Source organism: Triturus cristatus, chromosome 9, assembly GCF_964204655.1.
Source record: "Triturus cristatus chromosome 9, aTriCri1.1, whole genome shotgun sequence".
In the NCBI taxonomy this organism is placed as follows: domain Eukaryota; kingdom Metazoa; phylum Chordata; class Amphibia; order Caudata; family Salamandridae; genus Triturus; species Triturus cristatus.
Window position 1 is genome coordinate 364,127,367 of NC_140592.1, and position 72,089 is coordinate 364,199,455.

Below are 72,089 nucleotides of genomic sequence, written 5' to 3' on the forward strand. Positions count from 1 at the left end.
TGGGATTTTAGTAGAAACATCCTGAACATCACTGATACGTTGTTCCATATCGAATACCTTGGCTTCCATAGTAATCCATCTATCCTCAATTAATTGGAGCTTTTCATTTGTCGTGGCCATGAAAGATTTAAGACCCCTCACCTCATCCAAGATAGTGTCCAAAACAGGATTTTGAGAGGATAGTATAGGTGAGGGATTATCAATCTTGGCTCTCTTGGGTTTGGTACCCGATGATAATGCACTTGACGCAATTGAAGCTTCATTAGCCATCTTGAAATCATAGGACGGACGAGAAGTGATTCTCAATAGGGACTTCCGCCTACCCATACGCCTGATGAAAACACAGCACTCCTCAACAGGACGTCAGATAAAAAATAAAAAATGTTAGCATGTGCAGTGAAGAGCGTCACCAACCGTCAGCGCTCTGGTGATATAAGATAGACACTTGCGAGAAGAACAAGGTCACATAGTGCGAAAAACAACACATCACCAAGAGGCTAGGAAGTGCGACATAGATATATCAAAAAACGGTAAAACAAGCACATGTTAAAAAATTTAAAAAATGAAAATCGAGAACCAGAGATTGAAAAAGAAGGGCAGCAAACAACATCACTGATGGAACTCCATAATTAAGTGAAAGAGTAAATGCTGCAACATTAGGAGAAAGTGAGGAGAAGAGAAGCATATTTATCCGCTTTGGTAGGCATGGTTGGAAGTAGTACAGTTCCTTAAAAAAAAAGATTGTCAAAATAAGGATTGTAGCAGTAAAAGTAAGAAAAAAGAGACGTTGCCGCACGTTTAGGACTGTAAACGCCGGATTACCTCAGGAGCAGGGCTCAATACATGAGCAGCTGGCACAAAATGGCGGCCGCCGCCCGAATTCACTGAGATTACCCCGTCACCGAGACCAGATCCAAGATTGAAGAAACCGGGGTCGGAACGACTTCAAAAGCCGCACCGCCCCTTTAGCGCCCGGAATCCATCTTCAGAGTGCCTCACACGGGCGAAAAACTGGCTGCAGCGTCAGAAGAATCTCTGCATACGAGCGGAGCTTAAACAGAAGCCGCCATCATCGCGCGGCGCGAGACCACGCCCCCACCCTAGAAACAGATATAAACGATTATAAGCACCAACAGAATAAATGGATGGTAGATTTCTACCATGGTCCTAAAACAATGAATATATGCAGGCATATGAATACATGACAGTAATAATAAGTACTCCTATGATGCTAACCCTAACTAGATGTACCTAAATGTACCTAGCGTGTATGTAGATGTATATCCAAAAATCCCGCTAGGATATTACTAACCCGGTGTGAGAGAATGAAGAACCATGTCTTGGTCTCGAACGGACACCCCACAAGGGATGTCAGAACACTGCATGCTTGAGTATCTGCGTGCTCGCGTCAGTGTGTCAGTTTGGAAGTCTTTATCCTCTGCCCATCCCAGCAAAGATATGTTGTTTATATACCCAAAAGGTACCCTCAGGGGTTCCACCTTGCTGTGTCATGCCGGCCGAGGATGACGAAAGGGATGACATTATACATAGTTATTATGCAGAAGAAAGTAATCCTGCTGTGATTCTGAGAATCCTCATGCATACTAAATGAGGCTAGTTTCCTGGGAAAACCACATGACATTTATGCAGCACCTTACTAGGTAAAAGGTCAGCATCAAGCCTGTTAGATAGTACAATGGCACGGTAAATGTAGACAAAAGGTTAGGTGACTACTCAGGCCTATATTTGGGTACATTACGAATCATAACACCCACTTCTCATCCGACCGAACGATATACAAAAAAAGGGAATGTCCTTCTAATCAATCATATAAACATTGTTAAACTGTTCAGAATTAAAAAAAAAATGATAATAAAGTTCATGAAAGAAAATGCCTAAAAAACTCTATAATCCCTTTCAAATATGTTCATGTATATGGTCTGAGCAACGCAACTGAGAGCATCTGAAACCCATAGTTCAAGAGCATGGAAGGAGAAGGAGAGCAAAAAAACATTTTGTTTAAAATTCCAATTTCGGTTGTTTTGGAAAAAGGCTGAATTCTTCCCAGCACACGGAAAGCCAAATGTTTATGTGTCCTGTGCGGGAGACCCAACATCACTGCTGCTTGCCTTCGCAGACGATGGTACCTGTAACATCTCACAGATAATGTGCATCGAGCAAAGATGACCTTCTTCAGTTCCCACAGCCGATGCTGGGGAAGCATTCAAAACATCTAAAGCCTGTGTGCTTGTAGTACAGCCGGTACCCAGTCCAACAGGAGCTGAAGCACCCCGAGGTGGCTCTAAGAATGCTGACATCAACATGGGAATATGCTGAGGACAATGCACTACGTGGGCCTTTAATGAGTCCAGCAATACATCCATGTCTGGTAGCGCAACCGATGGAAGAGTTAACCAGAGAGTGTGCACCCTGAATAAGGAAACCAGATTATCGATGACACATGATATTGAGGGCAAAATATCAATTCCAAAATATCGATAGGTAGGTAAGTATAGATTGTCTATGATTTACTCCACATATATGTACCTACACGATATATATCTTCAAGGTATGTAGATGTGGAATTAGGAACTATATATCTATATTTCTCTATATGCACTTATCTTTCAATATTCTTTCCTAGATACTCTAGTACCACAATATTTTTGGGGTCAGTATTTTGTAGTACATCCATTCACACCAATAATACAAAAAAGCACCATAAAGCATTGTATGCTTTAAAACCTTGCATACTGTACCTCTTTTCCTACAGGTGCTAGGGTAAGAATGCACCTTTAGTGCACAGCTTTAATGTTTGATCATAGCTGAGGGCCATGACCACCTAAACGTATACCTCTGGCAATGGGCCTGCCTAAATAATTAAATTGTGTGGATTAGGAAAGCATATCAAAGATATATGCCATGGAAACAATGCATAATGTTTTGTTAATTAACATTATTGTAAATAAAATGGTTTGGGTGATTTTAGTGATACAGAGAAGTTGAAGCTTACTGAAAGAAGGTAAAACTGTGTACTTTTCGGAATAATTTATGCTCCATCGAATACCTGTCTGAATTCTGATTTATTTATATATATGTCTGTGTGTTTTTATCACATCCTGTGATGCTGTGAGATCAAAGCGACAGATGATTTCACTCTCTGTGATGTCAACAAGGTAAAGGTTATATGATGTCACTTCCTGTGATGTCACATGACTGGGGCAGAGGCATGTGATGTCACTTCAGCTACTCTTGGCATTTTAGTGAATCGACGTCCATGGGGAACAAAAGTACTTGACTGAAAGATATATAATTTTATGGCTCAACACGGAGGCTAATATTATGCAAATCTCCTTTATTGCCACAGCTCAGCAACAATTGAAGAACATAGAACTTCAATGGACATTCTAAAGAAGCATAAAGTCCCTTCATGACCAGCCATCTTCCTTCTTTGTTGCTGCTGCTCAGAAAGATAAGTACTATTCCCCAGCTATCTCTTGATAAGACTTATCATTTGTTGTACTTACATATACTTGTTATATTTAAATATTGACGCTTATATATACCTATTTAAAGGTATTTTTTTTATCAAACTAGTGCTTAGTAACATTTAATGTGTACCATTACTTTTGCCACAGCTTTGTCTTTCCTGACTTAACCTCTTGTTAAAGTTAACTTTTTCTTTTATTATGTTCAAGCTTTTACCGTCCTTTTTCCCCCTCCGGTTTTACTTTGAACCGGATTAAGCTTGTCAATTTCACTGTATACTCAAACGGCTGTCAACTTCAGTGTGTACTTTTAAAACGCTTATACGCGCACATACCGATCGCTGACACCGCGCCTCCTCTTTCTGGCTCCCCGCATGCCGATCGCTGACACTGCGCCTCCTCTTTCTGGCTCCCCGCACACCTGGGCTTAATTATAACCAAATCGCGGGACGCCTTCTCAGAGCGTCCCGCGTTACGAAGAATTTCTTCTCCCCGGCCCCCTCGACGCGTTAATCGCGCTCCAGGCGGGCCGGACTAGCAATTTAAGGAAAAAATACCTTAGGGGCCAACTACGCACGCTGCTACGTGCGTGGCGACCATTTTGGGAGTTTGGGCACAACTCCCTGTACTCACTGAGACCACCATTTTAGATAATTGGGAACGATCAGCTGTCCCGTGTTTATTTTTGACAATTTCAATAAACTGCCTACCGATCAGCTGTTACACGCTCCTCTTACCGGTATTAAGCATTTCTTTTCAATTACCTTTTTATAGTGGTGCCACTACTCTAATACTTTGCATTTTCTTAACTTACAGAGTGAAATAATACTATTACTCTTTCCAATAATTACCTTTTAACCCTTTAGTATTAGTTAATTCAATTAAAATGTCTGCACCTCCAATTAATATTGAGGGCCAACTGGAAGAACTAGTAAATAAGGCTCTGGAGAAGGTGCTTGGATCTATTGATGACACCATAAATAACAAATTAGAATCTCAGGCTCAGAAAACCTCCCCACGTCCTTCTACTAGCAACCAACAGGCAGGAGCAGTTAAGGCTCCAAAGAACAGGGCACTTGAAGACAAAGAGCAAAAAGGCTCAGAGAAAGCTAAGACCGCCGCCCCTCCCTCACGCTCTCAAGGTGGTGACAAGACTGGTGCCTCGGGCACCCCAAACGGCCAGGAACAAGGCCCTGACCTTCATCTCGATATTAATAGTGACTACAGTTTTGACCCTGAAATCGAGCTATCCTGCTCCTCTGGCTTTAACACTAATGTGGAAGAGACACAACCAAGGGGAAGCTCAGAAGAGGCTTCGAAGGCCTCAGAACCTAAAATGGAACTCTTGGACCCATTCGGAGATCTTATTTTTGACCCATTATTAATTAAGCACCCCTTGTCCCCAGAATGGGCCCCTTCCCAACATGTGGCAGGCTACCTCTCCTTCTGGTTGAGAAAAGAAATCCCAAAGGAGGTTAGGTCCAGACTCCGTTCTGAATGCCCGAGACCCTCCCTTCCAAATAAAGTAGCTGCAACCCCAGAGTTGGACCCCAAGGTAGTAGCCTTCATAGCAAAAACCTCCAGAGATCCAAGGAAGGGCATGGATAAAGGCTTAAAATCCTGTCAGGATCGGCTTCTTGTCACCATAGGCCCCCTTACAAAAAAAATTGAAATGTCTGAATCAGCCTATCTGGGAGACTCCCCGGTTGACCCTAAAGAACTCAGGGAGTGGGTCCAAAGGGCTATATGCCTTATCGGTAATGCTAACACGGCTATCGCTACAGAGAGGAAAAAAGGGGTGTTGTTAAAGATCGACCCCAAACTAATCGAATTAGCCAAGAATGATGGAGGGCCTAACTCACAAGGTTTCCTCTTTGGTGAGAATTTTATTAAAGACATGGCCAAATACATTGGCGCTTTTAGTTCAATACCAAAGTCCCAAAAGGAAATCAAAAAAATATTTCAAGATCGGGTTTTCACCCGGGCCGGGAGAATACGGGGTAATTTCCCCGGCCGCGTAAACTCAAATTCAAGACCCTTCATGGCCTGTGGCGGCGGAAGATTTAACAACAACTACGGTGGATCTCAACAATTCTACCCTCAGAGACAGAGGAATCGCGGACTTCCCTTCAGAGGCGAGCGGTGACAATGTTCCTTTTCATCAGGTAGGAACTTGGACAGACCTTTCAGATACCCCCTCCAAAGGTGGGGGGGAGACTACTTCAATTCGCTGGGAATTGGAATTTGGTAATCACAGATTTTTGGGTTCTGAATACAGTGAAAGGGTACAAAATAGACTTCATCGGTATTCCCTTCCAAACAAATCACCCTCGAGAGATTACCTTCTCTGCCAAAGACAAACTCCTGATCTCTCAAGAGGTGCAAGACTTATTAAAGAAAGGTGCGATTGTCGAGAGCACTAAGTTAGGTTTCCTCAGCAATATGTTTCTCGTACAAAAGAAAAACAAGGAACAGAGGCCAGTCATAAACTTCAAAGAGTTAAACCAATGGGTAGTCTACCAACACTTCAAAATGGAAGGGATACATCTCCTAAGGGTCATTTTAAGAAAAGGGGATTGGTTAACGAGACTGGACCTAAAAGATGCTTACCTGACAATCCCTATCTGGCAACCCCACCAGAAGTTTCTCTAATTCACTTGGGAGGGTCAACTGTAGCAGTTTTGCACCCTCCCTTTCGGCCTATCATCTGCCCCTTGGTGCTTCAACAAGGTACTCCGACCGTCACGGCTTGGCTCAGACAAAGGGGAGTGAGGCTGATTATATACCTCGACGATATCCTCATAATGGCTCAATCAAAAGAGACCGTTTCACTCCACATGGATCTTACAATACATCTTTTGGAACACCTAGGCTTCATTATAAACATAAAAAAATCCTGCGTAATTCCATCTCAACAAACCCATTTTCTGGGTTTCTTGGTAGACACTGTGAAGACAGAGCTGAGATTACCGGGCGACAAAGTGAGGAAAGTGAGGAAAGAACTCAGAAAGTTACTTGCACTAAAGACCTTTCCCTTAAGAGTCCTAGCAAGGATCCTGGGCCTACTTTCGTCCACAATTCAGGCAATTTTCCCAATCCCATTACAATATCGAGCACTTCAAAGATTGAAGGTGGAATCTCTGAGATCGAACTAATCTTGCTCCCAAATGATTTCCGTAGATCGGGAATCAAGAACCGAACTCCTTTGGTGGTTAAAGAATGTAGAAGCATGGAATGGCAGTGCCATTTTTGGGGAAGAACCGAATCTGATAATACAATCAGACGCGAGTTTGGAAGGATGGGGAGCGAGATGTGGGAACTCATCAACAGGGGGTCGTTGGACTCCTCAAGAGAAAAAGTTGTATATCAACTGCTTAGAATTACTAGCAGGTTCATTTGCGATTCGTTGTTTCACCCAGAAATCGATGAAATGCTGTGTAATATTACGAATGGACAATGTGTCCGCAGTACGATATGTCAGCAAACTAGGGGGTCCTCATTCCAAGGGCCTAACAGATCTAGCAGAAGGCTTATGGAGCTATTATTTGAGCAAAGGAATTTCAGTTATAGCGGAACACATTCCTGGGTTGAAGAATGGGGTGGCAGATTGGTACTCGAGGAATTACAAGGACTCCCAGCAATTGGAGACTCGACAGACAGGTATTCCTAGCCATCCAATCCCGATGGAGTCCCTTCAAGATAGACCTATTTGCAAACCGTCTGAATACTCATCTGAAGAATTTCTTCAGTTGGAGACCGGATACTCAGGCTCAAAAGGTAGATGCTTTTCTTCAAGATTGGAGGGACTTAGCACCTTATGCTTTCCCGCCATTTGCAATGCTTCCTCGCCTGCTCCTTCATGCTCGACGTTACTGACAGAGCATGGTCGTAATAACTCCTCTTTGGAGAGCTCAGGCATGGTTCCCAATCATCTTAGAAATGAGCGTAGACTTCCCTATTTTGATTCCTTCATTCAAGGAGATACTCCTAGGTCCAGAGGGAGAGATCCATCCCCTTGTAGAACAGGGTCTTCTGGTTCTGATGACATGGAAGATTTCAGGAGACAATGGTGAATCCCTGGGCTTTCGTCAAATTTCTGAGTCATGGGCTTCTGGTACAAGAAAGGCTTATCGATTGGCATGGAACAAATGGGTTCGCTGGTGCCTTCAACGATCTAGTCCATGTTGTTAGCTGTCTTTCAGAATTGTTTACATCAGGTTTATCTTATAGAACAGTTAATGTTTACAAATCTGCTATTTCAGCTGGCCATTCTTTAATTAACGGAGTCTCCGTTGGTCAGACTCTATTAACTAAAAAGATAATGAGAAGCATGAGAGTTCTGAACCCTCCTTCTGCTAAATATACCGCCCTCTGGGATGTTACCCTCGTTCTTCGTACTCTTTCTTCTTGGGGAGAAAATGCTTCTCTTTCCCTTAAACGCATCTCATATAAGCTTACCGTTTTGTTATGTCTAATATCTTTCAAAAGAACTTCAGATGTCAAGGCTTTAGATGTCTCTAGCAGGGCCTTTCAACCAGAAGGTGTTTTCTTTTATCTCAAGAAAAGAACCAAAACGATGTCTTCTTCTATCTTTTACCCCTTTTTTCCTCAGAATGAAAGACTCTGCGTGGTTAAATGTTTGAAAGAGTACGAGAAAAGAACTAAAAATCTAAGACTGAATGAATGTCAGTTATTGATTTCCTACAGATCTCCACATAAAGGAGTCTCCTCTCCAACCCTAGCTAGATGGGTAAAGGATATCATGCATGAAAGTGGTGTAGACATATCTATTTTTGGAGCTCACTCCCTCAGAGGTGCTTCGGCTATAAAGCCTTTTTTCTAGGAGGTGGTCTGCAAGATATCCTTAGGGCAGCAGACTGGTCGAATGATAGTATGGTAAAGGCTTGTTATTTTAGACCAATCTCTAATGTGATTGATAAGGTTCTTAATGCACTTTAAACTTGCAAAATATGGCCTCCGTGTTGTGCCATAAAATTTAGATTTTTCACAGCCTGCTGGGCAGAAAATCTGGATTTTATTAAGGATACGGAGGCTAATATTATCCCTCCTCTTTCGGATGTAACCCTCCCTATTATGTATTTTTATATATATTCTGCCAAGATATTATGAAATGTTATTCTTTTCTTTCAGAATAAGAATCTCCTTTTCCTTCGGGCCACATTTGGAAAGCTATCTTCAATTTTATTCCTGTTTTTCTTCTGCACGTTGATCTTCCTCGCAGACTAACAAAGAAGGAAGATGGCTGGCCACGAAGGGACTTTATGCTTCTTTAGAATGTTCATTGAAGTTCTATGTTCTTCAATTGTTGCTGAGCTGTGGCAATAAAGGAGATTTGCATAATATTAGCCTCAGTGTCCTTAATAAATTCCAGATTTTCTCCCCAGCAGGCTGTGAAAAATTTAAATTCTCTAGTATCTGACTCCTGTCAGCACCTATCCTGTAACGTGTACCCTTTAACTTCAACCATGCACATTGATTCCAACTCTTTCAATCAGCTTCTTCGGAAATTGTGTTGCTATATCGTACACAATATATAAACAGATCAATGATACAGCATTTTGAAATTGGCCTTTATTGCTGCATTCAGTTTACCTAGCAAAACCCAGCAGAAGAAAAGTGAAATGCTTATACACATAAGAAAAAATATGGTACAGAGGGTCCACAATGGGTTTAAAGTCATCCCACGTCTGGGACGGTGAAAATGGGTTAACTTCTATTGAAAACAATAGAAAAACGCCCTCTGGGCCCTGTGATTGTTTATTTGGATAACAATGCGATTTTTAGTTAAACATATTAAACTTTTTTTTAGCTAATTTTATTATACAAAGCTAGAACTATTCAGTATGGTTAAATAAAATACCAATGTTGTAATAAACAAAAAGAGATATTGATAGTGTTCTGTTGGGTCGCCTGTTGCAGTGAATTAGACCAGATCACCAGGGAGGAGAACTGGCCTTCTTAGTCCTCTTGCTATTTCGATGTTGTGGTGTCGATAGTAGGTTCTCTTCTGCGTCGGGTTTTGGTGCATTTATCCGTTTTTGTTCTGCACACGGATAAAGCTGAACATTAGGCCGCAGGCTTCGCAGAATGGGTCGCACATACAGTGGATGCAGGTGCTCCAGAAATGCTTAATGCAACTGATATCCATTCTCCAACAGGTGAGACAGGGCCCTATCAACCAGATGTGGCAGCACTGATGGCAGGCGAACGCCAGTGCCCAACAGCAGGCCAGTGGGCCGCCACAGAGAACGGACAGGACGATGTAGCAGCAGCTCTTCACACCGCGGAAGGTCTTGAAGGAACATCGCCAAACTCCATCGATGCTGTGTGATCCTTCTGGTTCACCGAAAGCATCTTCGAAGAGCACCTAGAAAAGAGGTTAAAAATAAATTCATTCACAATAAGTGTCTGCACTAGGAGGGCAGGGATAGAAGAAACTCGAGGTTTGGGAAAAGAGTTATGTGACAATTCAAGATATCACTTTGCCATGAGTAGATGTAGTACAAAGAGTCAGGAGAGGAGATAAAAGGTTCAGGATTCTTTATACACAGAAGATCCCAGCCATCCATCAGCAGGTCTTCTTCCAACTGACACATCTCTTTCAAGGAGTCACATTCCATCCCCATGGAAACCCACCGCATATGACATCATAGTGACACCCACAGCTGTGCCTGATAAGACACAGCTGTGATTGCCAATGCAGCATGCCAAGGAGGGAATAACACAAGTTATAGAGGACAAAGAGGGATCTCAGAAGCTTTGGTGGGACCTGGGGCAGGAACATCATGGACTGCCCATCTCTGTTTTTGTGGTAACATGAGCACCACAATCGCAATAAAAACAATGTCCTGGGACATATTTGATGGCATATGGTACACTTAGTGGCAGCTGACATTACCTACCTCATTATGAATTTATTGAAAAGGCTTGATTTTGTGATATGTAAATATGTTTAGCATGGCAGCACAGGACCCTGAAAAGAGTGGGGCCTCGGGCAGCCAGTTTGGTGAAGCTAGTTCGTTCCTGGCCCTAGGAGGAAGCTAGTTTTAGGCATGCTGGTAACCTTCAGGGCCAGGTCCATAAGAATTGCAAACCTCTTCCCCTGCCGCAGTGAGTTGTCAGTGCACATTTGAAAAACAGACAAAGAGAGGCATAGAAAAAAAAGAGAGAGAGCGAAAAAAGCTGAAAGGAGGAAGGGCAAGTTAGAACCTACAAAAGCAAGAGTTGCTTTGGAATAAAGCACAAAGGGCCTGATTATTGTATGTAATTACTTAGAATGAGTGTACATTATGATAAATAATTTTATGCACTCCTGGACTGCCCATTTGTGGTTCGCCAGGTCACGGGGGCCTGGGAGTGGGCGGTCATTTTTGTCTCACGGAAGGCCCCATATGCTCGGTTGCTCCCCCTCTGAAAAAATCAGGCAATGAAGAAAAGTTTACCTAGACTGAATAAATGCTACAAGTAACCAAATGCTAACTGTATGCAATCCCGGTGAGGAGTGCATTTCCATACATTCTTCTCTCCTGGTGCGTTAGTTTGTACTGTGCTCAACATGAAAACAGCCTTGCGTTTAGTGTGTGTCTCTGCCTGATGCCTGTACTCAGCAATGCTACAAAGTCTGCTGTGTATGAGGCTGTGTGTGATCCTTCACCCAGCACAGGGCACGAATAGTGAAGTGAAAGTCAAGTGTGTATGTCTGGCTATCCTAGGTAAGTAATAAGGCACATAGAGGCATATTAACGAGGAAGTGGCGGTGAAAGGCATTAGCCTCCTTGGCTTAATGCCTCTCACCGCTACTTCGGAAACGCCAGACTGCACCCAATTCTCAAGAATGTGGTGCAGCCTGGCGTTTCCCCCTGCGACAGTGCTAAGTCTCACGACTTAACGCCAACGCAGGCACCCTTGCACCAGAGTGCAAGGGTGTCTGTGTGGAGGGGAGGTTTGTTTATGTACAGGAAAGTGTCCCTTCCTGCACATAAACAAACCTAAAATGCCGTTTAGTAACTTACATGTGTGCTGCTTCATGCAGCACACATGTAAGTTACAAAACAACATTTTTTAAAAGGTTTGCTTATGTACAGGAAGGGACTCCTTCCTGTACATACATAAACCATGTCATTTTGCTATTTCCATGTGTACTGCATAGGTAGTACTCATGGAAATAGCAAAAACGAGGAGAAATTAAGCATTTCCCCTTGTTTCACCACCTTAAGAACAGGATTTTTCTGGTCTTAAGTTCAGCGTTGCCACCTCTTATCGCCGCCCTTGATAATAGGTGGCAGCGTCAAACTCAATGGGTGTTGCGGTGGTACGCCCTGTACAACATCCACTGCATGCCCCCTTTCACACTAAACTTAGCGTGAAAGGGGCCCTGTTCTCAAGGCAACGTTAGGCCACTCAACGTGGCTTTAAGCCACGTTAAGTGGGTTAAAGCTGCCTTGAGAATAGGGCGTTGGCCCTATCGCCATGGGAATTTCAGAAAATGTGACGGTCCCGTGGCCATAGGGACTTGAGAATATGTCCCATAGTGTAAATGTCTGGGCCTCTTTGCTCCGCCCTAGTAACCAATCAAGTTGCGTCAGTCTACTCCTTGGTTTCTCTGTCCCACGTGCACCCCAGGCTGAGTCTCCCAGGATGTGAGAGGCCCCATCTCGTCAGCAGCCTAATAAATGATTAAATCAACAACACTCATCTGACTCGAGTCACCAGAGCCACCTCATACTGGCATTGGGCTAAATAAAAATAGGTGTGTTGTCATTGCGAGTTATGATCTTGGGTTTAAAAAAAAAACGCACTCTGTGCAGACACTTAACGTGACTTTACAGACACAGTAAATAAGCTGGTTTTGTTTGTTACTCACCAAAATGGACACTGTTGGCAGGCAGAGGCTCCAAATTCTGGCAAACACAACATTTGGATCTTTAAATCAACGTGATACATCAATAACTTATTGTAAGCATCCAGGACTTGCCTTGCAAACACACTTACTTTATGCAGCGACGGCCAAGAGTGCTGCTATATTTCCATGTTGGCAGGGCTTTCCGTGGGATGAAAAAACTGGGGGGTCTCTCAGAGGTGCGTGGCCAATGTACTTAAGGGCATGGCTTAAAACACGTAGGGTAAGAAGCTGTGCTTAGCATAGTGTGCTGCCGGACTTGTATTTTGCTCTCTCTGTCATTGCATCCAGATATATGATACAACAAGTAACATCATACCTACGACAAGTCAGCACTATTGGCTTTGTCAATGGTTGTTAGTTTCTTAAGATAAATAAGCAGCAACTATGGCTTTTATATAATATTGAAAAAGCTTCCCCTTAAAGCCATGGGGACACCACGATAGTGTTGCTGCTCCTGAGCTTCAAAAAGAGAGAGAAATCCAGAGAGAAAATGACTCTCTTTAAAGGATTTCCCTTCCCCTACAACACTCACCTGGCATGACGTCATGCCGTAACTTCTCCACTAGAGAGAAGTGAGCAGTGTGAGCAGGCACACATCAACATGCCTGCTGTCACTGCAGTCAGGGGAAAAAACGGACCGCCTGTGCCAGGGCATAAAACTGAGCCCGATGGAGACCCATTTTGAGGCCTCGTTTAAAAAACTGCTGGTGTTCAGCACCGGTGAGACCTGGATCACTTAAAGCCCTGTATGTCGGCCGCCCGCAGCCTACGCTTGTCTGGTGACCGGCTGCCTGAGCTCGCTTGGGCCTGCTCAGTGTGAGCTGAGCTGCAGTCAGGGGTCTCAAGCCGGCTTGCTCCGGCTGCGCCGCAAGCACGCAAGTCAGCTGCCGCCCAGACCAAGGTAGATCACAGAGTTCCTCGAGGTCAGACTCACGCTAGGTCGTAAAACAGCAGGACGCATTTTACAGCAAGTGGGCTCACAGACAGTGCAGAATTCATCTGCCACCCACTGACTGCCCATTGGCAGCACTGACTGTGACATCATGGAAAGTGCTGAATGCCGTGCAGAAGCGCGATGATTGTTTCAACAATCCAACATTGTTGCATGATTTGTAGCAAGCTTACCCAGGCCAGCCTCTAAGTGTGCTGAGCTGCGCACACCGCGCGCTGCAGGCTGTTATGCCACTCCATTATTAATTAAACAGGCCAGCCCTTGACCGAAGCCCTTGACAGCTGCGGACCACTGATGGAGCAAGGACTCGTATAAAAGAGACTTGCTCGGATGCAATCTTCTCAAAATAACTCGTAATACTGTAATAATTGTGTTTGTGAATACTAACGTGCATTACAGTTTATACATTTAAGTTTAGGGGAAGCTTACATATGTGTCGTACTAACAAGTAACCCAAGTGTGACTAAAAATGGCTGCTAACGCAGAATTCTGTACTGCGCATGCGTCAACTACATCTACGTAGTAATGACGAGTCTTTGCTTGGAGGGAAATCTTTGCAGCTGCACAATCGCTTTTAAGATGGCCGCTTGAAACACACATGTTAAAGCGCAAGCTTTTGCTGAAACTAAACCCTGCAACTTTATTAAAATACTAATGCGCAAGATTTTTTAAGTAAATGGGATTAGAGTAGAGGTGGGTGGTATACAGTGAAACCATTTTATTTTGATTTCTAACATGTTTCTTTGACTCTTTCTATTTAGTTCGAATTTGGGCCTCAGAGCAATACTAAAGTCTATGTGCCATGTGATGCCCAACGTATGCGAACTCGTAATCCGCCAGGAACCAAGATGATGTACTTGAACTTCAGCCAAGGCCACGATCGCAACATGTCCTGGGAACGCAGAAGACATCCCGGAGGATGAATGAGAAAATTATTAAATGTATACTTTTATTTATAAAAATGTGAAATGCGGGTGGGAAATAAAGCTTGGGAAAATAAATTTAAGGTGCGGGAATGCTGAACAATAGACTAAAGAAAATTATTAAAACTTAGCATGGTGTAATGATCATCCCCCCTTTCCTGTCCAATCAGAATTATGAGTTTCATAAAATTGAAACATTTAGGGATGGTACATGCCATTGGAAGGGTATAATTGAGGTAGTTTAGTTAGTTAGAGCTCACCAAAAGAGACGGAGATGCTGAGAGACCGAGATGCTGTCCGAGAATTGAATAATTGTTGAAGAAGACTCCATTTGCAGACTTAGAGCCTAAACCCTAATTAATAGAAGAAGATGCAGAAGAATCGAGGAGGCACATAATAGAAGAAGATCGCGGAATTATCGAGGAGGAAGATAGTGTCAGAGAGGGGTGCGACGCAGGTGTCATATCTAGAAGAAGTCATCTATCCTATCCCTGAATCCTGTCCTGAACCTTTGTCACCTGATTTGTCCCATGGGACCTTTCCAACTCCTTGGCCAAGGTGTTTGTTTCCACACCATCCCAGGTAACTATAAATCTGTGTAGTATGTCATTGTATTGCTCTCTCTGTTTTTCCCTATTTCAGGCACTGTCATCGTAATAACATTGTTTAATGATTTTCTGTTTAAAAATCTTCCTTGAAGAAGACGGTGTACGAATTGTATTTGGGTTCTTGGCTCACATCAATTTTACTAGATAAACATTTAAAACTCTCCCGAGTCTGTGGTTATTTAAAGATTTTAATCTATGTCAATTTTCCCCTACATAAGTTAACTAAAAGGTCCATTGACCAGAGGAAAGTACATTCGGTCAGAAAGGGTTGGTAAGAAATGATAAGGTAAATTCATCTTACAGGTATTAGTACAACAAATTGACCCCAGCGGTACTTTACTAGCTCATGTGTATGTGTGTTTAATGGGCCCAGGTGAGTATGTTGGTTTGTGAGTATCTCTAGCTGGTAACCCGCTGGATCAGTTTTTCTGGTAGCAGAGCTGTGGTTTTTTATCAACTAGTTAGGCGAAAATATTGAATTTTGAATGATTGCTTATGTATTAACAAACCCAATTGTATTTTGTTTCATGTTGTTTTGAAATTCCCGGGAATATTGAATAGCGGGTGGTGAATGGAAACCACACTGTAGTGTTAAAGATAGCACTGAAAGGCTATGCAAGGCTGATAGTGCTGATTTAGGGATTAATTTGTATAAAGGTGAGAGTGATTGATTGCAAAGAGTTCGCTGGTAAAACTTTGGTCTTATATTACCTAGAAAGGGTAATACCAAAGGAGTAGCAGGTTCGTCGGCGCTTGAGTGAAGAGTAAGCGGAAGAGTTTTACTCGTAGTGTGTGAAGAGTAAGCAGAAATGTTTTACTCGCAGTAAATGTAAATCGACTTTCTGATTTTAGGGGAGAAAACAGAGTAGCAAATGTTTCTATGTTGCCATTTAATGAATTTTGGATGTAAATCGTAAGAAAATAAGTTATTCGTGTTACCTTGTAAAGGAGGGGTCAGTTGCGGGTGCTGCACTGGCATCACAGAGGGCCGCGCTGGGATTGGTTGGAACAGCGGGCGTGTGACTGACGCAAAATTTTAAAGGGGGGGTCAGTAGTAAGGAGTGATACTGACGTCACAGAAAAGCCGCTCTAGTATTGGCTAAACACATAGAGTGAAACCGAATTTTTTTTGTTTTGTTTTTGTTTTCCAAAACCTTTATTATTCCATCGAAGAGTACACTGCTATTCAGCCAACAACCCGGAGGCAGGCAGCTAGTTTGCGAGGCGGTACTCCGCCCAAGCATTTGACGTCGTACATTTGAACACCAATACAATATTTTGCAATGAACCACACAAAACAAAACTAACAGAGAGCCAGAGTCGAAAGGAAGCAAACAATGAATAGTCGAAATGTCATAATCGCCTCCACGCTGCGCCCACAGCACACCCAGACAACGCAATCGACTGACAACCCCCCACAGAAAGCGAGCCCCAAACCCCAGATCACTTATGTCAGGCGGATCACCACGTACAGCGCACCACAGTCAAACTCCAACCTCGCCACGTCACCAAAGTCACGATCAGACCCCCTAGTCATCTTCCAACGCTGTCGTCCTAGCCAACCAATCCACCAGTGGCTGCCATATATCTACAGGCCTCGAGCGCTGTGGCAGCTGGTCCTAGTATGAAGTCAGCTGCTCCCTACAGTACACCGCCGCTCTTATCCAGGCCGCCACTTTCGGCGGCATCGTCTTCTTCCAGTGTAGCGCTACTTGACGCTTAGCAAGTAATAGCAAAACGGCCACAAGCCTACGTGAGGCCTTAGGCACATTTCTAACGAATCCCAAGAGGGCCACAAGTGGGTCCGGCTCCAGTTCCACCCCCACAATCTGCCTTACGGTATTGAAGACTGCAATCCAGAAGTCGCGTATGGGACCACACACCCATACGAGGTGATAGAACGTGGCCTCCTTCTCACCGCATCTCCAACAGTTCGCATCAGACCGTAGTCCCATCCTACACAGTTGTATGGGCGTACGGTAAGTCCGGTGCAGATAGTTGAAGTGCACCAACCGCAGCCTATAATTAGGGGATAGGTTTTCAAGTTGGGAGCAACAGTACTCCCACTGTTTCTCGGTAATAGATATACCCGCTTCATATTCCCACGAGGATCTGGAGTCAGTGTGCACAACCGGAGCTGTGTTTTGAGTAGCTCTATAGATACGTGTGATCAGTTTGCGTGCGGAGGAATTCGAGAGTACGTCCTCCAAGGCCGCAAGCGTCGGCGGAGCATCTGGAAACATAGGGTACCTGCCCTTGCAGGCAGACCGCAGTTGATAGTAGAGAAGAAGCTCCGAGGCCGTCGGTTCCGGCGCTGCCGCCATATCCCGCACTGTAAGGAAGGTATCGTCCGGGTACAAGTCTCCCGCCACCTTCAGGCCGCAGGCCTGCGCCCGCCGCACCACCGCTGCGTCCGTCAATGGCCCCAATAGTGGATTATCCGCAAGGGGCATACTCGGCGCATATAAATCATCAACGCCCGCACGTTTGGCAATGCTTGACCAGGCCCAGCGTACCATTTCAACAGTATCAATGTCATCCCGGGAGCGTCTGTATCTCTGATACACCGCTGCACGAAGGGGGCAGGGGGCCGCAACGTCCATCTCGATAGCCACGTGCGGCTGGTAAGGGATCGGGTGCTGCCAGTAGTGCAGGTATTGGGCCTGAGCACTGTACGCATATAGCTCCATGTCCGGGGCCGCGAGTCCTCCCTGACGGAAGGGGAGTGTGAGGAGGTTCCAGGCTACTCTGGGCTGCTTACCCGCCCAGACCAGTTCAATCAAGGCGGAGCGGAGCCGGCGGAAGAACGACTTAGTGAGTGGCACGGGGATGTTTCCGAATAAGTAAAGAAACTTAGGAACGACCACCATTTTAGCAATAGCTATGCGGCCCATCAGAGATAGCGGCAGCGCCTTCCAGCGCCTCACCTTACACTCCAGCCATTCCACGGCCACCCCAAAATTGGCCAGCCATATGTCCTGCACCGATCGGCTAAACCGTATGCCCAGGTATTTAATCTCATCAGTGACCCAGTCAATCGGGAATTCCGTATGGCATTGACTCGTACCGTCCGTCAGCGGGAACATCGCCGACTTCGACCAGTTGATATCGATACCCGTGATGCCACTGTATCTTGTCACCTCACGCATCAGTGGGTCAAAGTTTTCCGATGGATTCAACATATATATGGTTATGTCGTCGGCGTACATAGACACCAGCAGGCCACGCGACGTGAAGCCGATACTGCGATGAGTGTGATGTTGGCGCAAACGGGCCGCCAGCGGCTCCGTCGCAATGGCGAACAGCAGTGGCGACAAGGGGCAGCCCTGCCGAGTCCCTCTGGTTATGGGGATCGGGGCAGACGTCTGACCATTAACCCGCACCCTAGCCGTCGGGTCATTATAGAGTATTCCAATACGCCTGGCAAAGGAGGGGCTGAAACCCATGCGAGTGAATAACGCCCGTAGGAATTTCCACTCTAATGAGTCGAACGCCTTAGTGGCATCAAGCAATGCGGCCGCGGCCTGCACCTTGGGATACAAATAATGCAGGAGCCCAAACAGTACTCTCAGATTGTGGGAAGTGGACCTCCCCATTACAAATCCCGACTGATCGGACAACGCTATCTGTGGCAGCATAAATTTCAGACGGTCAGCGAGTAATTTCGCGTAAATTTTGGCGTCAAGATTAATTAGCGAGAGTGGGCGATATGAGTCCGGGTTTACAGGATTTTTGCCAGGTTTAAGCAGCGTAATGATAAGGGCCTCTCGCATCGAGGTAGGGAGGATGCCCAGCTCCATCGCTTCCTCAAAAACTCTGTGCAATCGCGGGACAAGTAGGTCTGCATATTCCTTGTAGTAGGCCGCCCTCAGCCCGTCGGGGCCTGGTGCCTTGCTGAGTGGCATAGCGGCTATCACCGCTCGAATGTCCTCCTGCGTGAAGGGTAGGTCCATATATTGTCGGGCATTATTACTGAACCACGCTAGTGCTATGGTGTCCAGGTAGTCACTAATAATAGTGTCGTCAGGTGTCACCTTAGAGGTATACAAGACCTTATAGTAATCTGTCATCACTGTCAGTATAGCCGGAGGGTCTCGAATCACTTCACCCCCTGACCCATGTAGCTCCAGAATATGCTCCGACCCACGTGGCGGGCGCAGCATGTTGGCTAGTGTTCGTCCAGCTCGATCACCCTCTCCATAACGTCTGGCCTGAGAATCGTTGGACAAGAACGCAACCTCCCTTTCCGCCTCCTCTTGATACATGGTCAGTTTCGTCCTGAAGGCTGCACTCGCCCCACCAGAAGGGGCCACCATCATCGCAGCTTCAAGCTGGGCAAGTTCAGATTCCAACTTGCTCAGGGTATCTCTTATGGAGCGCAGAACCCCAGTTTTTAGCGCCATGCAATGACCCCTGGTTACTGCCTTACAGGCCTCCCAGAGAACGCCAGGTGAATCTACTGAGCCCTCGTTAAGTGCGAAGTATTCCTCCAGTCTTTCCCGCAAAGAATGCTGGAAGACCTGGTCGCGCAGCGCACGGGAGGGGAACCTCCAACTAAACGGCTGAATGTACTGCGGCGGCGTGGATAGCGTCAAGCACACCGGGGCATGATCAGAAAGAGACCGCGGCATGTGAGTCACCTCTAACACCGATGAGTGCAAATCTCTGGACAGCAGCCAGAAGTCCAATCTGGACCAGGCCGCACGATGAGCTGTAATACACGTACCGGCGCGGGCCTCAGGGTGCAGTGTCCTCCAGGAGTCCACCAGCCCTGCCTCCTGCATAATATAGCCAAGCGCCTCCGACGCCCTGGGGTGATGTTCCCGAGTTGTGCCCTGCCTATCTTTAGTATCTGACAGTACCACATTATAGTCACCTCCCCACAATATCGCTGCCGGTCCACAGGTCCGCACCCTATGCCACAATTCCTCGTAGAACTCTGGATTGTCGTCATTCGGGCCATATACATTCACCAGAATCACTCTCGCGCCGCACAGCGAACCAACCAACAGAACATACCTTCCCCCTGTGTCCCTGATTTCCTCATGCGTCCTCCAGTGAAGCCCCTTTCTGATGAGTATCGCCACCCCTCTGGAGTAGTTAGAATAGTGAGCGTGGACTACCTCACCCCATCGATTGTGCCTGAGCAGCTGCGCAGCGTTGGCCGTCAGGTGCGTCTCTTGCAGAAGGCAAATGTCCGCACCTTTTCTAATTAGGAAGGCCTGTATCAGTCTCACCTTGCGTCTATCATTCATACCCCGTACATTCCAGGTAGTACACTTTATGCTATTCACAGCACCAGGCGTGTTAACAATGTTCGGGCAAGCTTCAGACATATACCAACCCCCCAGGCACCCGGCCACTTCATGCCGAAACGCAAAGCAAGCATTACCAGCCCAGCGGGTCTCAACATATGGGGGCGGCCATGCCTCAGCAATCTGTAAGCCCGCCGACAAGGTAGGGAACCTCCGCACGGCAACAAGCATTGAAATAAAACTCGATCAGGCCATGGACCTGTTCCTAGTTGCGTCACTACCGGCAACCCTTCTCTGATAGACAGCACACATCCCACCCGTCCATCTGGGCATCCTGCCCGGCAAATGCCAGAACACCTCTTGCTATGTGACTGTCGACATGGCAGCGTACAGTGCACAATGTGCGATTCAATAGCAGTTTTCGCCTCCTCTGACCCAGCTCTGAAACTTAAATAGAACTCAACAAAATCCCCCAACCACAACCAAACCCCAACCCCACCCGCTCCAACCCCCCAATCAGGTTGTGCAATGACCTCCCAGGTCCCCCTCCCCACTACGACAACTGTAACTACAGTCCTTAGATGTGAACGGTGAATGGGAATCATCCCTTGAGGTACGCAGGTTGGCCACCCACAAGCCCTGTACTCATGACAGGGCGATCGAGCGCGGGCCTAGTGTACCAGCTCAAGGACCCCCCCCTCCCGATCCCGCAGTCCTACTTAGCTCCCTTCCAGCATCTGAAATTGATCCTCCAGGGAATTCAACATTCTCTATGGCCCAGCCCGGCGCAGACAGGCAATACCCAGCGACTTAACAAGAAGCATACATGAACAGTCATTCAACATCACTTAGCCTGTCCCGCTGGTCCGGGTCATCTGCAGGTGCCTGAGTCTTTTGGTCCTTTACCAGTTGTTTGGCATATTTCAGAGCCGCCTTCGCGTCAACGAAGAAGGACGGTTTACCGGGACCTTGGACCCGGAGTTTTACAGGGTAGATGGAGTATTTGGTGTCCGCCTGTTGAAAAAGTTTCTTCGCCGGCAAAAATTCCCTTCGAGCGGCCTGAACCTGCATCGTATAGTCCGGATATAATGCAATGTGATTGCCCTTGTATTGCACGTCTGTCATGTCTCTTGCCATCCGTAAGATCACGTCCCGGTCCCTATAATTTAAGATTCGTGCAATAATAGGCCGGGGCGGTGCACCTGGTTTAGGCCTGGGCCCCAATGATCTGTGAGCCCTCTCGACCAGGAGCATCGAAGACAAACCCGACCCAAACAGATCCTTAAACATTTGTTCAACAAAAAGCTCCATGTTTGTTATGTCCGTCGTTTCCGCCACACCCGTGATGCGGACGTTGTTGCGCCTCGAGCGCGCTTCCAAATCCTCATTTTTCTGTTGAATGAGTGTCAGGATCTTATCCATGCCCCGCAGTTGGCCGGCAAGGCCGGTCTGATTTTCCTCCGTGTCGGCCACACGTGTTTCGAGCGATTCCACTCTTCCTTCTTGTTTGTCCATGCGAGACGTGATACCGTCCATGCGGGCCGCCAGCGCATCCATTTTGCCATCAATGCCATGTAAACTTGTTTTCAGTTCCTGAAACATGGCCTTAATGTCTACATCCTAAGCACCACTCCGGTCTGCTCGAGAAGACTCAGCCTCACGGTGGTCTGGGTCTGGGTCCGGCGGCTTCTGCTTGGACTTGTCGAAGGTGATTTTCGGCTGCCGCGTGTCCGGCTTGCCCATGGCCGCTCACCGGACGCCACCCGGCGCCGGTAGTGTGTGTGGCCAGCCGAGCCGCGATCTCCTCACACTGCACCAGTCGCCGCCAGTCGCCAACCACCAGCGTCTCGTCGAGGGCAGCAGGGCGGTTAGGCCTCGTTGGTAGGTAAGAGGGCTGTGCCCCCAGTGTCGGGGCACACACCGGTCACAGAGAAGCGGACCAAGCGGGGGGAGTCACAGCACAGACCGTCGGATCAGGCCGATACTCGTGCAGCCGTTCACTTTCCGCATCCCAGGTCAACGCGGCACAGCGGAGAAGGCCAACCGCAGGAGCGCCCCCGCACCCCGGTTAAGCGAACATCCGGAGGGGAGAGCAAGCCAAGCAATCCCGCGCCAGAGCCAATCGATTCACTGCTCCGCGCCCCGACCCCCCACTGCTCCGGGGGGCCCTGGTCCTAAGCGTGCCCTCAACAGCACTGCAGTATGGCCGGGGCAGGCACGGCAGCCGACCACGTCTCTCCGATCGTCGCCCCGGGGCCTCCGACCATAGAACTCCGCCACACTACGGCTTCAGGGAAGATGGCCGCCACTGCAATTATCCGATCGGGCCTGCCACTGTTCACCGGTATGCACTCCAGGGGCAGGCGATAGAAAGGAACAAATCACAGTCTCAGTCCATGAGGTTCGGCAACACGTGCTCCCAGAGCAGGGCCCAGCAGCGCTCGCCGAGCGCAAGCATCGGGGCCCTCCGCGCCGTCCACGGCAGTCAGCTAGCTCCCAGTGCGCCGCAGAGCGTTCGGGTCTCTCCCTTAGCCGCACCTCCAGTCCACTTTCAGTGTTCCCCCACACCAGACGCCGCTGTCCCAGCCTCACTGTTTCAGCCGCAGGGGGTGAACATCCAGCGGGGCACGCGTCTCCTGGGGCGATCGAACAGCCTCTGCCTCACCCCTCGGTCAGGTTACGGGCCCTCCACACGCAAGGCCCCGGCTCTCGCGATTGTTGTAGGCCGCCGCGTCTCCGTGCTTCCTGCGAGCCGCTCTCCGCCCACGCGTCTCCGACGGGGTCAGAACAGCCAGCGCACAGGGTGGACACCCTGGACTACCGTCTCAGGCGGGGAGGTCCGAGCCCGCACCCCAGTTCAGCAAATAATTGAAGGATTTCTGTGCTCGATCGGCGGAGCTGCGGTTTCAGGCAGCCATTCCGCTCGGCAGCCAAGCCACGCCCCCCGAGTGAAACCGAATGTAATTGGTTGAAAGAATAGAAGCCGCACTGGTATTGGTCAATTATTAGAATAAAAGTGAACATTTGATTGGTTAGAAAAATAGAAGCTTTAATGATAATTGACAGTGAGCTTTACATGTGGAAACACAATCCAACTTTAATAGGGAATCGCCCAGACAGAAGGTATTTAGGATTTGCCAGAGAACAATATATAAAAGGATCGACACCCAAGATGTACACAGAAAAAAGAAAATGACATTTATGCAGAAAATTAAAAAATATTTTAAAAAGGATAAACCCATTAAGACTAGAGAGGGAATTCTTATGCCTCCCCCGAAAACGCCTGCATCATGCATGATGAGGGAAAGAGGCTATCATACTTGTGTATGGTTAGAAAATTGGATAGAATATACAAAGAGTGATGGAGTCCTAGCTTTCCCAGAACATGGTACATTTAATGGGAGAATTCTACAGATTAAGAATGAATAAATTAGAGCCCCGACCAAGATTAATCCAATATGAAGCTTTAGAGGAATGGGAGACTGAACCATTTGAGCTCAATAGATCCAGAAATAGCAGTAGCTTTAGAGGGTTTTATCCTAGACTACCGCGCGAATCACGAGATAATCAGATGAAACAATGGAGACAAGAAATGGTGGCTGAAGGATTATATCCTGTACTAATGGCTGAAGAACAGCCAGGAGGCAAGTGCACAGAGAAAACCAAACATTTAACGATGACAGGTAGTGGAGAATCAGAAGATGATTTTATAGAGGACATTTTAATGAAAAACCCTCCGCCATGCCAAGAAGGATCCAGAAGAACTCCTCCTAGTGCCCCAGTTTTGGGAGCACAATTGGTTCCACAAGTTATACATGACCCAACAAATGGAAGGGTACTTCAGGAAAAAGAAAGAGAGGCAATACATAAGAATAGAGAAGGATTAATGCAGAAAATAACCCAATTGAGTACCCACTCTGAAGCGCTGACTATACCAGTGACTATAGGTCCAGTGGTTCCATTATATGGAGATAAAACAATCGGTCATCATGTCCACACCTACAATTGAAAAGATAATATAATAATTGATGATCAAGGCAGTGAATGTGATTCAGTGATATCATTAATGGATTTGCCGATAAGAGGACGGATAAATGAAACCTCAAGAAGAGTTACACCTAGCTGTTCGAAAGAAACATCTACCGGAACCAAAGGTGCCACAGTAGTATCCCCGGAAGAACTAGAAAGATGGGCACAGGGCATAGATAAGCCAAAACAGCCACTGAAAATTTTTAGATATTTACAAATTGAAAGTGGAATTGGAAGAAATGATAGCTGGAAACATGGGACTAGAGAGGCTAAATGCTTACAGTGAAGAAGAGTTACTGTTCATTTGTAGAAGTATCACTAGAAATACAAAGATATTCCATGAGAAATTGACAGATCTAGCCTCTGAAATGGGAGTTGAAATAGGGAAATCCAAGGTATTACAGAAACCATACAGAGGAGAATTCAGTGATAAGGACTTGGAAAATATGAATGGGTTCGGAAGAAAATTACAGGTCAAAGAATTAATGACCATTTTACAAAGATGGGGTGATCTAGATAAATGGAAAGTTAGATGGATGAGAAAAAAGGAAGAAGCACATGTCAATCGAACAACTTCTGAATTTTTGTTGAAAGAAACAGGAACGGTAGAAAGATTATGTCCAATGAGAGTGGTACCAGGAGGAGGATATGTACATGTTCCATAGACCTGGCAGGATATTTTGTCATTTACTAATGATTTCCCGAAGTTAAAAGAAAAGCCAGTTGGATGATATTGGCAAGTTGAAAGATTTGTGAAGGTTTCTAAAGTAATGTTAAAAGATTTGGATGGCTTATTTGACATAGTGGTACCTGCTAATTTACGGACAGAATATAAAATTACTGTCGATTGGCCTAGTGATGAATACCTGAGAGATGAGAAAACAGGAGCCCCTTTAGAAGAAGTAATGAAGAAATATCACCAGGTGATCACTTTCTTGAAAAGCAAAATTCCTCCAAAAGAAACGGATTGGGTAAAGATGGATAGAACAACCCAGGATAGAAATGAGTCCATACATACTTATTATGAACGCCTACTGCAGGTATTTAAACAGTATAGTGGATTTGAGAACATTGGAGATAAAGATGTGGGACATTTTGTGTATCGATTTGTGACAGGATTAAAACCAGAAATTGGAGACATGACTCCTCAACACATGTTGTGTTGGCAAGCGAGACCAATAGATGACATTCTTAAATATGCATTGTAAATATGTATTGAGAAGATGAAATTGACAATAGACGAAAGAAGTTAGAAGAAAAGGTGATGTGGGTCCAAGTAAAATTAGCAGAACAGCAGGAACTCCAACTAAACAGTCAGACAGGAAATCAAGGAAAGGGGCAAGGCCAAAGTGAAAATAATGGGGGAAAACAAAAAGGACAAATAAGTAGAGAGGTGGCAAAGAAAAAGTTTCCCTGTCATGGGTGCGGAAAATTGGGGCATTGGAAAAACGAACTTAAAAATATTCAGAATAATAATGGCCCAAATCAAAATTTAAATCCACAGACACAGAATGAGGTGATAATGAGTCAACTGCAGCATGTTGTAAATCTACAGAGTCAGTTGCCCCCTGCCCCTATACCAAATTTTGTGAACTAGGCCAAGTAAAGTGCGGACACCAGATTTCAATGAGGAAGTGTAAGAGAAATTCTGTAACATCACAATTTCTTTTACAGGATACTTATTTCGATGACAGCGACCAATGACGGTGCCTGAGTGGGGAGGAAAAGGAGTGCGTACTTGGCGCATACTTCCTGGTAGATCAGTCAGGTCCATATATTGGTGGTAAGTTAGAAGGAAAAGATATTACCTTTTTGTTGGACAATGGTGCTACCCGTTCTACTGTGAGAACAGCTGACATCCCAAACCTACCCCTCTCGGTAGAAGCGATCCAGGTAGTGGGCATTTCAAATAAACAGATTAGAACGCCAATTACAGAACCAATGGAAATACGCATTGGCAATTTCAGGAAAATGTACAAATTTGTGGTGTGTGACTCCAGTACCGTAAATTTATTAGGAAGAGATATACTGTGCAAAATGAACTGCACAATATTTTGCACGCCGGACAGTGTTGCAATTCAAACCCCAGATGAAGACGGAGTCTACAAAATCATGTTAGCTAAACAAGGCCCCGAGGTAGACGAGATGTATTCTTTGATGACAAAAGACAATTTACCAGATGAGGTCAAAATGACAGTAAATCCAGATGTGTGGGATTTCACAGGAAAAGAAGTAGGGTTAATGGCAAATGTAGACCCAGGGAAAGTTACTGTGAAGGAAGGTGCAGTCTATCCAAACACTCGACAATACAAAATGATGTTGTAATTGTGAGAACAAGAAGCCAAACCAGGTTAGAGAGACAGGAGAATAGTGAGGACCAGATAGGTATAGAAGAACAAGAGCAGGAAAGTGAAAATACAACTGTTGGAGAACCTGAGCAGGATCAGTCAAAGAGAGAACAATCTCCTCAGACAGAAGTGGATGAAACCATTCATGAGTCTGAGGAGGGACAGATATGTCTAGAAGAACACATTCAGGCTGCAGAAAACCAAAGTGCAGTAAGACCTGAGCAGGACCAGTTAGGAAAAGAAGAACAAGTTCAGGTAGAAGAAGAAAAAAAAATCTAAATAAAACATGAATAGGGTCAGGCAGAGAAGAAGAATGCATCCAGGCAGAAAATGACATTACAGAAATAAGCCTTGGACAAGGACAGACAGAGAAGGATTCTGAAAACAAAAATAACCAGATTGTGCCACAACTTAATGAAAATAAAAGAACACTCGAAGACAGTGACAGTGCAGTGCAGGCAAAAAGGGTCAGAAGGGGTGATAACTGACCAGGTGGTGTGAAAAGGTTAAAGTATAATTTCAAGACAATTAATAAAGAACCTGACCAGGTAAACAACATTTCTAGTCAGTCTGGGACATCTACTGATAAGCCCAAATGAAGAAGTCAAAGATTAAAAGTATTGAACACGAAGTTCATGGGTACTGAATGGACATATGTCATTCTTGAAGAATTCGAGAATCTAGATTTAAATGAAGAAAGTGATGAAGAAATAAATGCAGAACAGATTGTCGAAGAAGTGAGACCAACCTGAAAAATTACCCAAAAATGTATATTTCATAAATAATTCGAAAATAAAGAAGAGACATCTTCTTAGTCCAAAATGGCTGATGACAGGGATGCTGAAAAACCTAAACAAAATCGTGTAAAAAGATGTTGTAGAAAATGCATATGTAGTATATTTTTGGTACTTATAATTTGGTTAGTACTAACAGTAGCCATCCCTTATTTCATGGTTACAAAAGAAAACAATAACACAAGCACACATGAAAGGGTAGCTAACATTAAAGGCGATAGAGTAGCATTAGAAGCACCATCTGAGTCTAAGACTAAAAGAGACAGAGTAGATTTAGGAGCACCAGATGAGTTAGATGTACACCACTTGGTGACAAATAATGACACTGCTTTAAATGTATTGACAAAATTATTAGTGTAGTATGTAGACACTATGGAAGTTAGTGATTATTATGTGTGTATGAAATTACCTGCATCAGTAGCAGGTGTAACATATCACCATATTCCATTAACCTATGGTATTTCTTGTAGTATTTTAGCAAGTTTGTTTTATGGAACAGGAAAGTTACAATATTCTTATTCTAATATAGATGTGATTTTTTCTGAGGTTCCTATGCGAAAGAGCATGAACCCAGTTCTTAGTACGAAGGATGCACAGTTTATGGGAGAATATTTTCTAACTATGAAAACAAAAATATATAGCTGAAGTACACCAGCACAATCTAACATGTAAATTACACGAAGAATATATTTTGGAATTTAGTCGAGCAAAGGAGACAGGACTTACAAAGAAGGGCTTCTGAACCGAAACCTCAAATACCTCAATGGGCTAAGAAAGAAGAAATGTATACAACTGGCAAGACTCATGCTGCTATGTCCTTGGATTTTGAAAAGAAAGGGAAGATCTGCCCCCATAGATTAAAGACTGAATATAACAATGCATTTATTGTTTCCACTGAATGTGAACATAATTTCTTAGTTATTGGGGGATGGGGACTAAAAGGTGGAACAGATCCAGTATTTCCTGGAGTTTATTACATGTGGCAATAAAGCCTATTTCAGGCTGCCTGATCATTGGTACGGCAGTTGCTATTTTGGAATAGTATTCCCAAAAGTGTACCCTGTGAAAGGAATCACTGGAAGCAATGAAGACACAAAGGAACTAACAAGTACTAAGGGGCATATCAGCAACACCCGGCGATAATTATGGCTCAGCGCTCTTAGCGTGAGGATAATTATCGCCGGGTAATGTTCATTTTTATCGCTGAGATAGCGTGCTTTTAGCAACGCTTATCTACTCAGCGATAAAAATCCTCACGCTAACTGCCTAACGTGAGATTATCGCTGGAAACCCAGCGATAATCTCACGCAATGTGACGTTAGTTTGCTGATAGGGACTCACAAACTTAGCCATGATATCCACCTTCCATAGGATATCATGGCTAAGTCAGTCCTGAAGCAGGCGTAAGGAAAGTAGCAATAACAGTGGTTATTGCTACTTTTCCTGACGCTATGCTTCATAGCGTGGGGCTTGATGATAGGAGAAATGTCACTTAGCGACATTTCTCCTGTCATGTTAGGTCAGGAATGCCCACTTTGCATCTCATTAGAGATGCAAAGCTGGGCGTTAGGAATCCCCACGCTAAAGCAAGGTTTCACGCGTTAGCGTGGCCTTGCTAATTAGGCGATAAAATTATCGCCACTTTTCGGCCGCAAAAGCGGCGATCATTTTTTATCGCCTGCTTGTAAATATGCCCCTAAGAGAGCTAGTTTTTCAGAAATAGTAGGTGATATACTTAGCGCATTGATACCTTCAGTGGAAGTAATTCTGAATTCACTAAATATTTGTCAGCTAACTATAGTAGTTGATCGGTTATCAACTGACACTGCTGGACGATTTTAGATGATCAACATAGAAATGGTTGCAATTAGATCTATGGTTTTGCAAAATCGACTTGCTCTTGATATATTATTGGCAAAAGAGGGCGGAGCCTGTAAAATGCTGAATGTGCAACATTGTTGCACATACATTCCGTACAAAAGTGTTGAAATTGGAGGATATATTAACAATATTGCAAAATTGGAGAAAGATTTGAAACCACTGGAAGTTGACAGCGTATGGAAAAAACTAACAAATAGTATCACTACCATAGGGAGCTGGTTTTCTAACATAGGTAAGAGCATTATAGGTCAAATAATATTGCCAATATTTGGAATAACACTATTAGTCATAGCAACAATGACATGGTTCAAATGTTGTAAGAGAAGAAAGAGATATGAAGTGACTGAAAAGGGGAAGAAGATTAAATACGATGAGATACAATTAGAAGAAGTGAAAGGAGATCTATATAAAAAGATGAGGAGTTTACAGTACAATAACGAAAAAGAAGAAAATGGAAGGGTTGAAGAAGGAATTGAGATGTGTTAAAGTTGGCATCTAATTTGGTGGTGGGAAATTAGTGATGGCATAAAATGCCATCAGAGAGGGGATTGATGGAGCAAGGACTCGTTTAAAAGAGACTTGCTCGGATGCAATCTTCTCAAAATAACTTGTAATACTGTAATAATTGTGTTTGTGAATACTAATGTGCATTACAGTTTATACATTTAAGTTTAGGGGCAGCTTGCATACTAACAAGTAACCAGAGTGTGACTAAAAATGGCTGCTAACGCAGAATTCTGTACTGCGCATGCGTCAACTACATCTACGTAGTAATGACGAGTGTTTGCTTGGAGGGAAATCTTTGCAGCTGCGCAATCGCTTTTAAGATGGCCGCTTGAAACTCATATGTTAAAGCACATGCTTTTGCTGAAACTAAACCCTGCAACTTTATTAAAATGCTAATGCGAAAGATTTTTATAAGTAAATGGGATTAGAGTAGAGATAGGTGGTATACAGTGAAACCATTTTATTTTGATTTCTAACATGTTTCTTTGACTCTTTCTATTTCATTCGTATTTGGGCCTCAGAGCAATACTAAAGTCTATGTGCCATGTGATACCCAACGCATGCGCACTCGGTACCCGCCAGGAACCATGATGATGTACCTGAACTTCAGCCAAGGCCATGATCGCAACATGTCCTGGGAACGCAGAAGACATAAATTTAAGGGGCGGGAACACTGAACAAAAGACTAAAGAACATTATTAAAACTTAGCATGGTGTGATGATCACCCCCCCCCCCTTTCCTGTCCAATCAGAATTATGAGTTTCATAAATTTGAAACATTTAGGGGTGGTACATGCCATTGGAAGATTATAATTGAGGTAGTTTAGTTAGTTAGAGTTCACCAAGAGAGACGGAGATGCTGGGAGACTGAGATGCTGTCCGAGAATTGAATAATTGCTGAAGAAGACTCGATTTACAGACTTAGAGCCTAAACCCTAATTAATAGAAGAAGATCGCAGAAGAATCGAGGAGGCACATAATAGAAGAAGATCGCGGAAGAATCCAGGAGGAAGATAGTGTCAGAGAGGGGTGCGACGCAGGCATAGTATCTAGAAGAGGTCATCTATCTTGTCCCTGAATCCTGTCCTGAACCTTTGTCACCTGATCTGTCCCAGAGGACCTTTCCAACTCCTTGGCCAAGGGGTTGGTTTCCACACCATCCTAGGTAACTATGGGACATATCAGCAACAACCGGCGATAATTATCGCTGAGCGCACCTAGAGCTAGGATAATTATCGCCGACTAGCGTGGATTTTTATCGCTGAGATAGCGTGCTATTAGCAACGCTTATCTCAAAAGTGATAAAAATCCTAGCACTAACTGCCAAACGTGAGATTATCACTGGAAACCCAGCAATAATCCCACAAAGTTTGGCGATAGCTTGCTGATAGGGCCTCACATACTTAGCCATGATATCCACCTTCCATAGGATATCATGGCTAAGTCAGTTTCAAAGCAGGCGTAAGGTAAGTAGCGATAACAAAGGTTATCGCTACTTTTCTTGTCGCTATGCTGCTTTGCGTGAGGCTTGATAATAGGAGAAATGTCGCTTAGCGACATTTCTCCCGTTATCCTGGGGAGGAACGCCCACTTTGCATCTCATTAGAGATGCAAAGATGGGCGTTAGGAATTCAGGCGCTAAGGCAAGGTTTCACGCGATAGCTTGACCTTGCTGATATAGCGATAAAATTATCGCCGCTTTTCGGGCGATAACGGCCGCATAAGCGGCAATAATTTTATATCGCCGCCTTGTAGATATGCCCCTATAAATCTGTGTTGTACGTCATTGTATTACTCTCTCTGTTTCTCCCTATTTCAAGTACTGTCATCGTAATAACATTGTTTAATGATTTTCTGTTTAAAAATCTGATTGTCTTCCTTGAAGAAGACGGTGTACAAATTGTATTTGGGTTCTTGGCTCACATGAATTTAACTAGATAAACATTTAAAACTCTCCAGAGTCTGTGAATATTTAAAGATTTTGGGGCATATCAACAAGGGTTTTATCTCTGCTTTTTTGGCTTTAAAAGCCAAAAAAGGAGAGATAAAACTAGCGCCCTATCAACAACAGGGTGCTAACATGCAAATTTGCATGTTAGCACCCTTTTACTCTACGCTTCCCCTTGCATCTCTAATGAGATGCAAAGGGGGCGTTTCAGAGTAAAATAATAGGAGAAATGTCGCTAAGCGACATTTCTCCTATTATCAAGAATGTCGCTAACCCTGTTAGAGACAAAAAAAGCAGCGCTAACCGCGGTTAACGCTGCTTTTTTACGTCTGGTATTTTTCTGACTTAGCCATGATATCCTATGGAAGGAGGATATCATGGCTGAGTTTGCCTGTCCCTATCAACAAGGTAACGTGAGATTATTGCTGGGTTTCCAGCGATAATCTCACGTTAGCCTGTTAGCGTGAGGATTTTTATCGCTATTGAGATAAGTGTTGCTAATAGCACGCTATCTCAGCGATAAAAATTCACGCTAGCCGGCGATAATTATCCTAGCGCTAAGTGCGCTTAGAGATAATTATCGCCCATTGTTGTTGATATGCCCCTTTATTCTATGTCAATTTTCACCTACAAAAGTTAACTAAAAGGTCCATTGACCAGAGGAAAGTACATTTGTTCAGAAAGGTTTGGTAAGAAATGATAAGGTAAATTCATCTTACAGGTATTAGTACAACAAATTGACCTCAGCGTTACTTTACTAGCCCATGTGTATGCGTGTTTAATGGGCCCAGGTGAGTATGTTGGTTTGTGAGTGTCTCTAGCTGGTAACCCGCTGGATCACCACAGGCCCTAATATGCGTGACGTCACATTTCAGTGCGGTGATCGGACCACCACACTGAAATGCGTTAGTCTAATGCCTGATGCATGCTACTTGGCAGGGCTGGCCTTTCCTAACTTTTGTAAAAACATGCAGTTGCCGTGTGACCAGAGATGCACCGCGTATGGCCTGTGAGCTGGTGGTGATAATCAGCTGATCAGCTTATTAAACTGAGCGTTCAGCAGCTGCTGTTTTCTTCTTCCCAGTTTTCCTGCCTCATCAGGGACTTACCTGGTGCTCCTCGTGCACCTTAAGGGCGTTGGTACACCGCCCCTACCCAGTTCCCTTTTCCAGCATTCCTGTCCCTGGCCCGGGTTTTCTCCACTTGTTGCAGGACTTTCCTTGTTGCTTATCGGTGCTGTCAAGACCCTCCTTGGTCTGGTGTTGTGGTCTTTTGGCTGATGCTGTGAAGGGGCACAAGTGTTTGTCCTCAGGAATCCACCCATACATTTAGGTGTTTTGCCTGTTGTTTTACCCTCTACCCCCTTGGCTTAACTACACCCAACCCCCACCAACACCCAAACCAGGTGCCAGGACAAAGAGATAAGGTGCAACAGAGAGTCTGCATCTGCCTGTTTTATTGTATTTTGCGTTCTCTTTTGTGGGTTGGTCACATTGTGATGTCATGCCACCTAAAGGTCCCAAGACGGCTGTGAGCAGTGGGAAAGACTGGATATAGAGATTTTGCTGAGAAGGCTTGGCTCGATTGATGAGTTTCTTGTGCTGCTATGTCCTGCACTGCTAGGGGTGAATGGGGAGGGAGTGTCAGCAGTACCCACTCCTGCAGTGGCGCCAGAGAGGCTTAGGAGACAGGAAATGCCTATGAGTGCTGCGGTCCCCCATCCAACGAGGGCAAGGAAGGGTCAGGTAGGTCAAAGGTGCCCACCTGCCTAATGCCAGGGTCAGGGTTGCCAAAGGTACACCAGCACTGGTGGTGGGTGGCACACGCATACTGCAAGAGGGAACAAATGTGTAGCTGTGGGGGGCAGCCATCATCATCTCAAATACTAGCCCGGGGAGCAAGCATCTGCATCTTGTGAGGTGCAACCAGACCTGGTATTCAACCTTGAAAGCATGTTGCCCTGGCTTTCCAAAATAGGCGGTCTCACCAACGCGGTGTTGGGCAGAACAGTATCCAGGGTCAAAGAGGGGGACAACTTAAAGAGCGCGAGGAGGCTTTTTGATTAGTTAGGGAAGGGCGATCATGGGGAAACCCAGCCCATCCAACAGACAACACACTTGCTGGGCCTATAACAGAAAAACTTGCAGAAAACCACATGGAACTTCTAAATTCAGACACAATTGCTCCTTTTGGGGCATGCCAGCGCACTCTGAGTTCAAGTGCTTCAAGAAAGGGAGAGAGAAGTGTCATCAAAACCAGTGATTGCCTGTCATTTTTCCAGAAGGCTTACTCACCTATTAACATTAAGGCTTTGATCCCATGGCTTAACAGTTACAGTAGTTCGAGGGGGGGGGGTGCAAACGCTCTTGGATGGATTTATTCATTGTTTCAGGATCCCTGCTGGGGAGGTGAGCATGGTGGTGGCCCTTTTGTAACAATCAGCAGTCCATAAATGCTAAAGGGAGGTGGCCAGTCAGAAGATTGTCAAAGCTTGTGCTCTGAGCAGGGTTGCTGGTCCTTTCTATTCTTCACCTTTTGAGTATTTCATACGCTCCTCTTTGGGGGTGGTGCCTAAGGAAGAACCGGGCCAGTTGCACTTAATATATAACCTCTCAGCCACAAAGGGCAACTCGGTAAAGGATGCCATTGATCCAATGCTATGTTCTGTGAGGTTTCCATCTTTTTACCAAGCCACTGCCATGTTACAGCATTTGGGTACTGGAGCTCTGGTGGCGAAAGCAGACATTGAATCTGCTTTTCCTTTGTTACCAGGGGACCTGGATGGTTTCGACTTTGACGGTGCCTTATATTTTGACAGGAGTATGCCTATGGGCTGCACTGTTTGTTGTGTGTACTTTGAAACCTTTAGCTCTTTCCTTAAGTGGGTGTTTAAGAAAGTGACTGGGGCCAATTGGGTTCTGTATTACATTACCTTCATGATTTCCTCTTCTTAGGCCACCACAGGTTCACCACATTGTGCGGAGGTTTTGTTGGCCTGCTTGAGTGAGTTAGGGTTCCTTTGGCCCAGGGCAAGACTTGAGGCCTATCCACTGGGATTACTTTCTTGGGCATTGAGTTAAATACTGTGGCAAGCGTGTGCAGGCTTCCTGAGGATAAAGTGGCCCAGTTTAGGAGCTCCCTGAGGGAGTGCTTGGTGACCAGAAAGCTGACACATCATCAGTTGCAGGTATTGGTCATTCAGCTGAACTTTGCCTATCTCATTATCCCTATGGGATAGCTATTTTCCAGATCTATTGTGCAGACCATGGCTGGCCTTAAGTAGAAGCAACATCAGACGCGGCTGTCGCAGAAGCTTAGGCAGGACTTCAGAATTTGGGATTCCTACCTTCAGCGCATTGATGGAACTGTGGCATGAGTACCCCCACAGTAGGCTAGTTCTGAATTGGGTCTTTTCAACGATGCTGCAGGAGCGTAGGTTTTGGAGCTATACTTGGTAGTCATTTTTGCGCTTAGCAAAGGCCAGTTAAGTGGTGCCAGGTGGGTCTGGTGAGAAATGTAGCTCTCTTGGAGCTATTCCTGACAATATCATCTGCACTACTCTGCAACTGCACAATAGTGTTTTGGTCGGACAACATGGTGGTTGATGAGGCTCTAAATCAGCAGAAAGTGAGCTGCAGTATGGTTTTAAGATTACTCAAGGAGCTAATCTTGTTGTGCCTGGAAAATAGCATTAGGTTTAGGGCTAAGCATGTTCCGGGGCTACTCAATAATGCTGCTGATGCTTTGCCTCACCTAAAGTTGCAGGATTTCAAATGTTAGCAACTGGAGGAAGCAGCACACCCTACACCATTCCGGAATCATCTCTGGAGACTTGGTGCCCCATCCTACCAGATCTTGTGGCAGCCAGCTTAGCACCTAAGTCGAGGAGAGCCTATGAGGGGGAGAAGCTTGAAGGGGGGAGGGCCTAGCCTTTTATAGGGCATTCAGGGTGGGGAATTAGTCACACAGTCTAAGAAACACATATATGGGGTATACAATTCAAGCAGATAAGCTGGCCGAGGGGGTCATTAGAGGTGATATTGCTGTCCTCAAAAACAGGCCAGTTGGGCAGGGGTGAACATATAGTTTTGCATAGGGCCCCGGACTCCCAGTGCTGCCCGGCCCAGTCTCTTGTTGATTACCTAGTGCTGCGGCCACGGGGTCCAAACACAGAAGTGTTTCTGCACGACCAACGGTTCCCCGATCTGCAGATAGCAGTTCTCTAGGGTACTGAGGAAGATGCTAGAAGAAACCAGGTGCGACCCATCCATTTTCAACTCCCCCTCGTTCCGCATAGGGACTGCCACATATGCAGCCGCAGCAGGTCTGGCCAGACAGCTGGTGCGGAGGATTGGGAGATGTTGGTCTGTGTGAACAGGCGCTATGTGCATTTGTATATGATCAGACATCTGATATTGCCTCTCTTCCTTCCCTTCCTCTGTGCATGTAGGTGCTATACCCACTCGAGAGACTCTTTCATGTGGAGGGCTCAGGAAGCACACTGGTCTGGTCACTTTCAGCCCATCTAAGGCTACTGGTTGCAATATGAGGTGGTATGGTGAAGGGGGGCTCAAGGTAGGGGTCTTCCGGTCAGAGGTGGACAAGCTAGTTCCACGGGGGCATCCACCTCTAGTTCTGGTGATTTCACACCATAAGGGCAATGATTTAGCACCAATCGGACTTAGAGACCTATTTGAAGTCATTGTATGGAAGATCATGTGGCTTGCTAAGCTGTTCCTGGAGGCCTTCTTTGGTTGGTCACGTAAAGTGCCAAGGCAGTCCTGGCACAGGTGGTATTCTGTGTGGGCGCAGAATAAATCTGCCAAGTGCCTGAACTGAAACCAATCCCAGGATGCTTGTTTCTGGTTAAGGGAAGACCTGGCTTGGCAGTTCGGACTAGACTGTTCCCATGACACACAGGGTCAAGACTGATTTGCATATAGCTGGGTCTGAACTGAGGTGGCGAAGTGAGCTAAAGAATGATAATGGATTCAGCCAAGATTTGTGACTGGGGGTGAGTGTCTGAAAAGTTTCAGTGTTTCATCCATCATTGCCTTGTGTTTGCTTAGTCCTAAAGGCAAAATAATTATTAATAATTATAAAGTAATTCAGCGGTGCGTCAGGTTATTGGCAGAAGAATGGGTACAAAGAGAGCCATTATTAAAGGTGATTGGTGATGGGCCATACCTTGCTTAAACAATATTCTTCATATATATATGTAGCATATATTTACACTTCTGAAGCAGCAGTTGATTAGAAGACTGATTCGCACAGATTGTGCTGTGACTTACTCTTGTAGTACTCCTGAATTTGAGGAGCAAGCCAGGAGTACTCCTGGCATACTCTGGAAATTCATGAGTAAGCCTGGACTGATTTAGCCAGAGCATTAAATGGTCCTCAGGGTACCAAAGACAGCAACTTAGCCTTAAGACTACATTTACACGCTGAGGAACTTAGGGACCTATTCACAAGCCCCTATCACCACAGGAATGTCACTTTTAGTGACGTTTCTGTGGCAATATGTGCTTCACCTTATTTACAAGGCAGCGTTAAGCCACTTAACGTGGCTTAACGCTGCCTGTAAGTAAGACCCGCTTTCACGCTATACTTAGCATGAAAGAGGTGGGCAATGGGTGTTGCCGTGGGTGTGCCACTACAATACATATTGATTTTGACACTGCCCTATATTTACAAGGACAGTGTAAATATGGGGCAGCGCCAAAATTAAGGCCAGGGCAAACCTTGTCTTAAACAGGCACAACAAGGAGAAATGTTTAATTTATCTTTGTTTTTGCTGTTTTCATGTGTGCTGCGTTGTGCAGCAGACATAGAAACAGCAAAAGGCCTTTGATTGTGTATGTGCAGGAAGGTGTCCCTCCCTGCACTTAAACAATGTATAAAAAAAGACGGTTTGCAACTTCTATGTGTGCTGCATCAATCAGCACATATAGAAGTTTCCAAACACCATTTATGGATTGTTTATGTGCAGTTAGGGACGTCTTTCTGCACATAATTTTCCCTTCAATGCAGACATGCTTGCACTGTGGTGCAAGGGTGCCTGTGTTGGCTCTAGGCACTTAAATTTAGCGCCATCACAGGGGGAAATGCAGGGCTGCACCATATCGTTGTAAAAATGGTGCAGCCCGGCGTTTTAGAAGTGGCAGAGTGGGACGTTAAGCCAAGGAGGCTAACGCCATGCTCCGCCACTTCTCCAGTAAATATGCCCCTTAGTACGATTGAGCATGGGCTAAGGTATTTCATGTGTCATTAATGCCCAGACAGGATGAGACATAACTTGTCCACCAGGGCATGTACTACACATAGGGTGCACTTTCTCATTTTGCGCCATGGTGCACCTATCCAAAGGTGTGCCTGCACAGACTAGGATAGTCTACCGTATTACAATGTATGTGCTACCTCCAGGGCCACCTGGGAACTCATACTGCCCCCACGGAAGCACATTCGGTGTAATGCAGAGCTGCTACTTCCAAGACATTCTGTGTCTCTCTGTGCAGGTGCTATGCCGCCTGAGATTTACAGAGGGTGAAGAGATCATGTCACTGCACCTGCCTGCAGGGAGCTACCATTTTGAGGTCCACAGGACCCCCTCCCCCCCCCCCTCTCCAGAGAACTGCCCTTTGGGTACGAATTTACAGTACACCACTTTTTTTGTGGTCACTGTGTGTGAGCCTCCTAAGGGCATGGTTGCTTCTATGCCAACATCCGCTAAATAGGGCACGGGCGCGCATGAAAAGTAATTCCATCATTTGCATGGAGCCGTTAACCATTCAATTGTAAGGGGCCCGTGCTACATGTGCACCAGCACTATCAGTATTATAGAAGGGGGCCACAAAAGCATCTATGGCTACTTTAATATTACCATTATGCCCCAGCGGTGCTAAAAGTGGGTTCACGCGCCCGTTGTGCCCCTTGGGCCCTATGTGTAACACTGCCCCTGGATGTTAACATCGAGAAGAGACATCTTTTTCATTCATTAGCTAACAGGATGGCTCAGTGATCGGACATGTTGCTGCTAAAACATGCAGTGAACTCAGAAGCCCACCCAACAGAGCTGGGTAACCTCACTACTATTAGTATGATGTGAAGTGCAATACCAAAAATAAGGTTTGCAGTTAACTGAGCAACCTCAGATCTCTTACCAATAAACTGCTGAACAAAGGGCCAGATGTACTAACATAGAAATGTCCTAATTGCGCTTCTCTCCAAATCGCAATTAGGAATGTCTGAAATTCTTTTCAGTTTCATTAGCGATTCCTAGTTGGTGGCACATAGACTTGCCTCATGCATATTGAAATTAAATTAAAATTAAATTTCTAAAGCGCGACAATCACCCTGGGGTATCTAGGTGCTAAGCCGACAGGGACAAGCTAGAAAAGATCTAGAAGATGCCCAAATTATTTGCTAAAAAGCCAAGTTTTTAAATTCTTCCTGAATTTCACTAGATATGGCTTAAGTTTTAGTTCTATCAGGAGTGAGTTCCACAGCCTCGATGTGCATGAAATAAATCCTCTCCCATCCCAGTTAGCTTTCTAAAACCTGGGGATTACAAGATTTCCACTTGAGGATGAGCGCCTGGAGCATGCTGGAATATAGCTTTGAAAACGCTGTATCAGATAACCAGGGCCAACATTTTGTTGTGCCCTGAAGCCAATGCCAAGTGCCTTGAACTGAATGCATTTACCTATGGGGAGCCAGTGTAATTGGATCAATGCTTGAGATGTAGATTTATATATCGGAATGCCTAGCAGTAACCGTGCTGCAGACTTCTGCAGCATTTATAACTCATGTAAAAAAATGCTTTTGAATATTAATAAAGTGTGTTGCAATAATCTACTTTGGGAGAGATAAGAGTTGTAACTACAATTTTCTGCAGGCTCAGTGGAATGAAAGATAGCACTTCCCTTAGAGTTTTCATAATAAAAAAACACGAGGAAGTGATGTGATTTATTTGTCCTTCAAAAGATAACTTGGTGTCAATAATTACATCAAGGTTTTTTGCTTTATCACTAGGGGTAGGTAGAATTCCCAGTTCCTGGGGCCACCAGTTGTTTCCCTAGAAAGAGGGATTGTTACCAAACAACAGGACCTCAGTCTTTGAGGAGTTTAATTTCAAGCAGTTGCTGCTCATCCACTTCCTGATGTGAAGCATACAGGTGTGAAACTGGTCTGCTGTGGCTCCAGGATTATCAGTGACAGTTACAACAATCTGCGTGTCGTCCGCATACGAAACCAGAGAGAAGTCAAATGATCTGATTAAAGCTGCAAGTGGGGTAATAGAAAGAGTGAATAGAGTGGGGCTAAGGGATGAGCCCTGAGGGACCCCACAGGGCAATGAGAAAGCTGGTGAGGTAAAGTCACCTGGAGAGACCATCTGGATACAGTGATCCAGAAAAGAGGTGATAAACTTAAGTGCATTGTGTTTGATCCCAATTGATTCAAAAAGAACAATTAAAAGAGAGTGGTTAACCGTATCAAATGGGGTTGAAAGATCCAAGAGGATCAGGGCCATATTTCCCCCACTATCTATCGTCTGCCTGATTTCTTCCATAGCTGTGATCAACGCCAGCTCGGTACTATGGTGACTGCGAAATCCGAACTGTATAGAATCAAGACTTTTGGTGTTGTCTAGAAAGGTAGTCAGTTCCTTGTTCACAATTGTTTCGACCAATTTGGAAGGAAATAGTAGTCGAGTGATTGGTCGATAATTGTTGGGGTTACCAGTGTCTAAGTTGGTCTTTTTTAATAATGGAAGAAAAGACTCTATCTTCCAGTCTATTGGAAAATATCCTGCTTCAAATAGGTTGTTGAAGATGGCCGTGAGGTGTGTGGCTATCACCTCTAGGACCAAATGAATTATTCTGGCTTGACATGGGTCCTGTGGTGAACCTGATTTAATTTGCATCAGTATCCTTTTTGTCCGATCCACAGTCAAAACCCAAAATGGTATAAGATACCGACGTGTGTGCCCTTCAACTATCTACTGTTTAAATCAACAGTTTGACTAATATTTAAGAAAGAATCATAGATAGACTTAACTTTGTCTTGGAAATGGAGTGCTAGTTTGTTTGCACAATTGTTGGTTAATATTTGGGTTCTCTGGATCTGGAAGTTTTTTTACTGTTGCGAATAATTTCTTAGAGGAATTCATGGCTCCTTCTATTTTTGCAACAAAGTTGTTCTTTTTCTCAATATTAATGAGATAGGTCACAATTTGTGACCTATTAGGAATCAATACCATCACAGGGCTGGTGGTCTGCTGAGGTCAGCAGACCACCATGCCTGTGATTACTTTTACAAAAAGCAGTCTTTTATGTTTTTTTAAATGCAACCCATTTTCCTTAAAGGAAAACGGGATTCATTTAAAAAGAAAAAAATTACACTTTGCATGTTCCTTTTTTAAGAGTGGGCAGTGGTCCCATGGACCCTGCTCTTAAAAAATATTTGTTTTCCATTCTCAAAGGGGAAGGGGTCCTGTGGGGAACCCTTCTCTGTTGCAAATGTGTACCACCTCTTTCAAGATGTCGGTAAAATATGAATGTTTTGCAACCGTAATTTTGTTGCAAAACATTCATACATCCCATTCAGATTCTGGGGCAGATTTGTAAGAAGCTGACGCATCTCTGCATCATAGCAGAGATGCAACAGTTTACTTGCGTCACGTAAAAATAACCTTGCTCCACCATGGATGCGTTGCATTTACAATGCGGCGCACCATGAAGCAAGGATTGACAGATGCATCACGCATCTCTTGGCGCAAAGGTCACTCACTGCTGGAGTTTTGTCGCAAGCATGACGCAACTCCAGCAATGCTCAGGAAGGCCTATATCTATTGTACTACATCACTCCTTACGCCTGCTTCAAGAAGGTGTAAGGTTTTGACGCAGTGGCATTGTAGAAGTGGCGCAGTGAAGTCTTGTATATTTCACTGCGTCACTTTTACAAGGCTTTCTTGCGTCTGAAAGCCCTCCCTGCATACATTATACTTGACGCACGTATGATGTGACTCAGATCTTTACAACATGACGCATCTCTCTATATTTATCACGTTGTAAATGTGTCGCAATGTGGCGCATTCTTTGCACCGCAGCTGCATCACAAAAGTGATGCAACGGCGGCGCAAAAGTGTCGAAAGGGGCTTGTAAATCTGCCCCATAGCATTTGGATGCCCTAAACACGCCCCTTCCAAATACGTGCTGCTGAATTGCAGTTTATGTTTTGTACATATTTAAAAGCATCTTTGCAGTCGGAAACGGCCCGATCGGCCTTTTCTAAATGCAAAAAAGCTTTGTACATGTGGCCCAAAACTCTTAACATGACAACCTGATTAGATGTATCCAAATGATGTTTGCATGATAATGTATCAGAAATTAAATCTCTCTCTCTCGTTTTTCATTCCTCAGTTCTTTGCCCTTATTCTAAACTTACCATTTCACCATTCTATTCCCATCGACTCCACTACCAAAGTGTCTTTCCTTGCTCTCATCATCTCTTATGCATCTATACCCTTTTTATGCATTGATTTATCGACCATCTCTCTCCATACATTTCACATCTTTAAATATCTACCCATCAACCGTCCCAACGCTGTTCGGGGCATATTAACAATGCGGCGATAACAAATTGTCGCCGCTTTTGCGGACGTTTTCGGCCGAAAAGCGGCGATAATTTTATCGCCTTATCAGCAAAGACACGCTATCGCGTGTCTTGCTGATTTTGCTCCCGTTTCCAGCACGCCTAACTTTGCATCGCTAATGAGATGCAAAGTAGGCGTGTCTGTGGAAACAACATGGGTAAATATCACGAAGGCAGCTTCGTGATATTTACAATGCGGGGAAGCGATTATTTAAATCGCGCTAAGTATGCCTGAACGCAGGAATTTAACGTCTGTTAAATTCCTGACTAAGGCATACTTAACATGGGGGGTGGATTGTGTTGCTAAGACCACAGGCCCCTATTATCAAGGGTATCTCCGTTTTCCATGGAACATCGCTGGAAAACCAGCGATGTTCCATGGAAAACATCGCTATTGCTAGGATAATTATCGCCATTGCACTGAGCGTTGTTAATACAGCGCTAGCATGGCGATAATTATCTGCGATAGCCAGCGTTAAACATTTTAACGCTAAGAGCAGCCAGCGATAATTATCGCTGGCCGTTGATGATATGCTCCTTCGTTCCTCTGCTATCCTGACACCAAATCCCTCCGCATTATGTTACGTAATTTTCTACCTACAACCTGTTTTGCCAAAATGTACTGAACGCCATCTTTTATATTTGTGTCACAGTGGCCATGATTCTCAAAAGTATAATTAAAGCAAAAACAAATAGCATTTGTGAGGGCACAATCGATTTCGAGATTCACAGAATCAGGCACAGAGGGGCACCCACTGATTTTTTCGGGCGGAAATTTGGCAGTGTGGTAAAGGTTTCAAGGGAGCAAGTGCGTTATTAAAGAGGTCTCAAGCTTTACAGGGCCATCTAGGAGCAGATAATCCAACCCGGGATCTTTATTTACTTTTCTGGTACTTGCAGTCGTCTTAATTACCTTTTAATTTAGGACTACAAGTACCAGAATGCAAAGAAAAAAAATCTGCACCTCCGTGCTCCGCTCTTACAGCCGGGTCTGGAAGGACTCAAGGTGGGTCACCCTTCAACTGTTAGGGACGCAAATTGATGCAATTCCCCAACCTTTTGAGGTAGCTTCCCACCCTTTAAATCAGTTGCAGATTTACTCCCATCAAAGATAGGAGTAAATCCCTTTCGTGCTGGGTAAGGAGAAGGAATAATCCTAAATTAGTAGGGATGTAGGTGAAGGAGTTTCTTCATGGGAATAATATCTCCGCCCCCCCCCCCCCAAAGAGAAACCAAAAAAAGTTAAGTATTGGGGATGCACTTTTGAGTTCCATTTAAACACGCACAAATATTCACACTTGTGAATTTGTGTGTGAGTTCACCTGAGACTATGCAAAAGTTGCAGATTTCCCGAAGAACTCCTGAAATTCTTTATGGATTCTACAGATGTAGGAAATGTACTTAAAATGTAGCCATATGCCTGCACGAGTAAATTATCTGGCTTACCAAGGGCGTTTTATCACTTGCTGCCATGCTATGGCAGTACATGCCCTGTGCTGTGTGGTGAATGAAAGCGCCAGTGTCTGGCTGGTCTCGGCCATGACACAGATTCCTAGCTGTTAGGCACTCGTCGCGACTGCGCATGCCCATTCTGGAACATTCCACTGACTCACAATAAAGGTATTGCATTCGTAGTCCATGTAAGTGAGCTGGTTCTAGATGGGCGACCACACATTCAGTCAGCCTTACCAGGCCTTGCCGCGGGGCGAAGAATGTCTTACTGAATCCAGTACCAGTCCGTACTTGCACGCATAATGGATCTTAATATCAGTAAAACACATTGTAACTCCTGAAGGACTCAAATAGCCGCGTAAATGAGTACAGTAGAATAGGCAGGCAACACCCGATTAGTTAATTGTGCCACCCGTTCGGTTCACCTCAGCCCCAAGCCTTCCCCTTCCACAGCCCCCAGGAAGACAAAGATGGAGACGCATGGCAGCCCCTTACCCGCACGTGCTCGTTCAAGTTGTTGGGGTCGCGCTGGTCCATGTCCAGAGACATGGGCTCGCTCGGGATTCTCCTGGGTTCCGCCATATTAGTAGGAGAAGAGCCTCCGTGGTCAGCAGGTGTCGTGCAGTCTGACCCTTAAACCCACCCTTCCTTTATATCCTCTCCTGGCAGCCTGCAGTCTCCATGCAACATGGGTCAAACATAGCTAGTACTGCCTACCTATTGTCTGACCACCACGGCTCAGGTATGTGAGGTGGCCTCACCGCGCAATCAGTGAGAGGCTCTGAACTATAGTAGGGTTGTTGTAGAAACGGTTGTATGGACTTCTGTGTACAGACCAAGCTGAGCGTAGGAAACCGAACCTGACAAACCAAGGTCAAGGGAAGGGCTGTACAGGAAGCCTTTTGGAAAAACCCGTCGATCATTTTAAAGTGTAGCAAATGTTTTATAATGCAACACCGAGGGCTGTGCAACTGTCCAAGTGACTGGCTGTGTGTCTGACTGTCTATCTATCTATTTTTTTGTATACGTCCTTATAAGTCCATGGCTATCTGTCTGCCTTCCGAACAATCGGTCTGTCTGCCATTCTGTCCATCGACCTGCCTATCTGTCTGCCCGCTTGTATGTCTATCTTTAAATCTGACTGTCAGTATATCTATCCACCTGCCTCCGATCGTACAAATTGCCCGTCTCTCAATCTTCCTGCCTCCATTCCTGCTTATCTGTGTGCCTTCTTGAGTATCTCTCTATCTGTGGGCCTAGTTACCGAATATTTTATAACATCTCTCTCCCTCCCTCCCTCCCTCCCTCCCTCCCTCTCTCTCTCTCTCTCGCTCTCTCTCTCTTGCTCTCTCTCTCTTGCGCGCTCTCTCTCTCTGCCTGCCTGCCTCATTTCTTGTCTGCCTGTCGATGTTACTTAGGCCTCGTTCTTCCCCTCGGAAGAGGGACAAAAAAGCCTCCCTCTGCTAGGGCCATCGGAATTATGCGGCAGGGTAGGGTTAAATTATGCGGCAGGGTTCAGTAAATTATGCGGCAAGAAAAGGCAAATTATGAAACGTAATGTTGCACATTTTTTGATAGTGCTATTTAATTTTTCTAATGTTTACACTTGTTAACACTGTCTTGGCGGTGGTTGCACCTTATCAGTACTAGTTAAACACCCAAATATAGCAATAAGCAACAGAAAGGTGACGAGACGAGGTCTGGAAAGGGCATTTCATTGCGCAGCAACATATGTCATCTTATTTCTAGTAACTTTTGAGCTGTTTGAGCTAGAAACAACCTTTTTTGTTAAAATTTGTAGATTGATTATGCAGCAGATGATGGATTATGTGGCAAATGCAGCAAATCTATAGCTATACAAAAAACGCCACAGCCTCACAATCGCATAATTTCAGTCTCCCTTCTGTCTACCAGAATACTGCCAACCACCTTCCATCCACCAATTACATTGTTGTGATGAAGGCGGAAATGGTATTCCTGTCTCTGCTGAACCCCTGTTTTGTAAGTCTGGTGGCGTTTTAGAAACTCAATTGGCACACTGCCTGACAGAACAGAAAGTGGTGGGCGGGTGTGCTTTTCCCGCCAAATCAGAGGTGGTGGGAGCCCCCTCCACCACCTCCATGGGGCTGAGGGAATCCCAGGAAACAGCCGCTCTTGAGTGGGATGTAGCTTCCATTGGTGCAGCGAGTGTGGTGGCCCCAGGGTCCAGAGCCCCAAGGGGCCCTTTGATCCCTGATTTGTGCTGTATTTCACAATTCAATCATCGGTCAGGGGGCCCATTTCCTTCTCTACACTAAGGCCCATGCAGTGGCGTAGCTAGTCCTTTGGCAGTGAGATTTCACTGATAGATGCCCTGCGACGGCTGCATTGTAGGGTGGGCGGGGGGGTGGTTTGCTGGCAATTGCCACTTCGAGACGGCAGGTAAAAGCAGGAGGGGGCCACCGCCTCCAAAACTCGTGCCCCCTATTTCCTTTGCTACGCCACTGGGCCCATGACACAAAGGCTACGCCACTGGCTCCCGACTGGACGGCATATTTTTAAGGGCTTAACGCCACAGGAATGTTACTTTTTGTGACGTTTCTGTGGCGTTAAGTCCTTCACCTTATTTACAATGCAGCATTAAGCCACTTAACCTAGCTTAATGTCGCCTTCTAAGTAAGGCCCCCTTTCACACTACACTTAGCGTGAAAGGGGTGGACAATAGGTGTTGCGGTGGGGGTTCCGCCACAACACCCATTGATTTTGATGATGCCCCCAACTTACAAGGGTGGCGTAAATAGGAGGTATTGCCATAATTAAAACCAGGGAAAACCTTGTCTTTAACCTGGAGAAACAAGGATAAATTATTATTTTTTCTTTTTTTTGCTGTTTCTATGTGGGCTGCATTGTGCTGCACACATAGAAGCAGCAAATCGCCATGAATCATTGTTTACATGCAGGAAGGTGTCCCATCCTGCACATAAACAATCATAAAAAATAATGATTTGCAACTTCTATGTGTGCTGCACACTGCAGCACAAATACGGTGCATCCGTGCATTTCCAGAATGGCGGATCATGGCGTTAGCAATTTTTGCTTAATGCCACACTTTGCCATTCCCTCGTAAATATGCCCTTGTATTAGAGTGTAATTTAGGTTCTGTCTGCCATTATGCAAGCCGCTCCGGAATCCTTCTTTATTTCCAATTGTGAAAACAAATCCCCTGCAGCCAATAGTTTAAAAGTGAGGCCACATTTCGGCACCAAAGGGGATCAGGATCATCCAAGAAGTGTAATGAGGGGAAATATGCTTATTGCTCCATATTGTTTCCTCTTTCTACGTGTGCTGCGTTCTGCAGCTCACGTAGACAGAGAAGAATGCCTCAGAAGAATGTTTTTTGTGCAGGATGCATACCTTGCTGCAACAAACAATCCTGTCTGTAACCCAAGCACCCTTGCACCATGGTGCAAGGTTGCCTGCTCTGGCACTTGGCAGCCACAATTGCACAGTGCAGAGGGGGAGAAGGAATGTGCCATATCTTAGTAGCTAGGGCGCATTTCTGCCCTCTCTTTTTGATGCAGCGCAGCAAGTTGTCTAGTTGATTTGCAGTAAATCCTATTAAATCTGCCCCTAGGCTTAAAAATCAAAATTTAAAACGAACTTGTTTTCAAACCATTCTCAACAGTACAAAAAGTGAAAACTCATAAAAAATATTAAACTAAAGGGCTTTGAATGTAGTGGTGCACTTGTCACGTGCGAGAAAAGCATGCTGTGTACTGCTAAAGGAGTTGACCCATGGACTCTTGGGATATGTGTGGTTTGTGGAAGTGCTGGGTGCAGGTTTGGTCAGATACCATACCTGCGCCTAAGGTCTGCTGAGAATGGCTGCAGGCCATGATTTGAAGGTCAAGGTCATAGGTCAAGCTCTGTGCTCAGAGCCCACTGCTAAGGGCCATGGACCATGTACAGCAGGATCTTGGGGTACCAGGTCTACCAAAGAACATGGTCAAAGGCAAGTTGCAGAGCCCAGAGCCAACACATGGTGATGGTGGTTAGTAGGCTCTGGGTGCTTGATATGTTCTTTGCCAGGACCTGCGCCCATCAGCCCTTCCCCTAGAGGTAAATGAGCATTACCTTTGCCCATGGCAAGTGAGATCTCGCTGCAGCGCCTGACCTCTGGCTTTAGGTTTGACCTTGCGGTGAGTGCCACAGCCCAAACTGTAGCATCATTGACTATGTAATGTGAGTTATTATCTGTGACATTAGTTGTGCAATTTTAAGCAGTGAGTTGGTAGGATGTTGTGGCTATATTGTTCAATATAACTTGCACATTTCATCGGCTTTTCGGTTTTGCATAGTAACCATAAGGCTCATTCAATTGAAGTTTTAAAGGGGACTGTATATATATTTTTTTAACATAAACATTATTATTTATTGTGAAAACAACTATCCTTTGAATGGCTTTTCATATTTTTAATGATGTACATAGACAAAGGGATGAGAGGAACGGATGCTGCCTTTGGTCACATCCTGCATCTCAACTCTCTGTCACAAATGGAAATGCGCTGAGCATCGACTTCAGTGTGCTGGTGGCTCTGGGTACACTGCTCAGCTACCAGCCTCACAGGACCCATGCCCCACTGGGCCCATGCCCCACAGCAAGACCTCATGTCCACAGAGGCATCTCCTCCGCAATGGCGGAGGAGCGTCGCCCCACTGACTCAGAGCGAGCTGCAAAGAAGAATAATATTTCATTATCGTTTAATTTCTAAGCATCTGGCTCAGCCAGCGTGTGAACCGAGGGGAGGGGCGGTGGCATGGGAGGGGGAAGGAGGAGTGCCAAGTGCACTGCCTAAGTGCGGATGTCTGTTTGGCCGGCCGTCTCACACTTCGGTTTCTCTAACCCGACTGTATTGAACAGTCGGGTTGGAGAAACCCCACAGACTCCCTTACCTGAGCAGAATGTCTTTCCAGCCCGCTCAGGTCAATCCCTGCACTAGATAGGGCATCTGCAACTTAGTCCTAGTGTCTGCTGGGCAAGGAAGACCCAGCACTGTGGCGCGACGTGGGAGGTGGCGGGCACCAGATAAGTTTAACTTTATTTTAAAATTTGTATTATTATTAAAGTTCCTCGTTCCCCCTCCCCTGCGCCCCCTCCCACGTTCCCCGTGCCCCAGCCCCAACACTTTTTGTATGTGGTAGCCCGCCACTGCATATCCATGCCCGCTCCTAGTCTACAAAACTGTTCAGGGGGATGTATGCAGACTAGCTTTTTTAAAGTCAGGAGTATTGTATGAGAGGGAAGGTAAATCGGTTTAGATTTTAACAATCGTATGGTGCTGTGAAAGAGGTTATTTGTTTCCCCAAAAACTTTTTAAAAAACAAAAAAGGGAAACTAAATTTTGCGGATGAGCGCAAGCTAGCAATTTCAAAGCTGAGTGAAAAAATAAAGGCAAAAGAATACCTGGAACACTTGATATTGAGCTTGAGTGACCAACAACCAATTGTCCAGCGTCATCTCCAAGTGGGATATCCCATGTACGTATGTGTAGTATTGGACACTGAACATCTGCAAATATTCTTTAGTTTGAATCTGTGTACATGCTCTCTAGGCGGAAGAAATTGTTTCTTTCTCCCAAATATTCTTCCAATACTGTCGAAGTTTAAGATTTTTGCTTCAACAATAGCTCTTTTTTCTTCACAAGCTTCCTACCCCATTTGTAACTATTGAATTGGGTGTTCAATTTCATGGCACCCTCTAGAAACTTGAAAGGATTCCGCGACCATTATAAAATAAGCGGTGTGATCTTCAATTTGGAGACCAATGTCCTCTGAATAGTTCTCAAAGTGGTCCTGCGCTTCTCCTACTTAATTAACTGTAGTTACTGCCCCTTACCACACCCTTTGCTGCGTATCACCTGATCACCGGACTTAATTCCCATTGTTGTATTTTCTATGACTGGGCAGTAGCTGTCCATGGTACCATGGCTCAGGGTGATAAGGGTCACTCTGTACCACAGGTATGATGAATACAGGCCCCAGCTAGGCCCGCAGGACACAAGGGTTCGCTCTCCTGCAATGGAATCTATAAGGAAGTTGGCACGGAAACTGCAAAGTACAAAGACAGAGTTTATTAACCCTTAAGGGTGGTCCTACAATCCATACAACACCCTTCGGTATTGCATAGAGTAGCACAAAGAACTTGCGTACACGGTCCCCTTTTATACACAACAGAGGGGCTCATAAGTGGGAGGATACAACATGAGGCAAGGAATGTTACCTTTTATGGACATTTTCGATACAAGATCAATATGTGGGCGGAGCTGACATACTCCTTGAGCCCGCGAAAACATGGTCAAGCAAGGACTAACTGATAACAGATGTGGTCAAGCCTGGGCATGCGCCAGGCGGACAAAGGGACTATTTATAGACTGTTACTAGGCAGATTACAAGAGCAACTAACACGAAGATAGGACTCTTCTCGTGTTGAGCACGTGGAGACATAACAATACAAAATGGAGTCCAGACTTTAGTCAACATAACGAAAGAGACATGTGTAAGGCAGGAGAATTCATGTCTTTAGTAAATGCTTAACCACATCGTGGTTTCAATTTACAACAGACGACCCTTTCAGCATTTACTGAAGACATCCGGTTTGTTAGGATAATCATCGTATATGTCAATTGTCATCATTTCTTCTACTTCTTTAGCTAAACGTTTCTGATAGGTGACATTGGAAATAGCTTTCTTATCGGGGATACAGAATGATACACATAAGGAACAGAGCAAGGGACCACATTGGACACAGATGCAACAAGAAAACAGAACTGCTATAATTATACAGAGACCAGTTAAAACCTTCCAACCCCAAGCAGTGATCAATGCCCAAAACCATCCAGAAAAGGACCAAGTGCCGTTTTCTGTATGGATTTCAGCTGCAATTTTATGCAACCTGTTGATTGCATTATAGACTGACGGTGTGTGGTCAGAGATAAACACACAGCAACTACTTCCGATAATTTTACAAGCTCCACCTCGGTCAGCTAACATAACATCTAACACCATACGATTCTGTAATGCAACAATTCTGGTAATCTGCAATTCTTCCGTAAGATTCCCAAGAGCAGCAGCGGTTTGGTTTGTCACAGCCTCTACCACTCTTGTTAACCTTCGAACTTTCCTACTATTTAGGGCAGCTCCAACGAAGAAAAACAATCCTAAATTAAAATCAATATACTGCTGCAGACTGGTGTCAGTCTGGTCCACATCATCAATTGATAGAGTACGTTTATACCTATTTACAGTTACATTATTTAACAACTTCAAATCCTTATGATAGGATGCAGGTGCCAAAAATACAGGAGGCAACAGGAAGGCTACATAGCATACTCCGGACCAACCGGCTGGCAAGCGGTAATAACCTTTATTTCCACATACGAAGTATGTATTATGGGATGCTAAGAAGGTACTGTTATTCAACCCGTCGATGTTTAATATGGTAATACAATCACTAACACCAACAGGAATATAACCCACACTCTGGACACACAGGTCCGCTTGAGCTTGTGCCACTTGAATCACAAATCTGTCTTTTCCCACAGTGTCTCTGGTGTTCGTGAAAACATAAGGAATCGATTCATTGTCTGGTCGATACTCTTCCCATTCCCAAATTGTCCCATTCGCTTGCGGATATCCATCTTTATCCTGATGACATTCTTTATTGAGTCTGAAGAGTAATCGTCCCACTGTGGGTTTCCGAGTGGCAAAAAGCAAAGTGTACCATGCTCTACAAGAGCCATTATGAGAGAAAGGAAGAGGTATGAATGGCGTTCCTCCTTTCTTCTGATGAGCTGGCATCATACCACATATCCAACAGTTCGTAGCATTCGTGGCAACGTGGGTATGATGCAACATCTGGATGAAAGTGTTATTCAAATAAGACTGACGATGCTTCAATTCTTGATACGGAAGGGTATAGAAGTAGTGCTCCTCAGGCACTGGAGTGGTCAACACAAGTAACTCTCGAGCAGGAGTCACATCCTCCACAAACCATGTGGTTATCCCAACAATAGCTACTGTGAGCATAAAGCCTGTTGCACAAAGAATTTTCTTTTTCTCCATGTCAGAATAAAAAAATCAATATCTTCCTGAAACTAAAGGCTTGTCAGAACTCTTCCCCTTAGGCAGCGGTCGATTTCTTCACCAACGGGCCAAGACGGGTATCGCTACACTAATGCAGGGCTGATCCCCCCCCCCTTGCCTCATTGGCTCTCCGTTTCACTAACCCAAGGGCCGTTCTGACAACATGTCCCGATACTGAAGGATTCACTTTCTTGGCCTCAGATGATATCGCTTTCCTCCAGGAGTCGCGTGGTCCGGAAAGAGCTCCTCAGCGTCGTTCGATTCCACAGCACGGCCTTTCTCTGTGGTCAGAATCTCTCGTTGATCGGTCAATACAGCAGGCTCCACCAATCCGGGCGGTACTTTACGGCAGTGCAGGGAATGGATCCAATTCTTTCTGTTGGAAACTCGCACAGCCGTCCTCGTTGCCAGTAAGACTTGCTCAGGACCAACCCATCTCGGCTCCAGGCTGTTCGTCCTGTCAAAGATTTTTATCATGACATGGTCGCCAGGCCGAAGACCATGTCCTTCACCGGAGGACCGATCAGGGAGCGCCTCCCGGACCTGTTGATGAATAGAAACCAAGTTATCCGTTAACTGTGCCAGATAATCATTCATCATTACACAAGGTACATCATACACAGTCTTAGGTTTTGGTGGACCCCAGATATTCATTGGACGTCCAAAGACAATCTCGTACGGTGTAAGACCGGTTCGAGAGTGCGGTACCGACCTAATTGACAATAACGCCAGTGGTAAGGCATCTGGCCAAGTCAAAGATGTCGAAGATTGGATTTTAGCGATCTTGAGCTTCAGCGTACCATTATACTTCTCGACAAGTCCTGCAGATTGAGGGTGAAACACTGCGTGGAACTTCTGGGTGATGCCCAGACCCTTCAAAACATACTTTATAACATCCGCTATAAAGTGGGGTCCGTTATCACTCCACAGAAGTCTACAAACGCCATATCGAGGGAAGAACTCCTTCAACAGCATCTTGGCGGTAGTCATTGCAGTATTGTCTTTCGTAGGATATGCCTCAACCCATTTGCTAAAGGCACAAACCACTACTAGAACATACTTCAAACTGTTACAGTGCTCAAGCTGGATGTAATCCATCTGCAAAACCTCAAAGGGTGCAGTGGGCGTTACAAATCCTCCTGCTGGGGTTCGAGTACCCTTTCCTGGGTTGTACCTCAGGCAGATCATACAGGTCTGCACCACCCTCTTTGCCGTGCTAGCAATCTCTGGATGCTCCCAGACTTGGGTAAGCAATTTTACAATTGCGGAAGCTCCAACATGTGCTAGCCCATGTGCCATCTGAACCATAGGTTGTACAAAAGCCGTGGGTAATTTCCATCTATCCATCTGCTTATTTCTCCAGCAACCCTCATCATCCAATTCTCCTTCACTGGACCATTGCTCCCGTTCTTTATCAGAAGCGGTCCTCTGTATTTCTCGCACTTCTTCCTTCACATCATGCCATCACTCTACTTGTGACTTCACTACATACATGGCAGTAGCACCGGGCTGCATCGCAGTCTCCCGTGCCGCCCGGTCTGCTAACGCATTCCCTTCTCCAACTTTATCGACTACCTTTCTATGGGCGCTACATTTAATGATGGCAATTTTCTTCGGATACGTCAATGCAGTTAAAAGATTATGAACTAACTCCCCATGCATTATTTGTACTCCATGTGACGTTAAAAACCCTCTCTCCTTCCAGAGCAGGCCGAAATCGTGCGCTACTCCGAAGGCATAGCGGCTATCTGTATAAACATTCACACACAATCCTGTACTGAGCTCACATGCTCGTGTTAATGCTATCAGTTCCGCTGCTTGAGCTGATTTCTGTGGTATGCGTGCTGTCTCCACTATTGTTTGCAATGTGGTAATTGCATACGCTGCTGAAGTCGTACCATCTGGTAGCTTCAGGCATGACCCGTCCACCCACAGTTCTCCATCTACATCTGAAAAGGGCGTATCCTGGAGATCAATACGACCCTTTGTTTGTTCCTCAGTCACAAGGATACAATCATGTGCTCTCCGTGCCTCAGACTGAGTCTCGGGGTATGGCAACAATGTGGCCGGATTTAACGTTACGCACCTCTTTAACGTAATATGAGGAGCCAAAAGCGTCAGCTCATATCCCGTTAAACGGGCACTGGTCAAATGCTGCGTCTTTGTCTGATTCAGCAGGGCATCAACAGCATGGGGGACTAATACCAACAGCTTATGAGATAACACAATTCCCTCGCTTTGGCGTATTGACACAGCTGTTGCCGCAACCGAGCGAAAACAACCAGGCAATGCTCGGGCAACAGGATCAAGTACAGCCGAAAAATATGCACAAGGGCGCTGCTTGTCGCCGTGCATCTGCACTAAAACTGATAATGCACATCCATCTTTCTCATGCACATACAGCGAAAAAGGTTTGGTATAATCAGGAGTCCCTAACACTGGTGCTGAACAGAGGGCCTGTCGCAAATTCTGAAAGGCAGTGTCACACTCATTCGTCCAAGGAAGCGGGATAGGTGTGTCTTTTGTCAAAAGGGCTAACAATGGCTTAGCTATGTGTGAAAACCCTAGTATCCATTGCCTACAAAACGAAACAAGACCCAAAAATGCACGCACGTCCTTCTGCGTGGACGGCGTCGGCGTGTCCAGAATTGCTTGGACACGATCTGATGTGAGTGCACGCCCCTCCTTAGACAAAAGGTGACCCAGATAAGTCACCTTTGGTCTACAGAATTGCAACTTTTTCCGAGATACTTTGTGATTGTGGGATGCCAAAAAGGAAAGCAAAGACAACGTACTCGTTTCACACAACTCCGGAGTGTCGGCCGCCAGCAAGATGTCATCGACATATTGAATGAGGGCGACACCCTCAGGCAGAACAAAGGAGTCCAATTGTCTTTTCAAAGCTTGACTGTAAATGCTAGGGCTTTCCGTGTAACCCTGAGGGATTCTACAAAATCGGTAAGACCTATTATTGAGAGTGAAACCAAAGAGGTATCGACTATCGGGATGAATAGGAATTGAAAAGAAGGCATTTTTCAAATCAATAACTGAAAACGTGGTCGCCGTAGGCGGGACCAAAGTAAGCAACGTTGTAATATCAGAAACCACTGGGTACTGAGGTATCACGATCTTGTTCACTTCTCTCAAGTCAATTATAAACCGATAGACTTTAGCATCCGTATCCTTTTTCAAGATGGGTAGAATCGTGCTATTACAGACGTTATAGGGAACTTCTTCCACTACTCCCACCTTAATCAAATCCTGCACAATCTGTATAAGAGCCTCCTCCCCCTCCTGGGAAATACGATACTGTGGGAGGCGTGGTAACACCGCCCCCTCCTGGACACGAATGTGAACAGGCGGAATCACCATCTGTCCCACATCAGTATCCAAGGTGGCCCACAGAGCACAAGGGAGGGTAGCTAACACAGCATCTTCTGCAACCACACACATCCGTTCAGACAGAGGGTAATTGTCATTTAATATCACCCGCACTCCAGCAGGGGAGCAGCGGATCGTAGCCCTGAAGTGTTTCAACATATCAAGGCCCATAATATTGTCCGGCGTGTTCGGGGCAAGCAGAAACGGACAGGGTGCAGAAAAGGAATCAACCTGAAATGTGAGGGGCCGCGAAAGAGGGCTTCGGGAGAGTGTACCATCAAACCCTACCGATGTAACCATTAAGCCAGATGGGGGAGCCCTCGGAACCAATTGTTTAGACAGCGCACTACGAGTCGCTCCTGTATCCACTAGCAACTGATCAGTAGAACCCAAAACCTCAGCTGATACGTAAGGACCCTTCTGATCAACCGGCACCTCAACTGATTCTAACCCCCATCCGACGCATTCCTATGCATGCTGAGAATCATGGTACCCAGAACGGTCAATCCCCGACACTTGATACTGGTTTTGTCGATCGAAAACATTAGGCCTATCTCGTTGCTGCCCGGCAGGGTCAAAACGAGCGTGATCATTAGAATTCCCTCTAAAATTCGAGAAACCCCCTCTACCTCTCGGGCCACCCTGATGGTGTCCCTGACGCGAAGCATGCAACGCTGGGCAATCTCTGGCCCAGTGTCCCGATTGCTTACAATACGCACATTGATTCCTGTTCAAATCAGATCGGCCCGAGGGAGGACCATAAAATCCTCCCCTACCTCGATTTACACCCTGTCGGGGCGGCCCATATACTTGTGCTAACATCACCTTCGTTTTTAAATCCTTCGATTTCTTCTCCTCCTGCCCCTTCGCTTCTTGCTCCTGGCGCTCATAGTACTGAGCTATAGTCAGGAGGGCTGTCGGGGTCGCAGTGGACCAAGAACTTTAACTCGCTTTTAGGCGGGCTGCGATCGCCGGTAATAAATTCGCCACATATTTATCCGCAAAGAGGTGTCGACCCGTATCATCCGTAAGTGACTGACCACTAAAATCATGAAACGTCTCCTCAAAGCGCGTAAAGAAATCTGCAACTGATTCATCAACTTTCTGCTTACACGAGGCTAGCATATTCCAGTCAATCTTTTTAGGGGGAATGATTGTCTTCAACTTAGTCAGAATAGCAGCAGGGAGATCTAAGATAAGCTGAGGTGGTTTCTGCGCGGGCTTCCTCTCCCTATCCTCATCCTCAAGCTCAGACCACCGAGCCTTGAAAGCGGCAACATCATCCACCTTCCGCACAGATCGCCACATATCTGGTGGTAAAATAAGCCCAAAGAACAAATCTATATCTGCTAAGGTCATAGTACAAGAATTCAAGGCCCCCTCGACTTCTTCGTAAAAGGCCGCTGGATTCTTGCGGGGATCAGGCAACGCATTCTTTAAGGCCATGACGTCAGCCCTGTGCCAGGGAGTATAAACCCAATTATACACAAAATATCCCTTAGCATCGGCGGAGGTAATATCCGAGCTAGTCCCCGCTCCTTTAGGAGGAACATACAAAGGCGCCGCCTCTCGCATTGGTTTAGCATGCACTAGGTCGCTCTTATCTGACTGAGAGGTGGATGAGTGGCCATCTCCGGTACGCGAATCCGACCGCTTCTCCTCCTCGACTTGTTGGCGTGCTTTCTCTTTAAGGTCCCTCGCCGCATCCCGCAACGCAAACAGTCGCCGTACCGCATCAGGCGCCTTAGAGGGAGAGAAAACACCATTACGCAATGCTTTAGCATCTAATACCACATCGTCAGGCTCAAAGACACTGGAATATTTCCGGAAAGCAGCAATCACTTCCTCAGAAAAGTGGCCCAAAAAATACAACCTTTCTCTATCCTGCCACAATTCCCAAGAATCCAACAACTCAGCAAGGGATAACTTGCCCTTAAGTGCACGATAGGAAACTTGCCGAAGCTCACCCATTCGCTCAGCCGATAACATGGACCGCGTGTCTACCTTACCCGAACCCAATCCAGAATCTTGTGGCCTCGGGGCAGACGCGCCGACATAAGGAGGCGGAGAACGATCTAATAAATAAAAATCATCGTCATGATTATCAAGGACAGGATAAAGTGACTGACGAACAGCATATTGACCCGAGACTTGCAACCTACGCTCTTTCTCTTGCCTCTCCGTCTGTTCTTTTTCCTCCCGACGCTTTGCTTCCTGTGCTCTCGCATGATCATTCTTCCGTTGCTCTTTATCAAACAGCGCTTTCTCACGTTTCTCTCGCTCACGCACTTCCTTCACCCATAGTCGCACACATTCAAACATGTCTTGACGAGCACGCCGCTTACACATACATTGTTCCACATACTCAATCTTACGCATATCAAACGATCCATACAACGGCCACCGTAACTCAGGATCCTTTCTGGTATATTTCCTCCATACTGTGCTGTACATTATGGAGGAAAGACCATGCTTCACATACATATCCCTATTAGGAGTCCCCTCAGGGGGGGCTGGAGCAGATTCCTCGAGGTTTAACCGGTTTCCAAAACAGCAGCACCACTTACGGAGTGCGCTAAAAGCAGGCATGCTCAGAAATAATGCAAAATATGCAGTATTATCAAAAATGGCACTTAAACGTTGCGCCGTTCAAAATTACACAGTTCCGGAGAAATATCTCCACATTACCTGCCTATATGTGTTGCAACGCATATATTCTCACAATAATCAATACAAGATATGACCGGTCATCACAAATCAAACTCAAATAGCCAAACCAGGCTTCAAAAACTCGGAGCAAGTACCGTACAATGGTTCTTACCAATCAAGAGTCCAGATTCCAACTGCCAAGCTCCAAAATTCGCCCAAACGGCTGTCACGGCAGGACCGACAGAAGAGGTCTCAGTCGAGGACCGGCGCCACCCAGATGGTCAGCTCGGAAGGGAAGGAAGAAAAACCTCGGGATGCCAGGACTAAAGTGCCTCTGGCAGTGATCACATCCCCGGCCAAATTCCTCACCTTCGTCGCGACCAATCCTTCGAGCATCCGAGTCGCCGATGAGCCCCACGTGACGGGCGCCAATTGATGAATACAGGCCCCAGCTAGGCCCGCAGGACACAAGGGTTCGCTCTCCTGCAATGGAATCTATAAGGAAGTTGGCACGGAAACTGCAAAGTACAAAGACAGAGTTTATTAACCCTTAAGGGTGGTCCTACAATCCATACAACACCCTTCGGTATTGCATAGAGTAGCACAAAGAACTTGCGTACACGGTCCCCTTTTATACACAACAGAGGGGCTCATAAGTGGGAGGATACAACATGAGGCAAGGAATGTTACCTTTTATGGACATTTTCGATACAAGATCAATATGTGGGCGGAGCTGACATACTCCTTGAGCCCGCGAAAACATGGTCAAGCAAGGACTAACTGATAACAGATGTGGTCAAGCCTGGGCATGCGCCAGGCGGACAAAGGGACTATTTATAGACTGTTACTAGGCAGATTACAAGAGCAACTAACACGAAGATAGGACTCTTCTCGTGTTGAGCACGTGGAGACATAACAATACAAAATGGAGTCCAGACTTTAGTCAACATAACGAAAGAGACATGTGTAAGGCAGGAGAATTCATGTCTTTAGTAAATGCTTAACCACATCGTGGTTTCAATTTACAACAGGTATAGCATTTTCACTACCAAAATATTGGATGCGGGCCTGTTTTCCTTATTCCATGGCGTTTTTGCCAAGCACCATTGCGCACTGCTGATATATATGTTGGGATATTTGTTTTTTATTTTGTAAAGTGAGCACGGCTATATGTGTATGTTAGAAAACCACTGAAATAGTTTTGATTCTATCTCAATAATATTAGTTAAAATTATGAAATACCCTGACTTTGCAATGAAAGGAAGGCTCAGTAAATACACCCCTCCACTTTCAAAGAGCTAGCAGCACTCTGTAAATAGTCAAATCATTTTACTCTGTTTATTTTCAAATATACATATAAATGTCAACGAAATCAGTGAAAGTGCAGATGGCACAGTGCTCAAATAGTGCAGTGAAGTGCAGTATTTATAGTGATGCATACATATATGGAAATGTCCATAGAATTCATGGCAAGCCAGGAACAGTCAGGTGTACATTTACAAGTTCCTAACAAGATTAGAAAAACACAATCCCATTACAATTGTGGACATTTTGACCCTCTTGGCAAATCATAAGGGTCTTATCAGGACGAACATTCCAAAAACGTTATTTTTGGTTTTTTATTGCTCGGACGGCTGTCAAGAGTAGACACATGATCCTGACCCAGTGTGGCGCTAGAATAGTGCATTAGTTGCACATTACAAGCGCTGAAGCAGAAATCGCTTATGATACTTATCCTAAACATACACACCAAAATTCTGCAACTGGCAGTGTGGGCTAAGATCAAGGGTGCACTGGTTTAATATCAGGACAATTCCATTAGCATACTCTCACGCTCAACTTTAAGTGGTCACACTGCCCCAGGGCCACGTTCATGCAAAATCCAATTTTAGAAGAAAAGGAGCGTGTAAAAGTCCATCCTTGATTTGTCTTTCCAAAATTCAAAGAATAATACTATTTATTCCTTAATTATCATCCGTCCATTGAAATAATAATCTCTTGGGAGTCTTGTGTTTCTTAATGGATCCAAAAATGTTTATTCAATCAATGCTTTTCATCAAAAGCTGAGTCAGCATTTTTAACTGGATGGATACTGGGTGAACAGCAATCAGGAGGTCTCCATGGACACGTTTTTGGGACAGACAGCACGAGATCAATGAGAAAAGGATATGAAACATTTATGTGAATTGTGCTGCCCCTTGATAGACACAACAGAGGAATTGAGCCCTTCGCTGCTAGGCCTTTCGACCCCCGTGTGCTAAGCCATTTTCTGGCTGTTTGGGGTAGTTCGCTCTTAGGTCCCTGTAATGTTTTGACCAGACGAGGCCCGCAACTTAGAGGGGAAATAAAAAGCGCGACCACACGGGCCAAGTGCAGAGGTCACCCCCATAACTTATTTACTGTCTACTCATTATCTCTAATAGACTATTCACGACTATTCACGACCCCCCTGGATCCTGTACTCACTATCTTGTTGCATTGTCGCACTGTCAGAGTCAGAGTCAGAGTTCGCAGGGAGGGCATGGATCATCTACGGAAGGCGTGGTGAGGCGCGAGGAAGCGCGATGCGAGACTGAAATCTTTCGCTACCTGTGCTACGGTTCACCATTGCCGTTCCGCTGCTTTGCTGCTTCGCTTCCTCATTTCCCTCCGGTAATTATTGTGCCTTCTGCTCTGTGCTGTGCTCTGCTCCGCGTACCGCCGTCCGCTGATTGCCGGTTGCCGGAACTATTGGCTGCTATTGGCTGCTATTACCCGTCATCAGCAGACACGGCAGCAGAAGGATTTATAGGCAGGGGGTGATCACGTGAGGCTGTGACATCGTTAAAGTAAACGATCCACCTAATCCATTCAATCCAGTACAACCGGGTAAAAAAAAAAAGGGGGAGGCTGGGGACAGTAAGGAAAAGGAAAAGTGGGAAAAGCATAAAAGCATAAAAGCATTAAAGTAAATAAAAGGAATATAAAAGGAATATAAGGAGCTGATGCATGGGCTTTTACTGATTGGCCTAAACTCTCAGATGGTCTATTTTGATCTACAGCTGGGGGGAAACACAGGATTTGCTGCCAAATATCTATGGGTGAAAGGGATATATGCTGGACTCCCAAGACTATTTAAGACAGCACCAAGATTTAAAGGAGGAGGTCCTGGGGCCAGAGGGGCCAGAGGCAACGTCGTGCTGCTTGAAAATATAACGGAAATTGTTATACAAGCTCTGAACACAAAAATGGAGAAAAGTCTGGAAAATGATAAAGAGAAAAACAATGATATAACCAGTGACTTTGTTCCGCAGGATGAAACTCAAACTCAAAATCAGCCTGGGATAAAGAACGTCACAACCAATGCTATAACTAATGCAACTAATGCAACTAATACAACCGATACAACCGATACAATTGATCCAATCGATGCTACTGTTAAAGTTAATGTAAAGGCACAGACCCAGATACAAGGCGAGGCCAATCAAGAGAAACTGAGAATACAAGGAAATCACCAAAGAGAAGAGAGTAAAGAGGATTCAGAGGGCCAGGACAGATGGAATAATAAAGAGGTCCTCAACTCACAAGGATCTCAGAAGATAAAAGGAACACAAAGACGACCCGAAACTAGGGGTTACAAAGCAATGGAAAAAAACGACGAATACAACGGTGACGGCAAAATAAAGGACACTAAGTCTGATGGAAAAGAGAGAAGCACCGAAACTGGTCCAACTGAACAGAAACGGAATAAGGAAGTTGAGAAACAAAAAAAGAAAGCTAAGGAAAATCAGAGAATAAAAGAGATCGAAAAGGAAAAGGAAAAAGAGTTGACAAGTATGGAGAATCTTGATCTATTGGAGAAAAAGGCTAAAAGACTACAGACGATCAAAAAGTTAAAAGCTGTGGCTAATATAACTGGGCACTCATCAGGGTCCCAACCCAGAATTTCAAATATATTTAGCCCCGCAAACAAAGAAAGACAGCAGACTGGCCCCTATAATGGCCTTCATAATGAAATTGTGTCAATCACAATGGACCAACAAGGACTACAAAGGACCGAGACTACTGCAGAAGAGGTCTTAGCGCCGGCAGACCGTCTAGAATATCTAGAACAGAGAAATATGCGGAAAAAGAAAGTGGAAGATAGCACCACAGCAGAACTGGTGAGTATAAACCAACCCACAAAGGAATATACCTTGGCAGCAGTTTCCGATGGCTCTGAATCGGAGATTTATGAGACAGGAATTTCAATATCCAGCGAATACAGTGAATCCAGCAAATCCAGCGAAGAGTCGGATCATGGCAAGAATCCTAGACAGGAGGAGCCGGATAAAAAAACGCTCTTACCAACAGAAATCGGAATTAAAAATACTCTACTCTGCGATTACATACTAACAAAAAAATCTGGGAGAAAAAGAAGCAAACTTAAAAGACATCAAAATATAGCTCAGGATGAAACAACTGACCCTGGGAGTAATCCAGAACAAAATACAGCGAGAACCAAACTGTCACGCAAAAGTCCCCATCGCAAAACAAATCCAGAATCTGAAAGAAATAAGAATATTCCTTTTGACAATCCTGATGAAGATGGGCAGCTGAAGCATAGAGAACCTACTTTGAGTGAAGTTCTTGAATCAATTAAAAATTTTCATCAGGATGTAAAGAAAGATAGTCAAAGAAACCATGTCGCTATTCAAAAATTGGAAGGCGCTATCAATAAAATTGGCAATACTTGTCAGGAAATCTCCAATAGAATGTGTTCGGTAGAAGATCGAGCAGAAAACTTGGAATCAGACGTCGGCAGGCTGCAACTGCAAGCCCAAGAGCATGAGGGCATAATTAAAGACTTAATGATAAAGCTTGAAGATCAAGAAAATAGAACAAGAAGGAACAATCTTCGATTTCTTGGGATTCCAGAGGGCTCGGAAGGTAGTGATCCAAGAAACTTTATGATTAATTTATTGAAATCCTCTTTCCCGGAACTTAACTCCTGGGAAATGGATAAAGAAGTATGCCGAGCACATCGCTTTCCACTGTCAACACCAAAACGGTCAGAGAAATCACCTAAATACCCGAGAGCTCTCCTGGTAAACTTTGGAAACTTTGTGGTGCGTGACACTGTATATGATCTTGCTAGGCCAACCGCTCAAAGAGAATATAGGGGCTTTAAGTTTTTTGCAAGACCAGATTTTGCACACGCAACAGTTGAAAGACGATGGCGAATGAGACAGCTGTTTGCCCCCTTCGAAAAACTTGGAGCAACAGTCTATCTGCAAAATCCGGCACGACTAAAAATAATATATAAAGGCACAACAAGGAGTTTTACAAGTGAGATACAGGCGGAGGTCTATCTCAAGGAGGTTGAAGAAAGTATGAAGCAAAAAAAATGATAACTGAACAGAAGGAGCTTTCTAGTGCTGACAAACTATCAATTACTACTGTTTGAAGTAAGGCTGATAATAAGTATGACTACATAGTAGCAGGCCAGGTAGTAGGCTCAGGCGTGTGGATCACACGGCCATCAACAGCTGGGTGAGTCTAAACCCAGGATGCCTCAAAGGGTGGTAGGAGGGGGGGTGATAAGAGGTGTGGGAAGGGAGGGGGGGATAGGGGGTTGGACGGAGGATCTGGGGGGAGAAAATAATAAAATGAAGAGAGTTCGTACTGTTAAAGGGACTTTGCATGAAGGAGGAAATTTGAAACAAATATTGGGTTTTTATTATGAATTCAGGTACCCGGTCAGGCTGCTGTTATGGAAGCGCATAAAAATTGATAATGTCTAGAATTAGTATTGGATCCCTTAACATAGGAGGATTAAATAATTGGAAAAAGAGGGGGAAGCTTGAGCAGTATCTAAATATGATAAACTTAGATTTAATATGTTTACAAGAGACCCACCCACCGTGGAGCAAAAAACACTGGTTGAATTTTAAAGGCTATGAATTGCTGTCATGTACATCCCAGACTTCTATGATAAGAGGCGTGGCCATAATTGGCAAAGTGGGGTTGGGAGGGGCCAAAAGGTGTAAGGCGGACTCACTAGGTAGATGGGCAATATGCGAAATGAACTTAGGCTTCACTATTTGCACAGTATATGGATCCAACACAGATGAGCCACAAGTTTTTAGCAACATTGAAAATGAATTAATTGATTGGCACACCAATATAGTACTATGTGGAGATTTCAACATCTCTGCGAATTTCATGGATGGTAGCACATACACTGGCAGTAAGCCAAGGGTGTTTAGAGCAATTATGTCTATGATCCAGTCACATGGCTTATATGACGTGTGGGGAAACTTATCAACCGGGGATCCAGGGTACACATATTATTCACATCCTTATAATAAATACTCGAAATTAGATTACTTTATGATATCAAACATCTTACTTAAGAGTGCTCAAATAAATAAGCTTCCCAAAATCATGTCAGACCATAACCCCCTAGTTTTAAATATAATGATTAATAGATCAGTCAAGGTCCCCAGACCCTGGACATTCGATAAAAAACTGTTAACGGATGTCAACTACATTACTCGCTTGAAAAAATGGACTCATTCCTTTTTTGACGCTAATAGGTATAGTGCCTCACGGGGAGTGGTTTGGGATAGCTTTAAGGCAGGATTAAGAGGAGAGACCATAAGTTACACCACCAACGTATGGAAAAAGGCTAATAGCGAAAGGGAAGCATGGATGGGAAAATTAAGCGAGGCAGAGACACAACATAGACAAGATATAAGTACGGGTGATCAATCTGCCGAGAGCCTACATAAAGTAAATTCCATAAAAGCCGAGATCCAGAAACAATTAGCAAGAAAGGCGGCAGCATACTATCAGGCACAGAGATCGCGTCTTTATGAAACCGGCGAGCAAGCAGGTAGAGCTCTTGCTCTGCGAATCAGGCAGGTCGCAAGTAAAAACATCGTGTCACAAATTGAATATCAGGGCCAAACATACAACAAACCTGGCGAAATTCTGGAGGGGTTTAGGAAGTTCTATCAAGAACTATATCAGGAGGAAGCGGTAGGAGGGCACACGAATATAAGCTGGTTAGACATGGGTAGTAAGCTAAATTTAGGCCAGATCACTTCTTTGGAACAAGACATCTCAGTGACGGAAATATCCGAAGCTCTGCAAGATCTTGCAAGTGGAAAAGCTGCGGGCCCGGATGCCATACCGTTGGAGGTATATAAAAGCTTAAGGGAGGAAATAACACCATTGCTTTTAGATCTATTCAATGGTGTTATGAATACCGGAATAATACCAAAGTCTTGGCAAGAAACCAATATAGCTATCTTTCACAAAAAAGGGAAATCAAAGACCAACCCAGGCTCTTATAGGCCAATATCCCTGATAAACAGCGATAACAAGCTATATGCCAAAATTATGGCCGCTCGCATCGGGAGGGTTATTGCGTCCCTGGTCTCCCCCTGGCAGCATGGATTCATCCCAGGAAGAGGAACTACAAATCACATTAGGAGAGCTATTACATTGTTTGATATTGGTGCTGCTAGGGGGGAGAGGGTCGCAATGATCCTCCTCGATGCAGAGAAGGCATTTGATCGCGTTAGATGGAGTTTTCTATGGAAGGTTATGGAAGCAAGGGGATTTGGCCCCAGAATCTGTCAAGCTATTCGTGCTATGTATTCGTCACCAACGGCTAGAATTCAATTAATGGGGGAAAGATCAGATAGGATCAATATAACAAGGGGTACTAGACAGGGCTGCCCTTGTTCTCCAATTTTGTTCGCGCTTTATATAGATCCTTTAATAACCCAATTAATGAACAGCGTGATTATCAAACCAGTAACATCAAATGGGTTTCAAACTAAAATTCTCGCTTATGCGGATGATTTAGCAGTCATAACAAAAGATCCAGAGCTAGCAATGAGGGAGGTAGTTAACATCACCACTCAGTTTGGGGATGTGTCTGGCTATCGACTAAATGTTGACAAAACTCAGGTATTATGTTAAAAAAAAATAGACAAGGTGGATGGAAGATATGTAGCATCGGTAGTCTACCTGGGAATAACAATAAACGCAGAACCAGGTGAAATAATCAACGATAATTACACCCCTCTTTTGAAATCTATGGAAACAGACTTAAAACGAATGGACTCATTACAGCTGTCATTGATAGGGAGGGCTAACGTTATAAAAATGACAATGTTTCCTAAAGTGCTCTACAAATTAAGATCAATCCCATTTAAAATTGATGATAAAATTATTAGGAGAATTGAGGCCATCTTCTTGAAATTTTTGTGGCAATATGGTAAAATAAGGCGGTCAAATAGATATATGTCACTACCACAAGATAGAGGTGGGTTGGGTCTGCCAGATATTAAGAGCTACCATCTTGCATGTCTCCTTACAGACATGGCTATTCTATTTCATCCGGGTGGCCCAACCCTCAGACAAATGGAAATACCATCAATTTTTCATCTATTGGTAGGTGGTGAAGCCGTAGGACTTCTATTAAGGCAAACTCAGAGGAGTTATTTCAAGGAAACTGGATATAAGACGTTAGAAGATGTATGGTATATTTGGAAAACTGTTAAAAAAGCTCTAGATATACCTACCCTCCATTATCGCACGCCACTTTGGAATTCAACACACTTTCCAAATTTTTGTAGGGATGGGGCGTGGCGTCACTGGGAGAGTCAAGGCATAGTAGAGCTGGGCCAAATAATGATTGGCGACAAGTGTAGAACACTTGAAGAACTTACACAACATTATTCACTACGAGGCTTTCAAGAGTTTAAATACATGCAGATTGTAAATAGAATTAAATCAATTAGGCCATGTATCACTTTGCTAGGGAAATTTGAATTAATTGAGTATTTGAAATCCGGGGGTCACAGAATTAGAGATATATATAAAATATTTAATGATGCTATAACAGATGATATCAACAAAATCGAAGCTGCATGGGCTAAAAAATTAGGAGATCCAGAAGTAGATATTGATAAGGCGCTAGCTATGGACAAGAGATTCTTACGCTCTACGAATCTCAGAGCCCAACATTATAAAACCCTATTTAATCTATATTACACGCCCGAAAAACTATTTTCGTGGGGGAAAGCGATAGACAGTAACTGCCCCAGATGTGGTAAAGGCTCGGCAGATCTTATACATATGTTCTATGGCTGTGAAAAATTGAAATTAATCAAAATTGAAATAACACGTTTCTTAGAGAGGCTACTCGATGTTAAAATTACTCTATCCCCGACCCTGTTAATAGTCGGCTGTGATGTGAAACTAAACATAAGTATTGAGGCTGAAGCTTTAGTCTTTATCTCTGTATCAGTTCTTAGGATTCTAATCAGCGCAGCCTGGAAGGATACAGAAGCCCCAACTTTTCAAATGTGGCTGTGCAGAATGCTGGGTATACATAATATTGAGGAGGCACTATATGATTTAAAGGGAACTAAATTAAGGGATTTGGGCAAGCGACTCTGGGCCCCAGTGGCTACATGGAGGGCAGCAAAATTGACTACAAACGAATGATATATAGGCGGTGTCAATATTTAAGATACCAATCTAATTTGTATTGTATGTCACTGTTTATTACTTTGTCTGTTTTTGTACTGTACGAGGGTATAATAATTATATGTTTTATTATTTGTATTTATGTACCCACCTAATAATATGTATTTGACGGTACGTACTCTCAAATAAAATATTTCAAAAAAAAAATAAAATAATGTTTTGACCACAACAGGTATCCACTCCAAATTTGCGTCCTTTTCTTCCAGCATCATGGGGATTCTAAAGGTACCCAGGGTTTGTGGATTCCCTGGAGGGGACCCAGCAATTAGCCAAAATATAGCAAAATCTTGTTTTTTGGGGGGGGAAATGGGAAAAAAGGGTTACAAATGAAAGCATCTGTTTTTTCCCCTTCAAATGGTATCAACAAAGGGGTTGTGGTCCTGGAATCACAATGTTCCCAGCTTTTAGGGACAAGCAGACTTTTGTCAGAAAGCCAAAGTTTGTTGCACAGCTTTGGCATCTTTCTGGGATATAGCCTATTTTTGCTATTTTTTGTGCTTTCAACCTCCTTCCAGTTAATGGTAGAAATGGGTATAAAAGCAATAATGGATCCTAGAAAGCTAGACATTTTAGAAAAGTAGACAACATTCTGAATTTAGCAAGGGGTCATTTGTGTAGATCCTTCAAGGTTTCTTTCTAGAAACTAACAGTTGAATATAGGAAAATTTAAAATTAGTTGGAAAAAACCGCCATTTGTGTCAACGTTTTCACCTGTAACTTCTTCTAATTATGACAGTGGTTTAAAAGCAATATACTTTTACATCCACTGGACCTTTCTGGCTGTTGGGATATATAGGACTTATAGGTTCACCAAGAACCCGACGAACCCAGCGCCAATAACTGAGCAGTGTCTTGCAATGATTTTTTATTATGTACCGGGTATATAGTAATTAATTTGGGACAATATATACATGGAAAAACGGTATGAAAGACACCTATGTATTTTTGAAATTGGAACAAAATATAGAGTTTAGAAACAGTAGATATTTGCACATTTCTGAAATTGTGAGTACCCATACTAGCATGAGAATTATAGGTCATTTTTCAAAATGACTTATTTTTTACACATTGACTTTCATTTGGAATGCAGAAATGCATCGAAAGTCAGTAGGTAATAACAGTTGCTCTACAATTCTGTGTTACCCTAAGTCTCCCGATAAAAATGGAACCTCACTTGTGTGGGTAGGCCTAGTGCTTACGACAGAAAACAGCTCAAAATGTAACGTGGAAACAATTTATATTTACATTGAAAACTGACCCTTTTTTTGCAAAGTGCCTAGCTGTAGATTTTGAACCCTAGCTCTGCCGGCACCTAGGGAAACCTAGCAAACCTATACATTTTTAAAAACTAGACACCCAGGGAAATCCAGGATGGGGTGACTTGACTGGCTTTCACCAGGTTCTATTACCCAGAATCCCATGCAAACCTAATAATTTAAAAAAAAAAAAAAAAAACATTTTCCTCTCATTTCTGTAGTGGAAAGTTCTGGAATCTGCGTGGATCCACAAAATTTTACCCACCCCGCGTTTCTCAAAGTCTTCAGAGAAAAATGGAACCTCACTTGTGTGGGTAGGCCTAGTGCCCGCAACAGGAAACGGACCAAAACTCAACGTGGACACACCACATTTTCAGAGTGAAAACTGACCCTTTTTTTTGCAAAGTACCTAGCTGTAGATTTTGAACCCTAGCTCTGCCTGCACCTAGGGAAACCTAGCAAACCTATAAATTTGTGAAAACGAGACACCCATGGGAATCCAGGATGGGGTGACTTGACTGGCTCTCACCAGATTCTGTTGCCCAGAATCCCTTGCAAACCTAAAACTTTGTCAAAAAAAACAAATTTTCCTCACATTTCTGTCTTGTAAAGTTCTGCAATCTGCGTGGATCCACAAAATTCCATCCACCCCACGTTCCCCAATGTCTTCCGATAAAAATGTACCTCACTTGTGTGGGTAGGCCTAGTGCCCGTGACAGGAAACGGCTCAAAACGCAACATGGCACACTTTATTTTTACATTGAAAACTGACCCTTTTTTTGCAAAGTGCCTAGTTGTAGATTTTGAACCCTATCTCTCCCGGCACGTAGGGAAACCTAGCAAATTTATACATTTTTTAAAACTAGACACACAGGGGAATCCAGGATGGGGTGACTTGACTGGCTTTCACCAGGTTCTATTACCCAGAATCCCTTGCAAACTTATTATTATTTTTTTTTTTTTAAACACATTTTCCTCACATTTCTGTAGTGGAAAGTTCTGGAATCTGCGTGGATCCACAAAATTCCACCCACCCAGCGTTTCCCAACATCTTCCGAGAAAAAGGTATCTCACTTGTGTGGGTAGGCCTAGTGCCCGTAACAGGAAACGGCCCAAAACTCAACGTGGACACGGCACATTTTCAGAGGGAAAACTGACCCTTTTTTAGCAAAGTGCCTGGCTGTAGATTTTGAACCCTAGCTCTGCCGGCACCTAGGGAAGCCTATCAAACCTATGCATTTGTGAAAACTAGACACCCAGGGGAATCCAGGATGGGGTGACTTGACTGGCTCTCACAAGGTTCTGTTACCCAGAATCCCTTGCAAACCTAAACATTTGTCAAATAAATCATATTTTCCTCACATTTCTGTCTTGGAAAGTTCTGGAATCTGCGTGGATCCACAAAATTCCACCCACCCTGCGTTCCCCAAAGTCTTCCAAGAAAAATGGTACCTCACTTCTGTGGGTAGGCCTAGTGCCCGCGACAGGAAATGGCCCAAAACACAACGTAGACACACCACATTTTCACAGTCACAACGGACGCTTTTTATGCAAACTGCCTAGCTGTAGATTTTGAACCCTAAGTCTGCCAGCACCTAGGGAAACCTAGCACACCTATTCATTTTTTAAAGCTATACATCTAGGAGAATCCAGGATGGAGTGACTTGTCTGGCTCTCACCAGGTTCTTTTAACCAGAATCCCTTGCAAACCTGAGCATTTTTAAAAAAAAAAACATTTTCCTCATATTTCTGTGATGGAAAGTTCTGGAATCTGCGTGGATCCACAAAATTCCACCCACCACGCTTTCCCTAAAGAAAAATGGTACCTCACTTCTGTGGGTAGGCCTACTGCCCGCGACAGGACACGGCCCAAAACGCAACGTGGACACACCACATTTTCACAGTGAAAACTGACCCGTTTTTTGCAAAGTGCCTAGCTGTGGATTTTGAACCCTAGCTCTGCCGGCACCTAGGGAAGCCTATCAAACCTATGCATTTGTGAAAACTAGACACCCAGGGGAATCCAGGATGGGGTGACTTGACTGGCTCTCACAAGGTTCTGTTACCCAGAATCCCTTGCAAACCTAAACATTTGTCAAATAAATCATATTTTCCTCACATTTCTGTCTTGGAAAGTTCTGGAATCTGCGTGGATCCACAAAATTCCACCCACCCTGCGTTCCCCAAAGTCTTCCAAGAAAAATGGTACCTCACTTCTGTGGGTAGGCCTAGTGCCCGCGACAGGAAATGGCCCAAAACACAACGTAGACACACCACATTTTCACAGTCACAACGGACGCTTTTTATGCAAACTGCCTAGCTGTAGATTTTGAACCCTAAGTCTGCCAGCACCTAGGGAAACCTAGCACACCTATTCATTTTTTAAAGCTAGACATCTAGGAGAATCCAGGATGGAGTGACTTGTCTGGCTCTCACCAGGTTCTTTTAACCAGAATCCCTTGCAAACCTGAGCATTTTTAAAAAAAAAAACATTTTCCTCATATTTCTGTGATGGAAAGTTCTGGAATCTGCGTGGATCCACAAAATTCCACCCACCACGCTTTCCCTAAAGAAAAATGGTACCTCACTGCTGTGGGTAGGCCTACTGCCCGCGACAGGACACGGCCCAAAACGCAACGTGGACACACCACATTTTCACAGTGAAAACTCACCCGTTTTTTGCAAAGTGCCTAGCTGTGGATTTTGAACCCTAGTTCTGCCGGCACCTAGGGAAACCTAGCAAACCTATACATTTTTAAAAACCAGACACCCAGGGGAATCCAGGATAGGGTGACTTGACTGGCTCTCACCAGGTTCTATTACCCACAATCCCTTGCAAACCTAAAGATTTGTAAAAAAACACGACATTTTCCTCACATTTCTGTAGTGGAAAGTTCTGGAATCTGCGTGGATCTACAAAATTCCATCCACTCCGCGTTCCCCGAAGTCTTCTGAGAAAAGTGGTACCTCACTTGTGTGGGTAGGTCTACTGCCCGCAACAGGAAAGGGCCCAAAACGCAATGTGGACACAGCACATTTTCACAGTGAAAATGAACCCTTTTTTTGCAAAGTGCCTAGCTGTAGATTTTGAACCCTAACTATGCCAGCACCTAGGAAAACATAGCAAACCTATACATTTTTGAAGACAAGACACCCAGGGAAATCTAGGATGGGGTGACTTGACTGGCTCTCACCAGGTTCCGTTACCCAGAATCCCTTGCAAACTTAAACATTTGTCCAAAAAACCAAATTTTCCTCACATTTCTGTGGTGGAAAGTTCTGGAATCTGCATGGATTGGATCGACAAAATTCCACCCACCCCGCGTTTCCCAAATTTTGCTATATTTTACTGCTAAACAGGCAGTCACAAGTGCAGTTACCTTGCAGGCACCA

The 72,089-nt window shown here is 44.7% G+C and overlaps 1 protein-coding gene across 1 annotated transcript; it reads right to left on the reverse strand.

The window, feature by feature from the left end:
- Positions 1-9,060: 9,060 nt before the first annotated feature.
- On the reverse strand, positions 9,061-44,413 carry LOC146797945 (caveolin-3-like). Its single transcript, XM_085627801.1, has 2 exons — positions 44,257-44,413; positions 9,061-9,876 (listed from the first exon to the last, which is right to left on the reverse strand). Exons 1-2 carry the CDS (start codon positions 44,341-44,343, stop codon positions 9,538-9,540), a joined length of 426 nt encoding a protein of 141 aa, XP_085483927.1. The 5' UTR covers positions 44,344-44,413; the 3' UTR covers positions 9,061-9,537.
- Positions 44,414-72,089: the final 27,676 nt, after the last annotated feature.

Coding starts and splice junctions, on each gene's coding strand:
- LOC146797945 (XM_085627801.1), bottom strand. CDS start 44,343: ATGGCGGAACCCAGGAGAATCCCGAGCGAGCCCATGTCTCTGGACATG. Junction 9,877..44,256: donor ACTTGAACGAGCACGTGCGG/GTAAGGGGCTGC, acceptor CCTCTTTTCTAG/GTGCTCTTCGAAGATGCTTT.